Raw genomic sequence first — 72,089 nt, 5'->3', positions numbered from 1 at the left:
CTTATCTTAATTTGATTTAATTTTAATCCAAAACATTTTATTAAGGGCGTATAAAGGTCCCCGATTTCATGAATGCTAATCTTGAAACTGCATACATGTACATGTATTTAATAAACGATTTATTTCTCAATTATGTGTTATTGTGTGTTTAATTTTGGAGATTCATTGCGTGTGGTTAATTCTGTAGATAATTCTAACTTTACACACAAGGTTTGTAGACAAAGAATTCAAAAGAGATATATTTTGAAAACAATAAGACGCATTGCTTAACACTCTTACATATGTATTTTCATTCTAAAATGGCTATCTTTATGATTACACCAGCTCTGAACATGCTATGTGAAAAACTCTGTCGACTATAGTTTTGTAACTCCAGCATATGGCAAGTACGTGTGCTTTTATTAAACACCCAATTTTCCATTAACGCCCACAAAATCTACCTAGCTTAAGATCGATAATATACCGCTCGTCAATCATACAAAATTAAAACAATAGCTGCTGATTTGATTGACAGGCCAGCAACCTGTGCTACCTGATAGTCTAAGTTTGCATGCTTTGAAAGCAATTACATGTAGGCCTACCTGGTCACGCGTCAAAGCTTTCATGTACCTCTTGAAAAGTCGCTTTGTATACATTCTGGTAAAAAAAAACTTATATATTGGTTGGTAATTATATTTCAAAAAATAATTGAGAGAAGAGAATTAAACTTTGAGTTCATTATTTTTATTTCCACTGCTGTTTTGTACTTGTACGCGATATGTCGCCCAAGATAACTGCACAGCTTTCCGAAGAAAAAACAAAACAAAACAAAACTGGGGGCTATTCGAGCCCCTTTTCGCCGTGAATGTCTACCTGTTTACAGAGAAGAGATCGTAATTTTTCAATAAAATATTTCATATTATATGCAATTTGATTTGTATGTATAAGTATCTGAAAGGCTATATTGAGCTGATTTTTTTTTTAAATACATGTTTTATGTTATACATATTTTTTAGCATACGATAAAATATCGGCAACACTATAAGCTTAACAATTTCTAATGTCCAGAACTGTGTAACGTAAATGTCATGCATTTAAGAACTATGTTAACTTTTTATAATTTAATTCCACCTGCACGCGCGATTCAAAAGAAAAAAAAAATGTACAAGGAGTACATATACATGGACTTCAATATAACAAACATATTAGCACACATCTAATGATAAAAATGAAAATAATTGATAATACACTTTTACAACTTCATTTCAATGATGAGTTATTCTAAAACTTTACTTCAAATGTCAGAAAGGCCAGCACAGCCGAACTACTATTAATTGTCTCTGTTTTAATTACAATTTCAATCACAATAAATCTTTTCTTTAGATCCCTTCATTTCTTATTTGTACATAGTTACATGAAATCCATGCACGGCGCTACACCTGTCAATCAAAATTGTAAACTTCTGGTGCCACTGCTTTATAGATACATGTACAGTGCTTTATAGATGCAGTGTAATATAACAACGTTTTAATTAAGGCTGAAGATGCATGTATCAAACCTGCAGTCCTAATTGACGATCCGTTCTCACATGTATATTATAATTAATCAGAGAGTCCAGTATTTGTGACAAGTTTTGATTGAGATTTCACTTTCCCTTTAGAAGAACATGATTGATTAAATAGATTATGCATATGAGATGGATACCTGTACTACATATAAATGTATACTTTTCACTTTGTAACAAGAATCTGTTATTCCTTCCTTCTTATTATTCCTTCTTAGTCACTATATAGCTTAAAGCTATAAGATCGCCCCCCCCCCCCCACCCGCAATTATGTTTTTACTTTTTATTTATTTTTTTTTCTTATATATCAAAAAATTTTGATTGTTTGTGCCCCATCCAAGAAAAAAATGAAATTGCTTTCTACAGGCTTGAGTCAGAACATGATTTTCATAATGATAGTTCCTTTATCAAGATGTTTCTACCCCTACGATTCGGAGTTGCAGTTTCGAATACCACCATGTCGCCCGCGTGGCGCAGTGGTTTGAGCGTTTGCTCTAGAGTCGCAGAGTAAGGAGTTAATCTTTACGTCGTGGGTTCGACTCCCTCTGCGGGACGTGGAGACCGGTCCTTTGCATGAGACCGTATACTAGTAAACCGAGATCCCCTGTAGCAGTAGATGCTGGCACGAAAAAGATCCCTCACTGGTCAATGGCCTTGAGTGTCGAATTTGCAGCCCTCCACCGGCAAGTAGTGGCGTTTCCATATGAGTGAAAAATCTCGAGAGGGACGTTAAACAACACACAAACAAACAAACAAACAATTCCACTACGGGACGTGGAGACTGGTCCTTCGAATTAGACCGCATAAACCGAGGTCCCGTGTAGCAGTAGGTGCTGGCATGAAAAAGATCCCTCACTGCTCAAAGGCCGTATGTGCCGAGTACAGGCCTAAATTTGCAGCCCTCCACTGGCATAAGCAGAGCAGCACTTAGCGATCAATATGCCTGGCGTCTGTCCGTCAATCTTGTTGTCCGTCCGTCTGTCCGTCTGTCATACCTTAAATCTCGAGAACTGTAAGAGGTATGGATTTGATAATTTGCACATGTAACTTGACACTATGGATTTTGTATTTTACCATGGCTTCCGACCTAGATATTCTTGAACTTGACATTTGACCTACTTTTCAAAATAACCAATAATGCCGATATACAACTTCTTTTGATATTTAAGAGGTAAATCTATGCTATTTAGAATGTGCACTGTTTGTCATAAAACACTTCGAAAAATACCAGCGTTACACTTGACCTTTTCCCTTGACCTATTTTGCAAAATATACTGCGGAGGGTTAATTTTAACTTATGTCTTTTGAAATTAGAGAGGCAGGGGTTTGATAATTATGTCTTTTGAAATTAGAGAGGCAGGGGTTTGATAATTAATATTTATACATGTTTATGAGCTCATGACAATGTATTTTGATACTGTATGAAATAAAGAAACCACAAAAACTGAAATTGAAGTACTATGAAAATACAACGGGATCGTTATTCCAAAATGGATGGTGTAGACTGACAATTGCCGATATGATAGACTGAAGTCTCTTTTGAAAGATTGTTGAAATCACGTACTTAATTAATTTATAAATAATTATGTATAATAAATTTATTCAAATTTCATTAATATCCATTTTAGCTTTGAGGGGTTAAGGATTTGTATTTCTATAGGATTGTTAGATTCTATTGCAGTATACTACCCCTGGATTTTTTTTTTTTTTTTTTTTTTTTTTTTTTTTGCATGAACTATATGCCATGCCGTAGCAAATAAATAGCGATCACTTTTAGACTTAGTTACATCTTTAATGAAGCTAAAAGCAGGCGACACATGCGTTCCTTGGAACACTCTAGTTCTGTAAGAAATCGGCAAAGATAATTATGCAGAAAAATGTTTGTTTGTTTGTTTTTTGTTTTTTTTTTTTACCTTTTTATAACGCTGACTATATATACATGTCTGGTCTGCGTTATAAAACATGATGTGGTAACGTAATGCACATTGTACACGTACTCAAAGACGCCGAGGTTTTTCAATATCGAAATTGGACATAAAACATATTTACAATAAAATTTGAAGCCAGCAAGTTAAACGTAATAAATTACAACTATATGGAAACGAAATGAAAAAAAAAACATGTGTAAACTTGTCAAGTCGGAAACACTCAGAAGGGTATTGTTGGTATCATACAGACTGTGTCAGGGCCTTGACTCAAGTTCAAGGTCACTAAAAACAAGATGCTTTTACTGGATGTGTGGTCTGAAAGAACATGTGTGAACTTGTCAAGTCGGTAACACAGATAGGTTTGCGTCATAACCAGAGTGTGTCATGGCTTGACGCAAGGTCATCTGGACAAGTTCAAGGTCACGAAATAGAAAGTGTACATTATTTTACTGTCTTTCTACTGGCGAAACATTGCAAGTTGATAGGTCTCTTACAAGATTATTTATCATCTTAGAATACGGCATGACCTTGACTCAAGGTCACTGCTCCAACGGAAGACCTATTCGTTGTTCTGCAACGAGCTCGGCTCTAGTTTTTGTTACTTTTTAATACCCTAGTGCCACACTTAATTATCGTCCGTTTAAATAACAATTTACAGGCCTTCGTTTCCAGACAAAGGCTCCGAGACTACAAAAGCTGGAGCAGAAATTCTACCAAATTTAAGTAATAGAAGGATTGAAGTTGTGCACATCGGTTTTGTTTTTTGATTTCTGTATTCAAAATGGCGCTATATAGGGGTCAAAATATAGAACGCCTAAAAGAGCAAAAATTTAGATATATTTTCCTTAGTATCTTTAAAACTAAGATATTTTGATAAGACATGTAGAATAAAAGTTGTGCACAATTTTAAGGCCTTTCATTTGACACCACTAAAAAGGGGCTGGCCCCTAAAATTAGGGATCTGGAGCCCTTTAAAATTTTTGCTTTATAACTCAAAAACGGTAAATATTTCGAAATGGCTGCCGTTAAAAAAGCGGTCCTTTAACATCTTATTGATCTCATGAAAATATCATTTTGTTCGAGTCTTGTGTTTTAAATGAGCCAGAAGCTTGACCCATATACAGGTAACTGTTTTAATTCAGCATAAACGAGAGCTCTTCATGCGTGTAACTAAAATAAACTTACTATATATAATAAACCTGGCTACATTAAATGCTAATATTCTTTAGAATAAGGTTCTTGAAGTGTTTTGTGCTTTATTTCCAAGTTATTCACTGAAAACTTTCCCTTTTATTTCATTTTTTTCAAATTCGAATAAACCAGTCTACTAAAAAATGAAAAAAAGATAATCTTAATTTCTAATTATCATATAAAAACAAACAATATAGTTAGAAAATAAAACATAACTTTGAAGCATAGACTATTCACAGCCATTAAGTGCACGCCTTTTACATTCACCTTGTGTGTTTCCAATTATGAAACATCTCCCTCAATAGTGCGTGGCAAAGTAGGTCACCGGGAATGAATCGGCGTGTGAGCCAGCGACCTACGATCATACACAAAACAAACCATAGAATGTTCATTCCAAATTCATTTTGTAAACTAAGTCATGAGTGGATGAATACTTCAGATTATTTCATAATATCTTTGATTAAGTCGCTAGTGCATTTCATTTAATATTCATTTGCTGAATTACAAGAAAGTTGCATAATTATTTTTATAAACAATTTCATGATTTCTCGATATCGAGGTAATTGTCTGTTTTATTTCAAATAAAATTCAAAATATGTTACCTTAATTAATTCCTACTAGTAATGGAACTTTTGAAACTTAAATATACATGATTAATTCCTACTAGTGATGGAACTTTTGAAACTTAAATGTACATGTATGTAATTTAATATACGTTCTTTTGTCGACGCCCTTGAAATATACAACTGTATATATACATGTACAAAGCTCCCCAAATATACGCATATCGAGCGTATGGAAATGCAAAATCCCACATTCACACGCGCCTCCAAAATATGTAGAATGAGACATACATGCGTAAATGTATTTGAATAGTACAAATTTATTAGACACCTAACCTTGAGCAAATTATTATTTTCTACTAAACTTGTAATTGTATGCGCACAGAATGATAAACATGTAATTATTTATAGGTTTCCATTATTTTTTCTGAAAATCAGAACACATTTATCAGTCCTCTTAAGGTTTTACGGACACATACAATGTACATGCATGCAAGTACAGAACATGCACGTTTTATACAGTAAACTTCTTTTATAACGTACTCGGTTATAAAGTATCTCCGGATGTAAAGTAGCAAATCCATAGTCCCGGCAAAGTGTCTATATATTTCATTGGAAAAACACCGCTTACAACGTATTTGTATATAACGTAGTATCGCTTATAGTATTTAACATTTGGTCCCGTTAAAGAATTACACCTCTTATAACGTATTCTGACACCTGGTTTCACACCTTTTTAATCAGCTCGGTGACCTGGTGACTGCAGATTAGTCACGGTTCGTTGACTTCATAGCTGCTCCATAATGGGCGTTTTTCTAACGAGGTTTCTTTGTTAAGTTAAGTTTATTTGTTAAGTAATAAGCAAGAATAATATAGCTGAGAAAGGATGGGGACTTCGGTACTAGTACTTTTACCTATGATATACATGTACAAAAAGACCTCTAGATCTACACGACAGGAATAGAGCTTGAGCGGCAGCTCTGCTTTAAAACATGTATCTACTATTCGGTACAATCATAGAAAATTATAAGTATTTAGCAAATCCTTGCTACAAAACACTATGCCATAATATTAAACTTGACATGTAACTAAAATTATTCCATCAATAATCCACAAATATACATTAAAAAGAATATAATTATCTGTAGAATTAAAAAGCAATTTGGAATTGAAATAAAGAAACAACTGTCGGCGATTTTCTTATTGCTGCTATTGCGTTGAACATACCATTTGATTGACAATCTCTCTATATATGCCAGGACAGACATATCTACTTTTCAGGGACGTAACATCTTTTTTGAAAAGGGAGGGGGGGGGGCAGCCAGAGAAAAAAAAAATTAACTTACCTGAAAAGACTTCACGACAAAACAAAAAAAGGAAAATTGCCCAAAATCCTATTTCCTGGTTGAAAGGGGGGGGGGCACGGGACTATACTGCAAAAAAGTGGGGGCCACCGGGACTTTCAATGAACTTTACTATAGTAAAAAGGTAGGTCTGAAAAAGTGTGTGTGTGGGGGGGGGGGGGATGCTACGTGCCTGCTCTTATAGCTCATGCTTTATTTGATCTGCAATATCATACGCTTACTCGATTGAAAACCTCGGAGCCTCTTTTATCCTTTCGACAGCTTTTTAGTTTGACCAATTTAGCAAAATTTAACCTTTTGAACAGTTGGCGTTAGGGCTTTCATACTTCACATCCGAAATTCTTTGTGACAAGACCTTTCCTTGGGAATAAATATTTTTGACCTTGTGACCTTCACCTTGGAGTCTGACCCACTTTTTAAAAAAATTAACCTTGGCAATACCTTTTGAACGGTTGGAACTAGCGTTTTCACATTCACAGGCGTATCCCTTGTGACAACTCCATTCGTTGGATATCAACAATTTTTACTATTTGACCTTGATCTTGGAGTTTGGCAGACTTTTTTTTAAAAAAAATAAAAGTTTTGACTTTTTACCTTTGACCTTAGAGTTAAACCTACCTTTGAAACATTTTAATCTTGTCCATAACTTTTCAACGGTTGGTGTTAGGGTTTTTATATTTTTACATGTGTGTTTCTTGTGACAAGACCCTCCCCTAAGTACCGACAGTTTTGACTTTTGTCCTTGACCTTGGGGTTTGACCTACTTAAAAAAAAACGTTGACCCTTGCCATAATTTTGATTAATTAATGCTAGGGCTTTCATATTTCAATGTCTATTTCTTGTGACCAGACATTCCCTTGGACACCGTTAATCTGTCCTTGACCTTAACATTTGACTTGAGTATCAAAAAAATGTAACCTTTGCAATTTCAACAGTTAATCCTAGTGATTTCATATTTCACAGTTATGTTCCATGAGACGAGATCTTTCTTTGTGTAACATAACTTTTTATCTCTTGACTTTGACCTTGCAGTTGGATTCGGATTTGAGAAACTTAAACCTTTGCCATAAGCTGCAATACCGGGGCATCAGTGTTTCACAAACACGTCTTGTTCAATATCCAAACTGGACAAAAAACATTCACGATAAATCCTTAAATCATTGTGTTGAACCTAATAATTATTTTGAATCGATCTATGGTCTGAAAGAACATGGCTGAACTTATACAGTCAATAACTCACAGACTGGGGTTTTTCTTAACCAGTGTGTGTTATGGCCTTGATGAAAGGTTATTTGGATGAGTTTAGATGAGAAACTATAAATTCGTTACCATCTTTTTCTAGTGAAACATTGCTGGTATCATGCAGAGTGTGACATTGCCTTAACTCAAGTTCAAGGTCACTAAGGATAATTTAGATGTTTTGACTGGATGTATGGACTGTAAGAGCATATGTGTGAATTTGAAAAGTCAGTAAAACACAGATGGGGTTTGCTCATAACCAGAGTGTGTCATGGCTTTCACAAGGTCATTTGGACAGTTCAATGTCAAGTACATTGCTTTATCGTCTTTTTACTACAGAGTGAAACGTTGTTAGTTGATACCCCTTACAAGATTGCTTATAACCTTAGAATATGGCATGACCTTGACTCAAGGTCACTTCTTCCTGCCCGCAGCTCCAACGGAAGACCTACTCGTTGCTTTGCAACGAGATCGGCTCTAATTGTTTTAATAATCTGTTTCAATATCCGATATTTAATTTGCCAGTTGAGATCTTAATCTTACAATGGAGACGGTGTTTGGAATTCCTCACCATTTATTGTTATACCATATACACTGCGTTGTAAACGCTTGAAGGTTCCGACTTTAAAAATACATATGAGTAAAATATAAAAAATGAATTAGAGAGTTGTCACCTGTAAGTATTTGTTTTAAAATATCAACGTACTCTTAACATTGTAAATGGCGTGAAGATTCCCTATGAAGCATACAGGGAGTAAAAAAAAATGATTTTTTTTTTTTTTAATGATCATTATCTACGAATTTACATATCCTCGAAACAGTGATTTTTACTAAATCCACGAAAATTGATGCCCACGAATATTAATGAAGCCACAGTATTTTTCTATTCAAGGATTTGTATTTTGATTTTTATTTAGCAATAGAGTGTTGCATATGTTCTGTATACATCAGCGACTGGATTCAAGTTGAATCACAGAAATCCAGCCCAGTTGTTATTCAACATCCCTTAGGACAGATGCCTGCAAAAGTTGAGGTTCAGGTGAAAATTCACGAAAACGGAAATGACGTCATTTTCCCTGCATTTGGATCAGCGCAAAGGGACGATGATAGTAACAATGACTACGGTGGTGTTGTGTATTTTTACAATGAAAGGCATGTTAAAATATTTGTCCCTGTTAAGGATAATCATTCAGAAAAAGGAGTGCTTATATATACAGGTATTATTAAAGTTTGTTGAGGGTTATGTAATTTTTTTTTTTACATTTTGTTATAAACAGATCTACAATACTGAATCATCAAAGTGTATGATAAAAGGAAAAAAAACACTGGAATTTTAAAAGTGCAAGGAAATGTGACCTGAGATATTTTACACCAGGAAGATTTTCTAAGTAAAAAGCAAAAAGGTGAAGATTATGGAGGGTAATCGTGTTCAAAAATCCAGACATGTAAATTCACAATTTGTTAGTTTGAAAATTGTATATCTGTAGCGCCATCGAGCGGTAAACGGCACACTAAATTTTTATATGGCAGAATTAAGTCAATAATAAATCCTTGATTCCTCAACAAAGTGTGGCTTAAGTGAAAACACCTGGTTATCCTTTCACGATTTATTTACATTATATCAAGTTTTAATAATCCATCAAAAATAACAAAGTAAAATATCCTTGAACAGCACTGACTATCTATATATTAAATGACCACAACACTGACTACTGACCAAAAAACTCTCTCTAGAAACTTTCAATCCCCTATATATATAATGTAGGTTGCTCACGAAGAGCATCGCTCTTAAATAGGTCAGTTATATAACTTGCTCAATGGTTGCTCACAAGGAGCAATGGGTATTTGTACTATAAATAAACATTTTACTAAATAATCTAACATAGGGCGCTAAATGAAATAACTAAGACTAATTATAGATAATTAATTTTAAACAATAATATAAAAACGACTTTACAACTTCCCCCTTCTTAGCTTTTGGTTCCGTACAAAAGACAAATGTATATAAACAAAATTGTAATCAGTGCTGTTCTATTATAACATGTAAAACAAAATAAAATAAATATATACAAATTGCTATTTACAAAGTCACGTTTACACAGAAAAGTCTCCCTCCATCACACGTGTTTTTCCCTCACGAAAATGTTCTTTCACTTCATCAAACACTTCGTTGGCTACACTATTAAAGTCAACATTTTCCGGATCAATGTCCTCAGAATATAGGATTTGCGAATCCCTCCATACTTCGATTTTTCCATCAGGAAAAGTAGTTGTTACTTTGTTCAGAATAAGGCAAATTGTTGATTTGGTTTGTGTCACGTTGTTTCTGTCAATGTCACTCTCTTCACTCTCGGACACGGTCTCGGAATCCACGCGACTTTCAGGCGTCTCAAACTGTCCGTCACAGTGTCTTTCGTACATGTCCTCCTCCTCCAATCGAGTTAGGTTCTCGGCCTCCAACAAATCACTTACAAAGTCATCTCATGGAAGGTCACACGAATCCGAAGAAATGTCCTCTAAGAAATCCAGTTCACTCTGTGGTGGTTATTTGGTATGTTCCCCTCTGTCGCTCTTTGAGAATGTGAATTCTTCCTCATCCGAGGAAATGGTTTCATACAGTTCGCTCAACACATATGCTGGTTTCCGCGCCTCCTCGTAGCTTTGTCTTTTCACGGGATAACGTTTACGATCCTTGGCATTACTTAATGTGGGCCCATCTAATTTGTGCACGAGTTTATAATGTCTACGTAAGTTATAGATTCTGGTAAATGTTCGCTGGCAAAAACTACATTTTAAGCACTCGATATCAGAATCATGTTGTTCTTTCACGTGTAAATTTAAATTGCTGGTTCTTGAAAATTTTCGTCCACATATATCACAAAGCATATCTCTAATGATTGTTTCTGTAACGAAGCGGTCTTTTTATGATTCTCCCGTGTCTGGTTGTCTGGGTCTGGAGAATTTGGGGTGTTTCACTCTCCGGTCGTCCCTCAGGTTCGGAATCTGATTGGCTGGCGGCTGGTGACTGAAGTCTAGTGTCTACGGCGGGTGGACGTGCAGGCGGCGTTTTCAAAAGTTTTGGACTCCGTCTGCTGACTAGAGCGCGGCGATGCGTAACAGGTGCTCTCTGCAGCTGCTCACTCGTATATTCGGCGCTGTGTCTCGGTGAGTATTGTTTATCCCCTCGGTACAGTTTGATGTTTTCTGAATGTACGACTACCGGTTTCGAGTTTTGTGAATGTTTTATTTCAAATAAAACATCGCTGACAACAATCCAAGGTCCTGTCCATTTTCGGGTAATTTAGTTTTACAACCAACGGCAACTTTGGACTGGCTCCGGCGAACTAAATCTCCAACTTCATAATTGATAGGACGCACATTCCGATCATACACACGTTTTTGTCTCATAGAACTTTGGTTAGTTGCACTTCTCACAATTTGATACAGTTCGCACAGACTTTCCTCTAGATTACACACATATTCCGCTTCATTTCTGAACAATTGCTCTTCATCACTATCCAAGTTTTCTGTTATTAGGTGCACTGGAAGAGTCATTTCATTTCCTCACCAAATACCATTCTGTACGTCGTTAATCCTGTCGATTCATGTATAGTGCTGTTATACGCAAACACAATTCCATCTATGAATTTATCCCAGTCCGTTTGATTCACTGAAATATACTTAGATAGCATATCTTTGATGGTCCTGTTTAATCTTTCAATCATTCCATCAGATTGCGGATGATAAAACGTAGTACGCGTTTTGTTGATTTGTAGGAATTTGCACATCTCCCGAAATAACTGACTCTCAAATTGGGCACCTTGGTCTGAGTGTAATTCTTGCGGGCATCCGTAGCGTTTAATCCATCCTCTAAACATAGTTTCTGCTACTGTTTCGGTCTCAATGTTTCTAAGGGGAAATATCTCTACGAATTTAGTAAAATAATCCGAAAGCACTAGAATATATACGAATCCATTTGTTGATTTCGGAAATGGCCCTGCAATATTCACACCAACTCTTTCAAATTTAACACCACCCACATAAGTTTTCATAAAGCTTCTTTTCTTCCTGTATGGATTTTTCCGTTCTTCACAGATATCACATGAGGAAATATAATCCTGAAGAAATCTCCTTAAATGAGGCCAGTAATAATTACTTTTGTTTAGTTTGTCATACGTGCGTCTTACGCCTAAATGTCCAGCAGTTACGTCATGAAAATTCCATATTACGGCATCCCGTAATTTCCGAGGCACTACAATTCTTAAGCGTTCTTCGTTGTCTTCTATCCATTAAATACACAACACACCTTTGTTTACAGTCAGTAATTCCCACCGTGAATATAGAAATTTACTCTCAAAACCAAGACTTGACATTGAATCTATTGCTGGTTTTGGAAAATCCGGGTCCTCTTTCCACTTAAGAAATGGTGATATATTGTCATCGGTCAACTGAAGTTCCCTAATATTTTCTAAACACAACGATGTTTCTGGTTGTTTCCTAGGTTTTGCTTGTACAGGCCGATTTGAAATACGCTTTGAGGTCCTGCTAGGTTGTGTAGTATCGCCTAAATAGCATGCATTGGTTTCCTGGTCTGGTTCTTGAAAAAGCATTTGAATATCACACACGTTATTACAGGACTGGTGATCTTCACTGTTAGCTGATTGTCGCAAATCTTCTATGTGATAATATTTTGTATCACTAGGCTCTTCTGTCACATTCATTTTGCACTGTTTACATTGTCCATTCTGTGTATTAATCCTAGTTAATACGTCCGCATTTCCATGGCATTTTCCGGTCTATGCTGAATCTGGAACGTATATGAAGCTACAGACCCTGAAACGTGCTACTACCCCACACGCACGCTGCACGAACGGTACACGCTCGCTACACGGTTTGCACGAAACGCTGCACGGTTTACACGAAACGCTACACGGTTTGCACGAAAGGCTGCACGGTTTACACGAAAGGCTGCACGAAACGCTTTGTACACGTTTCTCACACACTTTGTACACGATTCTCGCACGATTTGGCCTCGATCTGGATTTTCTATTCGGAATCTTTCTGACTTTATTTAAATTAAGTAAATTACGGATTAATCAAAGATAAGTTAAGAATTGCAATCATTCAGATAAATTTAGGATTAGAACTCGCCACACCAGTGCTATATTAACAGATAAAATACACAATGTTAAGTTGTATTTAATTAATATTATAGTTGTCACTGAGTATGTGACGCGCCCGGTGAAATGCCTATCACCATCTACATGTATGTACAAAACTTTTTCACTAGGCTCTAAATTACGCACTGAAAAAAAATAATTATATTTATAATTCATAATCTTTTACAGCATTAAATGTTTTTATAATTATGGTTTGATATTAACAAATCGTTTTATTACTGACAAATAAACCCAGTTATTGACTTGCAAAGAAAATATTGATTAAATTGTGTATGATTTCTGTAAACGGATTGATTTTCTTTCCTTTCCTTTTCTTTTTTTTTTAATTATTGATTGATTTATTCATTTTTTTGATTTAGTAAATAAATACTTTCATTTGATTGAATTAAGTTCTGTTTATAATTTGCAAAGGTGAGGTAATATGTACCTAAATCAAATAAGAACATTGTGCAGGATGGGGAAAGGGGGGGGGGTAGATTACCGAGATCTTACTTCTGTTCATAGCTATATATAACTGGTACTTGTTTCAGTAAGTATACCATTGGGAAAAAATATTATAGAAACAAATGCCCGTTCTAAGAAAAATAGGATATTCATATCTCCAGCGGGTCCAGATACATGTAACTCATTAACTGCACTTTAATTAGAATGGTAAATATATCGCTTCATTACAGAATCAGACTTTGGCTTATCATTAAAATTTAATATGGTAGAGAAGCCGGGGGAATAGGTATTGTAATGCTTTAGTTCTCCATTTTGAGGCATTGTGTTTATCAAATAAAAACAATATACCCACCACCTTGTAAAATCCTTGATTTCAAATCCCGTCTAGAAAAAAAAATGTAATCAATAGTCGCGGCTTTTAACAATACATTCAATATACATGAATTCATGTCCAATGGTCCTAAAAACTAAGAAAAATATGCTCTAGAACTGCGTGATTAATAAAACAACTAATATATAATTACTCCGGATTTTTTTCTATATTTTATTATTTTCGAATACACTGGCAAATTAATTCACTGTTTACAGAGAATCGGATAAATTTAAGAAACGAAATCCACGGGTATTTATTTTTACCCATTAAATATTAATAAAACTATTAAATTTCACGAATTAAAAATCAATCGTTATTGTCTGATGACATCTAAGCCATGACTGACAAGAGATAATACATGTAGCAGAACAAGTTTTCAGTTCCCGGCACGCGGAGCCCGTGATCGCTCTTGTAAATGACCTTGATCACAGTCGTAAGAAGAGTGTCGGAAGTGTAAAGAAGATTCCAATACATTTTTAAGGGGTGCATCAGGCTCACCCCGAAAAAAACCCAATATTTTCTTTGAAATGAAAATTATCTATAAAACATGTTAATAACAAAACTCAAAGTTTGTGTTTACATTTGAACCCCCCCCCCCCGGGATTATTTTACCTTGTATGTGCCGATGAATGTGAATTATGATTCATTTATAAGACAATTATTAATCAACCAATTTTATGCATAATAAGACTATAAATGACTCATCATTTAAAAATTATTTTTATCACAATCTTGTAATAGATGAAAATTATGTTCGTTTATAAAGAAAAAAATAATTGTGCTCCCCGGACTAGAATTCCAATACTTCACATTTATAGCAACGCACTAAATTTAGTATTTTATATTTCACGCCTGCCTTATCTATTTATTGTTTTGCATTAATCACCCATATGTTTTTGTAATATCTATGTACCACAACTGTAAAATGGTGAAGAGATTCAAATAAATGAATGAAAAGGACAAGACCGGATTATTGATGTTTTTTTAAAAAACAATGTTCAGTATTGCTCCCTTTAAAAATGTATTGAATGAAATACCTTAAAATTGATGTGCATATAATTAATTACTTTGAACATATTTTCTTTCCTTCTTTATTTAAATAAAAAAAGAAAGAAAATCATACAAATATGTAATACATTACCGAGTAATTTTATTTTGTTGTTTCCGTAGTTTTTTCTCTCTTATAATACCGCCGGTATAATATATTCGAATAATATTAGTTACAAACAACACAGAATGACATGTTGATCCATCAATGGCCATACAGTATTTAAAATAAAATGAGTTCCGAATGAATCCTACACGTTTCTCACACGATTCTTGCACGAAAGTCGCACGTTTCTCACACGGTTTTTACACGAAAGTCGCACGTTTCTCACACGCTTCTTGCACGCTCGCTACACGGTTTGCACGAAACGCTTTGAAGCTTACACGAAACGCTGCACGGTTTACACGAAACGCTACACGGTTTGCACGAAACGCTGCACGGTTTACACGAAAGGCTACACGGTTTGCACGAAACGAAAAGCGCACGAAAGTCACACGCTTTTTTGGGGTAGTATCACGTTTCAGGGTCTGTAGTTGTTGAAGCCAACGAGCAATCTGTCCGTCAGGTTCTTTAAACTTATGTAGCCATACCAGCGATCCATGATTCGTCCTCAGAATGAATTCTCGTCCAGCAAGTAATGTTTAAAATGTTTAATGAAGTAAACAAGTGTTAACATTTCTTTTCGCGTAATACAATAATTTCTTTCGGCTTTTGTAAGAATACGACTTCCATATGCTATCACTTTTTCCTGAATCTGTGATAACACTGCTCCTATTGCGTCATTGCTGGCATCCGTATTCAAGATAAAATTCCTCCGTTTATATCCGGGTAACTAAGGATAGGTGCGCTCGCTAACTTTGATTTAAGGTGATTAAATGCTTCATCACATTTGGCAGTCCAGTTCCATGGTTTATTCTTACTGGTAAGTTTGTGAAGGCATTTAGCGATTTTTGCAACGTCTTTGATAAAACGTCTGTAGTACGAAACTAATCCCAGAAAACTACGCAATTCTGTAATGTTCCGTGGAATCTGCCAGTCCAGAACAGCTTGTGTCTTGCTTGGGTCTGTTTTGATTCCTTCTGCAGATAGTATATGTCCTAGAAAAGTCACTTCTTTTTTAATGAAATTGCACTTCTTGGCCTTCAGTTTTAAATTAGCATTCTCCAGTCTATCAAATACTAAACCTAAGTTCTTTAAATGTTCCTCGAATTCTCGGCTATATACAATGATATTGTCTAAATACAGTACTGCTATGTACCACTGTAACCCACGTAAGGTTTGCTCTATCACTCTCTGAAAAGTTGCGGGGGCATTGGACAGTCCAAAAGGCATGACTGTATATTGATACAATCCTCCCCGTGGAGTTCCGAATGCTGTTTCCCCCTTGTCGCTACTCGCATGGGTATTTGATGATAAGCCATATTAAGGCCAAGCGATGTAAACCATCTAGATCCGGATAACGCATCTAAATCTTCAGCAATTCTCGGAATAGGATACGCATCTTTGAGCATTCAAGCGCGTGTAATCCACGCATAATCTCCAGGTCTTGTCTTTCTTTTGAACTAACACAAGGGGAGATGACCAAGGACTTACTGATTCTTCAATCAATCCTTGAGTTCTTAATTAATTAATTTCCGCATCCAGTATATCTCGTTTAAATATAGGTACTCTCCTTACGGGTTCTTTAAATGGTGTTCCATCATTCAAATTAATTCGATGTTCTCCAACATTTGAGCGCTGTAGCAGCATCTCGGAGTAGCCAAACGCAGATTTCCGACAACGTAAAAACTGCTTGAATTTAACTGTTTGCTGTGGAGTTAGGTTTTTGCATCCTTCATAATATATTTCTCTTAAAAAGTCAGGAATATCCTCAGAATTGTTTCCGGTTTCCACATTGCACACATTTGAATTCGGCAACTCGTCACTAACGTAATTAACAGGTTTCACTAACGCCATTTCCGTGTTTTCCTTCACACATACCTCTTTATCTCCTGGGTTAAAAACGCGCACATAAACAACGCTGTTTCCAGTATTCACTAATACACGTCCAACCACAAGTCCATGTGTGTTGACAAATTTTATCATCGGTACTAATATACCTTCAATATTAGTACTAGGAATCACTGTAGATTTTATCACAGCTTCGTGTCTCGAATGGATAACAACATTCTCCACTGAACGAACACGACAGCTAATCTCTGCATTCTTACTTGTGTGCACACATCTCATCATCAGGTTGTGATTCCGATAATCCCAGTGGCATTCGTATTTCATTATGAATACCTTTCCAAGCAAGTTACACTTCACGCCGCCCACAAACACTCGAAAATAAATATCTTTCTGTCCAAAAGTTAAAGTCATGTTAGCAGTTCCGATAGCATTTAATGGCCGCCCATCCGCAGTCTCAAATTTCTTTCTCACTTGCTCCAATACAGGTCTGTTCTGAGGGAGAATACTATAATAAACTTCTTCAGAGATGAAAGTATTTGCCGCAATAGTGTCGATCTTCCACTCAACTTCTGTTCTCTAATAGACCCTTTACTGTCATATCAGACTTTCCATCCACCACTGCACATGATTGAGTTGCGCAGTTAGGCTGTTCCTCCATTTGTTTAAAATGAGTGTGCGTTTCATCAGTTTGCGTTTCTGCAAATGTCATGTGATGTTTCACATGTACATCATCTGTACTAGGCCTCTTCTGTTCCATGACCGACGCATGGCCTACTGCCTCGGTCGATCTTGGTTTAACTGTTGTCTTCTGTTGGAGACATGGCTCTTCCGGTTTCCAGTTCCGGAATTAGGTCTTAGATTCTTAAAACAGTCCTGCATCAAATGCTGAGTTGAATTACAGTTGAAACACCTATTTGCTGGTTTAATTAAACTTGGTGAAGATTTATTTTCCTGGTTACGCTTATTTTTATTAACTTCATATACTTGCGGTGCCTACAGTTTGTGCTTCCTGTTTTCTGTGAACCTAATGCACTCCTCCTGCATGGCTGCAGTGATGGCCTCGGAGAGAATCTTGGGTCGTGTTCGCTTCACAGCAAGTCTAAAATCCTCATTTGGGCTGCAATTGTCCAGGAAAGTCTTCAGGGAACTTTCTTTTACAAATTCCGGGTTATCAGGGAAAGCACGCCTGTATAAATCTTCAATTGCTTGACCAAAATCCCTAAAAGTCTCGTTATCCTTTTTACGACGTAATTTAGCTTCTGCTATACAACTTTCTTTTAAGGCAGTATGTCCAAATCTCTGGTTCAAAGCAGTTTTAAGTGAATTATACTCTTGTAATGTATTCTCAGGTAATCCGTATGCATATGCTTCTGCCTGATCTCGAAGGGTAGTAAGCAGTATTCGTCTCATACGTTGTTCAGTCCACTGATTTAAATTTGCTACATTCTCAAAGTATCTTATAAATTCACTCCATATTGAAGAACGGTCCCCCTTAAATACTCGTTTAAGAGGAATATTCATCTCAACATGACCAGTTTGCGCCCTGGGTGATGAATATGTGGATTCTGAAATTGGTGCAAGTTGTGTTAGGCCGTGCTCTACGTCTTGTCGTGCTTGTTACAGGCTGCCTGGTTCTTTTTGCCGTATGTCCTCCGCTATAGCACATTTTCCACAGAATACTAACAACAAGTGCACTCAGAAAAATGAAAATCACTATGAATTGAAATTCACGCGTAAACTCTATCACTAGATTTTTAGGAAACATCTGATAAATTCCAGTCATCGTTGATATGCACAGCACCATCACTACAATCCAGAGTTTTAGGAAGCCGCCCCATCCTCAATTTTGTTCGTCCTGATCTGCGGTTTCTAAGCCTACTTCAGACTGAATAGGTGTCACCAAATCGAATTCTACTTCCGGACTTCGCTGCATTGTAGAGTCAGCATCATCAAATTCTGTTAGGAAATTTCGGCGCACTGCGGGAGTTCTAGGCGCTATGGGTGCCTCGGGGGTTCTCACAGTGTCCATTTTTAATTTCTTTTGTCCAAGTTGATTCCAAATTAATGTTATAGCAATCAACACATGAGTCACATACACAAAAGTAACAAATAAATCCAGTTTGGCGAATAATCACACTATTCACATCACATTTAGATTACGCATGAATTTTGATGCGGCAAGCACATGCCGGACATCGGTAAAAATGTCTCACAATTCCCTCATTTCCAATTCGCAAACTGTGACGATTCTCTGTTTTTAAAAACATATTGTAGCAATTCGGACATTCCTTTCTCAAATCAAATGGCTCAATCCTGACAAGAACTTTATTCCCAGAATCATCATAATCGTAGATGTACGCCAGTCTCTGGTAATTCGGAAGATTCCTAGGAAATTCCATAATTCTCAAGTATTTCACAGATATTGATAAATATTCCACCAGAAATATTAATATCCCACATGTATTGTTAAAATCACACCAGAATTAAAATATCCCACCGGAATTAAAATATCCCACCGCTGCCACCAGTTGTAGCGCCGTCGAGCGGTAAACGGCACACTAAATTTTTATATGGCAGAATTAAGTCAATAATAAATCCTTGATTCCTCAACAAAGTGTGGCTTAGGTGAAAACACCTGGTTATCCTTTCACGATTTATTTACATTATATCAAGTTTTAATAATCCATCAAAAATAACAAAGTAAAATATCCTTGAACAGCACTGACTATCTGTATATTAAATGACCACAACACTGACTACTGACCAAAAAAAATCTCTCTAGAAACTTTCAACCCCCTATATATATAATGTAGGTTGCTCAAGAAGAGCATCGCTCTTAAATAGGTCAGTTATATAACTTGCTCAATGGTTGCTCACAAGGAGCAATGGGTATTTGTACTATAAATAAACATTTTACTAATTAATCTAACATAGGGCGCTAAATGAAATAACTAAGACTAATTATAGATAATTAATTTTAAACAATAATATAAAAACGACTTTACATATCTCTATATCTCAACAGTTCTAACTTGTTGATTTCAGACTCTTATCTCGAACATTTTCCCGTGTAATTTTTGACGTTTCTTTTTTATCTTCACATGTCCTATCTAATACTTTGACTGTCATATTTTAGGCAAATTATGGTGAAAGTTAAAAAAAAAATGTATCGGTTCGTATTTGTTATGTTTCCGTTCGTGAGTCCGTGTTTTACACATTCGTCCTACAAATATGACATTTGACAAAATACAAATCTACAAGTCTCGAGTCAATATGTTTGTCAAATTTTGCCATGACCATATATGGAAAGTCATGGAAACTTGGTAGGCGGTAAATATACACTGTAATACAGCCGGATGTTGAAAGTCCCATATAATATTTGTCAGCTCGAAATACCTTGCAGGCAAAAATAATATTTACCAGAGATGATAATTGTGTTCCTTAAAATGAATCAGGTTCTTAGCAACGTTTTTCTTTGGGGAAGGGGGGAGGGTTTCGGGGTTAGGATTTTTTATTCTGTATTATGCATATATATCTTTTCGAATTAAAGATTCTGCAAGTGTTCGACTACTTGCAACAAAAACTGCAATACAAAATAAGCAGCAAAATCTTTTTCTCAAAAAAGGGGAAAAAACACGTCCCCATTCTCCTTTACAGGCCTGTGAACTGTATCTCATTTTATTTGGAAGTTGTCTTACATGTATATGCAAAATTTATATCTGTCCAAAATCTATAAATCTAGTAAGTTTTATAAAGCCTCATCGGTTTGATCGCGATGCCATAAGGCAGGTAAAACGTCTTCGAAAGTGTATTTTCAAGCAAATTTTTTCTAACTTAATCAGTGACCGTCAGGGAACTTTTTCATATGTAAATATCACAGGGGTCGAAAACTATTTTAAAACTGTTTTGATGTTTAAAAAAGATTGATGAAAGATATTACTCTGATTACTGATGCTCATTTCTGATAAAAGAATTAAATTTGGTGAATTTTTTTTAAAATTTTACTTCTTGATCTATTTAATCATCTGTCATCTCATTCTGGACTTGGCATACTATTTCTAGTAAGATTTATAGTTGTCGAACCGCTAAGCGATACCTCTAAGGCGATTTGAGCCCAGGATTAGAGTTACCTCTAATATTTTATGTCACAAGGATACCCAGAAACTCTCGAGGGAACTCGGATCCAAAAAGGCGGATCCAGCATTTACAGTGGAGCAGGTTGGGGGGGGGGGGTTAAAATGTTAAATGACGAGAGAAACTCGCACTACTTCTAGATAATATGAATTTCAAAGCAAAAGTTCTATAAAGACTTTCATATTTAAGCAGGCGCCGGTTGCATTCCCTCACATCCGCAACTTGATACAAGGAATTGTGATTGACGTGGAACGCAAAATAAGGAAAAATATATATACTTAGTTGTCACTGTTGGTAATCTATATATCGCACACTATACCTGGACTAATAGAAATGATAACAAACCTCATTAATTGTTCTTAAAGGGACTTTTCTGTTTTTTAAAAGTTATTTCAGGCCTAACGCGGAAAGGGGGGGGGGGGCTTTTTTTCCTGTATAGTATTTTTGCTTTTGAAATTTTTCCTTAGATGCTGGTTGGTACCCCAAGATTTGTTGTTGTAAGGTCAGGCACAGGCAAATTTTAGGAATTGGCCAGTAAATTAGGTTTCTGTATTGCTTTTCAGATACTTTTGGAAAGCCCCCCCCCCATTTTTGGTCAGTTTCAGGTTTTTTTTAAAAGCTTGTCAGCTTATATTATTTGGCGAAGATGCCCCCCCGCCCACTTTCGAAACCGTTTTTACGGGCCTGTATTTTGTAAGAAATTCAGAGATAATGTAGAAGGTAGGTGTCTGTTAGCACATATCCCATACAATCAGATGATAGAATCGTAATCGTAAGTTTCCGTAACTCTCCATATATGGTCATATCAAAATTCGATAAACATGTTGACTCAATACTTGTACATTTGTATTTTGTCAGATGAACGAATGTGTAAAGTACGGACTCGTAAAAAGAATAACCTGTACAGTGCTCGAGAGTTTGAGACCAACAAATTACAATTGCAGAGATAAAGATGTACGATTTTCAGGTTAACAAATTGTAATGTACATGTCTGGATTTTTGAACACAGTTACCCAACTTTCATTAACCCTTGCTTTGTGAATTCAATGTAACAATAGAACATCTAAATTGTGTTTTATGGATGATTTATGGATGATATTAACAGTATGATAATGACGTCATATTCTTTCTCACAGGTGGTATTCATGAGGGCTGAACATCTTTTAAAGGAAACAAAAACAAGTTCAATGTTAATTTCTCCAAAATAAGTTTAATTTAAAAAAGAAGTAAAAATTAAGACTCTCAACTACAGGTAGATTGAAGTGAATAAGATGTCCTTTCAGATTTTGGAATTCGAAGATCCGCAAACAAATTGGGGTACAAACATTTAAACAGCGAAAAATATACAAACAAAATAAGTATTTTTAAAAAATACTCCAACCCATATTTCCTTTATCAAAATCTTGTAGCATACATATATACATTTTATAGTTGCAATGATGTTTTATGGTATTTCTTCTGATTTTAGGTGGAACTGCGTTTGCTGGACCATTCCAAGGACATTATTCAGAAGGTTTAATAAGAGTTAAGGTATGGGGATTGTGTGATCTACCACCAGCAAAATTCACAAGCTCCGGTAGCGAAAGCATTTCAACAAGTAAGTATCGTTCCTTTTGGAATTATAAGAAAACATTATCTCGTACATATTTAGGAAAGTTTATTACATGTATAATTATTTATTAAGAATAAACTGAGCCTGAACTGATTAAATAAAACATGCGGAATTTTTGCAATTTTGTAGGTAGGAGATAAGTTTTTAAATCATAACATGCTTGTTGTATAAAAATTGTATCTGTAGAATAATGTTTTTTGTTAACATGTATGATGAGCAACACATCATTCACAAAATGTGTGTATAGTCTTTTTCAAAGTATTTGAACAAACAATAAAATGCGTTTTTTAAACACAGCCATTCAGTTGTATACTCCGATGCCAAGATTTGTCAAGCTACATGAAGTAGGACTGGTATTGTAATTCTTATTTGATAACATATCAAGACAAGTTAATTGTAAATCTATATCTGTTATGTCTAATTAAAACAACTTGTGATCATTTCCATCAGGCATTATTGGTGCCAATCCCCGAACTGTTCAAATAAAGTGCGATAAAGTTTTTAATCTATCTTCCCTTATTAGGATTTGAACAGTTATATTTTATCAATTTCAGCTTTACCATGCTGCTCAAACTGCTCAAAAAAGAATTCTACTTCATGGATGACGTAATTTCGATATTAAAGCGGCATTTTTGCTAATACATGAATGACATTCAACCAATCTTCATCGTATTCTTTTCTTTTTAAAAATTCATTTGTACTCTCTTTTTTTGAGAAGAAATGGTTTAATTAAAAAAGGGAGATATCGAAATTGGTATTGTTTTCTGTATTGTTGCATGGTAACCAGCATTTACGTTAATAGCCTAGGGCTATGAATAAATACGCACAAAATACTCAGAGACAATAATTATTGTATTTTACCAGTAAAACTAAAATTTCAATTTATTTCATTCTTATCACAATTAAAAAAATAAAAATTAATAAAACGTCAATTGTACATTGTTAGAAAGGAGATAGTTATGCTGAAATTTAGAGGATGTAAATTTGATATGAGCATGTCAGTTAAGTATAGATCCAAATAGTCAATACTAGCGAAAATTTATCTGATCTATTGAATACAATGACGGGACAATTGTTACATAACGTTCCTTGAATACGAGTAGTATAGTGATACTGGATATGCAATTAATCTATCAAACCCTTCAGTTTGTGACAAAGGAAATAAAGGAAGGTAATGTTAATAACAACTAAAAAAAACATCGTGAATCATGCTGTTATAAAAAAATCAAATATTGACAAATATGAATTTGGCAAGGTTTATCTTAAATAAAATAGGTATGGTAAAATTATTTGTTGATATGACTGTTTTATAGCATCTTGCTACTGACTCACATCAAGTAATCAGTTCCTGACTATGACTTTATGTCAAAAAAGTTCGAAATCGTTTTTAAAAACTTTTATCTTTAAGTACCAAAAGCGAGTACAAAATATGTTAGCTTTATATCCTAACTGTATATCCAAGGAAACTATGTGTATCAAGACTTTTTCTTTGGGTAAAATAGCATTGATAGCTCGGCATGGCCAAGATCATGTGCCCATGTTGCTACAAATTAACAAAAAATTAAGTCAAATGAAATATTTTATGTAACTACATCCTTTTAGCATATTGTCTGAAATTTCTGTCCATTTCTGTCAAGCGGTTAAAAGACTTCAATCTTACTATATCAGAGACTCAAGTGGACTACGGACTATACAAATTCAGGCATAATATTTATCTTTATCATATTCAATTGAACAAAAAAGACTCTTCACATAATATTGTCTGAGCAAAAAAAAAAAAAAAATCACATAACTCATTTCCATTAAAATGTTACAGTATATAAAGGGAAAGGGTAAATTTGTTAATCTTGGAGAGTTTTTCTACTCTTAATATTTGGACATTGGAAAAAAAATACATTAAAGTACTTTCAATTTTACTTTGACAAACTATAATGAAATACTGGGCTACGGACTATACAAAAAATTAGACAAGTATGGAAAAAAAAATACTAAATGTGCACACATTTTACCATATAGCCACTATATTTTTCTCATAGTACTTTTATTCTTAAGAAAAATGAAAATTTTTAAACACATTATATTTGCTATTTTTCTCATTGAAATTATGCATTTATTCAAACACTGGTAAATCTTTAAATTATATAACAAAGGTATATATGCACACATTCATAATTTCCACAATTTTTATCCTTTTTCTTTTCTGTAAAAAAAAAAAAAAAAAAAAAAAAAAAAAAAAAAAAAAAAAAACTTAACCAGAGTGATTTCTCTATAATAATTTTTTTTTATTTTGGAATGCTTCATTCAACATAATTTTAATTAATCATTTTTTCTTAAAATGCAAAAAATCCATTGTAACAGCATAACGCTTAAAAAATTATGAATCTTTGACTTATTTCTGTTGTTTTTTTTAAAGATGCAGATACTATATATATGACATCATATACCAATGGAAAGCTCTTATTCTGCTCGTTGCAATGCAACAAAAGACATTTAAATTAAATGTAATTATCAAGAGTTACATTTATATAACATCATGCGGGTTGAAATGGGCATCTGATCTTAGCCAAGCCGAGTTACATCATACAATCTGCATGTTTCCGTTGATGCTTGCACATGTTCTTTTTAGTCTGCAAAACCCAACAGATACCAAATAGAATGTCTACAAGTGTGCTTCATTAACTAAGTAAGACTCTTTTTAAAAATCTCCATTTAAACTAGTATGACAAAATTATATATCAAGACACTATCTATGCACGGACATATGAATCATTAAGAGTGATATATCTTCGGATATTCAAACCTATTCAAACAAAAAAGGCCCAAAAAAGATCGATCTCATAAATTGTTCGTGGAATAAATGGATTTATTTAATTGACATTAAATGATCCATAGAAAACCGTTTAGAAAACCGTAAATGCCTTTCAAGACATGGAAAATGCAGAATATGCTTTTCATATTCATAATATATGAAGAAATCATGATCAGAAGTTTACTGGATATAGTGAATTTCATATTCTTTGAACATTTTGAGGACGCCGACACTGTATTTCAAAAACTAGGTACAATGAAATAGATGACGATAAGGAGCAGTGATCAATATTTTAAATCATAACACAATACCAATCGTGACCAGGGCAAAATATGTACCATTGGAAACAGGAGATGGAATCAGGTGCCAGTGGGGAAAGGCATCTCCTGCAACAACAACAACAAGAACAACAACAACAACAACAACAACAACAACACACACACACACACACACAGATGAGAAAAGCCCTTGCATAAACATCTTCTATTGTTATGATAAAAAAGAAATTGAAATTGAGATTTCTAATAACATGTGTATGTCCTCGTCATTGGTTCAGTGCATACACGTAAGTGGAAAAGTTATCAAAGCTAAAACCATTTTTTCCCATTTTGAATTTTTGTATTCTAATATAACACATTGAAGCATATTTAACCCAAAGTGGATGTACAAAAGCTCCCATTAACAAAACTGTGATTAATCTAGAAACTTATATCTTTAATCTACTTGTTAATCAAATAACTCATGTGATATATTACTGAAGTTTGCCAATTATCAGTCATGACTATAAATACAAAATTTTGTTAACATACGGAGATTTGAAATCGGGACGTTGTCCTTGAAACTCTTCGACCCACGAGAAATAAAGATTTGCAAATCTTAAGGCGGCATTTACTTATTACTAATAGTCCACCCCAATGGCTTTGCAACAAGCACACGCATCTAGCGGGGTTGTGATAAGTGGTGCAGATAACCGGTTACGAACCCCCCCCCCCCCCCCCACAGCCAAGCAAGCTCTACCATTTAATTCCCTAACTTCTAGGATAATTGCCCAAATTCAGACAAGGAACTACATGTATTATTTCGTACACGCCGTTATGAATTGCAGCCTTGGACCACAACGGAGACCTACGGACTATTGCCGTAATCAAATAGAGATGTTGCAGATGGTCACTACGCTAGAATGTGTAGGACTGCATGTCTTAACTACCCCTCGGAGAATGATCATGATAGCAAATACTAGTGCACCTACCCAAGAGCAACGTGCTGGTAGACGGAAGTCCAGAGACAAAATTCGTTTAGAAAAATACACTGAAAGCAAATCTCACCACCACGAACTGCCTTTTTATAATCTGCGAAATACTGTGTTCCATGAGACCATAAACATACATCAAAGACTTAAAACGGAACCTCAGCAAATACGTGCTAAATTACAAGAGATGGAAGTAATGTATGCTGACGCAGTTAATCTGATTATTAACAAAGATGAAAACTTTGATCAACTACCAACGAAACACCTGCTTAAACCATCAAATTACAATACTCCTGAAGATGAAGTAACGATTTCAAAGTTGCAACATGAGGTACAAACTCTACGGATCGAAAATTCTTCTCATAAACAACTAGTAGAGTCGATTAGTGCTAGTGTCCAAGAAGAATGGAGAGAAAACAGAGAGAAACTTCAAGAAGAGGACAACACCATTGTGACCATAAAAAACGATAGCCATCAACTTGTGAAAAACCATGAATTTTATGTGCAACGAATTTGTGAACTTGAAAATGAAGCTTATAATAATTCCATCAAAATCTAAAATAATAGACGAAATTCTGATCTGCAAAACATTCAATACGGAATTTATATTAATTCAAGTGGACAAACTTTAAGTGTACCGAATCAATACAAGAGGCCGTGTTTTACTACGGCAAGGGGGTATTGTCACAGATGAAAATGTACCATTTGACATTTTGACCATAACTTTGAATATTTTCATTATCAAATCCTACATTTCTGTTATTAATTAATGATTTGTTATAATTTCTTCAATGTCAGATCTATCTATTATGTTAATTAGCTATGAGTGATATGACCAGATGGACTGTGCTTTGAGTGATTTAATAACTGTTTATTCAAAAATTTAATCTTTAACTCTACTATTATTAACATAATTACAAATTTTATATTCACTGATTGAATTTTATCAACTGAATAAAAGAGTCTGACACGAAAGCTTTAAATATGAACGATCTACTGGAGAGAGACGCTGATGGCAAACTCGTTACAAACTCTACAATAAATTACACGTCATGACATAAATTTTTCTAGGTAGCTTCCCTTCTCAACATAAAACATTCCACTATCGCCTGCATCTGGTGTTAATGTCACTCAGTTGATTCGATACACAGGAACATATCCTTAAATGGAGAAATGCTTCTGAAAAATACATAGATGTTACAAGGGTATCACCGACCATGTTTAAAATCAGTATTTTGCGAATTCTATATTCGATACAATATCCTTGGGCCCGTTTTACAAAAGAACTTACGAGTAAGACCAAACTTTAATTCTGCTTATAACTTTCTAAATAAGTTTTAATTTAAAATGGTTTTAATATTTTTAAAAGGAATGTAGAAAGATATTCTACACAATAACAATTTTAAACAGAATCATTTATTCTGCAAAATTTTATAATCTACTTACGTTTTTGGTCGTAGTCGTAAGTTCTCTTGTAAAACGTGTCCCTTGTCTGCAAATACAGTCTGTCATTAGATAAAATGCTGACTGAGGTTTCGAATGGAAAACTGTCAGACCATTATTTCCAACTGATTTTTCTGCTTATTGCTCCTTTTGTCTGATCAAAACAGAGGGCTCATGCGGATGTTACCGATCGATAGGGGATGCTTACAAATTCATTGTACATGGAAGCACCTTTTATACTTCCAAGGCCATGGTTTATGTAATCTCAATTTGAAGTGATTAATGCTTTTGTAAACAGGTTACAGTGTGATTTTATTCACATTTCTTTAAGATAAAGGGAATATATCTGTATTCCATTATACTCAATGCTTTTAAACCAGGTGACAGCTATAAGACAATAACACACGAACTTGGTAGAACCCCAGATTTTGTTGTTGTACAGCTGAAAATGACCAATGGCTATGTTTCTGAGGCAACAGGTGAGGGTAGTCGAAATGTATCTTTGAAGAGCTTGCACATTTGCATACATTTTGGAGTATTTTTTTATTTAAAATTGTTTACATTTATTTAAAAAAAAATTACACTGATTTTCCTCTGTTTGAAAGAATAAATGAAATACTTTGAATTAAAGAACCTAGATTATTCAACCCAGGTTTTGTCCATTATTTACTGTTGTAGGTGTGACATTCAGTTCACAATCGTTTCACCATCAAACTGTATGTGGGACTGTTTTTGCCTTCAATGACCAAGAAATCCGTCTGTGGTCCATGTCTGGAACTTCAAGTAAGATTTTTATTTGAGTTTAATTTTTGTTCGTTATCTTCAAATTTCATAAAACTTTTTGGTTGTATTATTTCAAAGATTTTTATTATTTACTTAGTTTCGACAGGCCTCAGATCTGGTTGTATGGAAGTCAAAGAGACATTAAATTACTTCATTTGTTTAACTTTGCTTTGATTTTATTGATTTATTTAATGAACCTTAATCTTAAAATACACTGTAACGGTTTGCAATCATTACGCCATCACAAGGGACGTTAAACTGTATGTTAATAAACGAAATTTTTATATAAACGAAATTTTTATATATTAAATTTACTCAAATAAAGTACATGTATTATTATAATTTTTGATGAGCTTTAACTATCCGTGGCTTTTTGTTGTGTGCTCTATCTTGAGGCACAAAATTAGATAAAATAAATCTGAATGTATTTACATCTTGTACCCCGATAAGTTGAACAGTTGAATCACTAACAGAGGAAGAAACAATAGCAAAAAACTTCAGTTACAAAATTCCTTCTTTTCCCCCATTGTCGAAAAATTCATTTAAGCAATCATGGTTTTTCTTAATTAACTACAAGTAGGAATTCTCAGATGTTAACCTCTATCAACACATGTCCAGGGCTTCCAGAATTCAGTGTGTACAAGCTTAATGTAATTTTTATTATAAAAGAATTAATGAATTGGTATATTCTATAACTTCAAAAATTTTCTTTTTACCCTAGTTTTGCGACTCCCTTTTTTTAAAATAATTCATTGAAATCTGAATTCAGCGTCTTGAAATATTTTGGAGATAAAAATACAATAACTGGATAAAAAATGAGAATCTATTACCTTTTCAAGCCAAGCTAATCATAAACAATACAGTCATTCTACGATAAAAGGACCAATTCAGGGAATAAAACAATAAAACAAAAAAGTTTCAAATAGCAAAATCAACATCGTAATTCTCTAAAGGACATATCAGTGAACTTAAAAAAAAGAATTGTCCACAAAACTGCTATCTTTAACTTTTTACCGCAATTTCATACCAACGATTTTAAGGTAATGTTACGTAAGATCATGCTTGAACAAGTCTTACTATTTTCAAATAAAGCTGAATTTAAACAATTTTTGTTTTCTGAAATTCAGTATTGAGCGCTAAAGTATGATTCATGAAGTCTCTAATGAATCCGATAATAAGTTAAAATTTCGTGAAAAATATCGTTACGGAAGTTACTCGTTATGAAAGTTAATTTCCAGCAATAAAAGTTGAAATTCTCGGCATTATTTGAAATTAACGTTTCTTTTAAGATGTTAATCAAAATCAAAAGTATGAAGCATTTCGCTCCCAAAATAATAATAAAAAAAATTCTACCTTCCATGCAAAAAAATTTCCTGAATTACCGTTACGGAAGTTAAATTTTTAAGAGAGACAACTGTTTTTGTCTAATTCATTTTGTAATGTCGAAAATGTAATGTTCTATAATAACTGGCACGCATCTAGAATCGATAATACTAAGTTCCATGGTCACTCTTGAATAAGTTTCAGTTCTCTTTGAAATCTGCATTCTAGGCTTGCAATTTAAAACAAAATCGTTACGGAAGTTAAATGATTTTCAGCGACATGTCATGACTTCGTATGAAAGAAGATCCATGCATTTCTTTGCAAGAATTGGTTTGTTTTCTTTTTATATAGGAAGAAAAATTACCATTCATTGCAATCAATTCGGAACATTTTGCATTATTACATTTTGCGTCGAGATCAATGCAAAATGTAATAAAACGATTTTCGGATTGTTGCATTTTGCGTTGTTACGTTTTGCGTCGAGATTAAGCAAAATGCAACAACGCAAAATGTAACAACAAACTAAGTCAGTCAAGTTGATAAAAATTTTCAATTGAGTAGTGGATGAAGAAAATAATTCGAAAAAATAAAACAAAAGGAAAAATAAGCATATGCTAATTCTTTCATTAGATCTGATTTCATCATATATTGATTTCATTAGCCACTTAAAATCAGTTGATATCCAAATCATAGGTATTGCAAATTAGAAACGTGCGTGCTCACGAATGTGTGTATGGGAGGGGGGTAATTTCGTTGATCAGTGTATCAGTTTGCTTTTGATTTTTGATAGGCATATGCCTTAAATTAAGAAAAGAAATCTATTTTTACTGGCAGGTGTAAATATAGCGGGAAGGGGGTTTCTTGACAATTAAGATTTCATATTGTATAACAAATCATGTGCATTGCAGACCAGCAAAAATAAAAATATCTCTCTCTCTCTTGTTCTCTCTCTCTCTCTCTTCAACAGTAAAATGGAGAGTTTCTGCATGTGCATAAAAATACAATGATCAACATACAAGTTACCCCTACACCCGCTTCTCCTCTCTAAACACACACGCATGCACTTCTAATTTCCTAACTAATGTACACATGCACGTCGTGCATGCATACATGTATCAAGAGTTTTTTATGGACCCATGGTCAATCTTTGGTAATTAAGAATGTCAGTGATGGATATATAATACAGACTGATTTATAAATAGACATGTCAATCAAAGTTATGGTAATGTTTTATAAGTATTCAATAAAAATGTTAGAAATAGCGTTAGAAAAATAAACAATTACACTTAGTTATGTCCGTAAAAGCCGTAACGTTAAACTTTGTCTCATGGTCATAGATATGTCTGTCTATTTAGTGAAACGAGTTTTCCCATTGTTATGTTTCAATCAATTTTGTGATGTTTCGCGTTGAACACGATGCAAAAAAAATAATAATATTTTGTTTTATTACATTTTGTTTTATTACATTTTGAGTTGTCTTAAACGCAAAAATTAAGTAACGCAAAATGTAACAACAAAAAAATGCAAAATTACATTTCGCGTTAATCCCAACGCAAAATGTAATAACGCAAAATGTAAAAATCCAAAAATCGTGTTATTACAGTTTGCGTTATTACATTCTGCGTTGATCTCGACGCAAAATATAATAACACAAAATGTAATAATCCCAGTTCATTACATTTTGCGTTGTTATTACATTTCGCTTTGTAACACTGCATATTTATTTATCGGTAAATATTTACAAAGTCATGTGTGTATGTTAAGTCTTTGAGTTGAAATGTATCTTTAAAATTATAATTAAGATATTACAACGGTAAATTTTTAAGCGACATGAAAAATTCTTATTTGAGCATATTTTTGTAGAATGACTGAAGATATTCTTATTAGTTGCTTTATCATGTGAATAACGACATCTATGCAATCAATTTTTTTTAATTTTTAGGTCACCGGAGTCATTCGGATCACTATTGCTATCTGTTTTCGTCCGTCGTCGTGCGTCGTCATTCGTGCGTTAACTTTTGAACATTTTCAACTTCTTCTCCAAAACCGCTTAACCAATTTCAACCAATTTTGGCATATAGCATTTATGGGTGAAGGGGAACAAAAATTGTGAATTTCATGGTTTTTGTCCTCCTGATGCCTGAGGGGTGGGGCTAAAACCACCAAAATTGATGAAATCTTTAAAAATCTTCTTCTTTACCCCTGGACACCAAGCAGTCAAACTGTTGGCATGATTGTAATAAGCATTGAGCCCTTTACCAAAATTGTAAATTTCATGACCCCAAGGTCAGGGGTTCTGGTGCTAAGGCGGGGCTATATAGGTTATATAGTGAACGTGCATTATTTCTTTGAAAATCTTCCTCTCTTCTCCAGGGTATTATTTAAACAAACTAAGTGCATGGTTATGATAAGCAATGATGCCTTTTCTAAAATTGTGAATTTCATGGCCTCTGGGTCAGGGGTTCTGGTGTTAGGGCGGGGCTCTATTGATTATATGGTGAAAATGCATTAATTCTTTGAAAATCTTCTTCTCTGCTCCTGGGTATTATTTAAACAAACTAACTGCATGGTTATGATGCACAAGGATGCCTTTTACAAAATTGTGAAATTCATGGCCCCTGGGTCAGGGGTTCTGGTGTTAGGGTGGGGCTCTATTGATTATATAGTGAAGTAGTGCATAAATTCTTTGAAAATCTTCTTCTCTGCTCCTGGAAATTATTTAAACAAACTAAGTGCATGGTTATGATAAGCAATAATGCCTTTTCAAAAATTATGCAATTCACGGCCCCAGGGTGGGGTGGGGGGACTCTATTGATAATATAGTGAAAAAGCATAATTTCTTTGATAATACAGTGAAAATGCATTATTTCTGTTAAATAATCCTATCTGACCCTTAGGGTTGAGTCTATAAACAAACTGCATAGTTGTGATGTACAATTGTGCTTCTAACAACTTTTTTTCTTAAACTTGTGGTCCCAGGTTTTGGTTTTGGTGTTTAGCAGGGGAAGGGGAAGGGGCTATATTGATAATATAGTGAAAGTGTACTGTGTTGAATCTGTAGTGAAAATGCATTATTTCTTTGAAAAATCTTCTCTGCTCCTTGGCATATTGAAGGCAAACAGAATAAAAGTTTTAATAAGCAAGGATATTTTTTTTTCCAGATTTTTCAACATCAGGACCATTTGGTCAAGTGTTCTGGTCCTGGTCAGCACTCTATTAATTTGTATTCTACCGAGAGAAGTTATTCCCCTTTGCCATTCACTTTTGATAATTAATCAATGTAAATAATGTATTTGAAAATCAATAGACTAAGAAAATAATGTTAAAAATGATATTGTATTATACAAAAAGTACACTCATATTTTTAATGATCAAGTAGACTTGTAAATAATAAATAAATCAAAATGAGACAAAAATAACTTATCTCATTAAATGTTCTTTAAAGTCCAAGAGAGGCCAATGTGAGAGGTCACAATATGGGATGAACAGTGCTACGGAATAACTAATTGTTTGTTAATTGTCTGCATTGCGATAGTGATAAATTGGGGATTTGGGGAGTTGTTACTGAATACTAGACTAATTATTTCATTGATCCTGATCATCCTATTTCTCTTGCTTTTGGGCAACAAAGCTTCATCTATCAGTTTATTTTATACTTTATGGATCCTCTAAATTGTTGTATTATACTCAGGTGACCGTTAAGGCCCTTGGGCCTCTTGTTAAATTTGAAAATGGTTTAAATTTTACCGGTTTTACCGGTAGAGATACCCTATTTCCGATTTTTCTGAGGATCATCCGATGGAATAAAATTTGTCTCATGGTAATTTTCAGGCAGTTTCGTGGCTTGTGTTCATGATGGCTGGGGAACAGAGAGCATAACAGAAAAAACTGCTAGCATTTACATTAAGGCTTGGATACTGGACTCCTGTAATAAGTATTTCTCAACACAATTCACAATGGATAAGAACAACATAAACCCTTTATCCCCCTCTGTCGAACGAGTAAACCTGGACTTGATGTATGATTTAAATTCAACATTAGTTTCCGTTTTGGTACGTTTAAATTTTGAGTCATATCACAATAATATAACATTGAACAGCTCATAATTATTTTTGTCGTTCTTGGATACATCACAAAGGTTTGGTGAGATGACGTAAAGGGCTTTCTTCAATGTGCTGATTTTTTCCCTATCATTCCGAAAGATCTTGATATTGTTCATTATATATATATATATATATATATATATATATATATATATATATATATATATATATATATATATATATATAAATAGTAGTTTTCAGTCTAAAGATATAACGATTGTTTGAGAGAAGGGGAAGATTTACCACTATTTACATATTTTGGCCATATCTATCATTGCTTCAAAATAATTTACGCGGCTCGGATAAGGCTGTCCGTAAAATATCAAACTGTTCAAACTGAAGTAACTTCTCTAAACTATCTATAATAGCATATGACGTCAAGTCACTGCATACTTGAGCTGACATGAAAGAAGGGAAAGTTTCATAACTTTTACATTCCTTTCACATGACATGTTAAGATTTTTTAGCGTTGTTGTTTGATTTACGTGTCTGGATTGTTCTTTAAGCTTAAGTTTGCTGTTATGTTTGTTTGTTTGTATGTTGTTTCACGTCCCTCTCGAGAATTTTCACTCATGTGGAGACGCCACCACTTGCCGGTGGAGAGCTGCAAATTTTGTCCTATACTCGGCATTAAGGCCATTGAGCAGTGAGGGATCTTTTTCGTGCCAGCACCTACTGCGACACGGGACCTCGGTTTATACTGTCTCATCCGAAGGACCGGTCTCCACGTCCCACAGTTGGATTCGAACCCGCGACGTAAGGATCAACTCCTTACTCCGCGACTCTAGAGCAGACGCTCTAACCACTGCGCCACGCGGGCGACTAAGTATGCTGTTATGATGTTGAACATTTGCAATTTAATATCGTTATCATGTTGAACATTTGCAATTTAATATCGTTATTATGTTGAACATTTGCAATTTAATATCGTTATTCCTTTAACTTGTCTGATTTACATATATTCAAATAATAACAAAAAATTGACTGTGAAATGCTCCCCCTTACATGTCCGAGGACAGAGTTAGAATTTATAAATCGTATATATATTTGACTGGCACAAGTGATTAATAAGGATAAATTGAAGATATTCCGTGTGAATCTACTAGAGACATGTGTCCTCTAATTGAATAATGCTGGGGGATTGTATGTAATTTATCCTATTTTGTACGAATTGCGATAAAGAGTGGAAAATGCCCCCTTGCATGTGGGTAAGTTGAATTTCTCGTGGCATATTTTCTCAAGAAGTGAAATTCAGACTTGCCCCAGAATTTCATATGTACCAAAGATCACGATGAGTTGACTTATGTGACAATTTTTTTCTCAATAATATTGTTTTGCACTTGTGCTGATGAGATTTTTGTGCAACATTAAGGAAATTATAAGTCTCCGTCACGTGATCAACAAAGTTATGTGACATCACAAAAATGCATTGTTATATTGCCTGATTACAATCTCATCACAAGTTAACTGCAAATTCATACATAGATTACAAACTGAAATTAAAATCTAGCTCAAAATAAAATACCGGTATATATTTTAATGCATATTAAGGACGTACAACACACCCACCACCAAAAATTTCCTGTCGTTTAATTTTCGCTATTTTTGTATATATTATATATGACTATATATACAATGCGTATGCACATTTTGGACAAAATCGTTCGAGTAGTATTTGGACAGGAAGTTCCAAAAGTCACCCCCCTTTGGTTGTTCAGGCGGAGAAGAAACTTTCAATCGGCTAGCTATAAAATCCTTGATTATCAAAAACGTTCAGCTAGTCTGGCTGTCAAATATCATTGACTCATTCATATAACCATTAACCACACAAATAAAGTATTTTTGTAGACGTACACATTGGCAAAATATATTTTGAGAAACTTAAACTGAAAAACTATGGTTCATTTAAGCCTTAAAATATACGTATTTTTTAATTTAAAATATTTTTTTTATGAAAAAAAAACTATGGTTTAATTTTGGATAAAATACTTTTTTCATGTAACTGGTTACAAAATTAATCTTGATAGTTTTTTGTTATATTTTAAAAGAGCCGTTTTGAATTTATAGCGAAAACTAATCCCCCTTTTCTCTTTAAGTCACGTTTCTCAAGCGTCTTTCAGACGTGGGACGAAAACATTGTTAGATCTACAAATACACATGAAAAATTCCAAGCTAGAAAATATTTTTTGCTTTAAAAAAATTACTTACATTATATATCAGTGTTCTTGAAACTTTTCAGTTCATTGAAATGCAGATGTATGGGCAATTTTTGTCGAGCCCCCCCCCCCTTTTTTTTTCTGAACACAGTCATTAGAAATTGATGAAACATAGGTTAACCTCGAGATATATATTTAATCTTTTAAATACCTGAAGTACCAATAAATTCATTCATTCATGCAGATTAAAATTCTGACAACTAGAATAATAGTTAAATTATCAACTACTAGAACAAAAGTAAAACTTATTCTCTGAGGATTTTATGTCCAAGTGTCCAATATGTAGTCCATACATATGGCTGAAATGCATTTAATTTTATGCCTGCATATGAATTCAACTTACATTGAATTTTAATCTCATTTTTCATTAAAAGTGAACGCACAATGTTGAAAATTCAACTGTTCTATGATGTAAAAAGACTGGTGAATGGAATATGTTGTTTCTTATTTATTTTAAACAAGAGAGGGGTCTAAAAGTAACCCACCCAACCCACACACACACACACTGGTATGCATCCATCTTTTGCTTCTATAGATAAAATGGAAATATCGTATTCGTCTACATAACTTCAATTTATCAAAGTTTAAATTTGCCATCTATGTTTAAATATATTCGTGTGTCAAAATATTCATGTACAGTGATACATGTATAAAACATTTTGTTTTGATTTGAGGAAATGCGCACTGAAATTGTTGACAGTGGGAGATCGTAGATCTAGATGGTCGGATATGGCCAGTTTGACGCATATAAGATATTCATGAATTCGGACCATTTCAGTAAACAATTCTATTACATTTTCGGTACTTACTTAGTATATAGGCCTATTATAGTTTTCAGTTCCTGAGTTCATCAGAATTCATTGTAACTGTTCGACAAACAGGAGGAAATAACTCAAGGAGGGGAGGGGAAAATCTCCCACATTTTTAGAGTTGTTCCTTTTTGATCAGTGAACTTTCGGAAACGGGTTGTAAAACATTTTTCTTTTTCTTAAAGGAGAACAAAACAGTATTTATATGGCTAATTCTTAATTTTAAGATAGGCCCGTGATCTGGTAATGCGAATGTTACATAGCCAAATGTAACAAAAGAAAGCAATGTATCATAAAAAAGATAAAGAATATTGTTCTGCTAATATTGATCAAGGATACGAGTTTTATATAAAATTAAAGATTTGGTCGTCATTTTGACGCTTTTTTTATAAACGCCAAATTTGACGTCAAGTTAAACGTTAAATTGAAATTGCAAGAGTTATCTCCCCTAGTGTGTTGTACGTCTTTAAGCCTTCGGGCAGCCTTAATTAACATAGCTGCGTATAATTGTTGGGGGTTCTCACGAAATAAGTCATTAGATCTATTCATATCAAGATTGCGTGATTCTCAGATCTAAAATGCTCTGAATGTATTTTATTTATACAGAGATAATACAACACCAAATGATATTTTGTTTATATTTAATGTTATGGCGAGTATTGGTCGTGGCATAATAATAATAAAATATAATAAAATATAATTAATAATCAAACATCTCTCAAACTCAAATATGCATTTTACTAGTTCACAGTTAATATTACTGTCACATTAAACTACAGTGAACTGTGGTTCACACATCAACACAGTCCAGTTGAGTATAGTACAAGTTTCACACAAATATTGTCAACAGTTGGCTTGGTGTGCGCAGATGTTCATCAATCCTGGAAAGTGCCACGACGATTCCTTACGCATGTGTCCAACTATATCCTAAGGGAACTGATGCTCCAAAACCTGAAAAAGAAGAGGAGAAAAAACCCAGGCACCAGAAATTCGTTTTTTTTAAATTAACATACAACTTCATATCTGACGTGGAGGGAGGGAGGGTATTTGATACTTACAAGGCAAAATTACTTAAATGTTTTAACAACTCTTTCAACACGTCTTTACCTTTGAAAAGTTCAGCAGAAAGGAAATTGAATGACAAACCCGAGCGTTTATATACTCCTTCAGTCAGGCCGAGCCGACTCAAACTAGAGGTACTGTGAGCACTGAGCTCACTAAATGATACCCCCCCCCCCCGCTTCCCATATGATTATAATGGCAAAGTCCATGTTTTGCTCTGGGAAACCCAAATTAAGTGTCAGATCAAAAAGTAAAATAAGAGGTGCACAATGGCAATATGTAACAAAGATTCTGTGAAAGTCTCATAAAATTTCATTCATCGGTATAAGAGGAGTTGTGGATAAGAGATAGGTAGTACACAAAAGCCTAACAGCCGGCCGGCCGGACGGACGGACAGACAGACGGACGGACGGACGGACACCCCAATCACTATATACCCTCCCACTTTTCAAGCTGGGGGTATAATAATAAAATACTTCTCTCGTAAAATAAAGGCATCTATTTTGTATATAAGCAAATAGATGCTATTAATAAATTCCATGTGTCGAAACGAGCAGTCTAGGTTGAACGGAAATTGATAAGTTAAAGTTACATTTAATGTATCTCTTTCAATGTTTTCTATACGTTTGTTTCCCGCTTTATTCCATCAGATAAAATTATCTTCGTCAAACAACGACGGGTTCATATTTCATGCTGGTGGTAGCGCTATGATTGATACCTCCAATGACCCATATGGAGCTGTTATATACGGATACAATGAAACGGAAGTCATGCTCTGGAGACCAGCCCAAACAAATACAAACGGACATTTGGTTTATGTGGGCGGACAATGGGGCGCGGGGCAAAGTAATCAACAAAGTGACGTGGTGGAAGTCGTCGTTAAAGTTATTGACATAACGGGTACATTTGTATAGCTATTGAATTGAGAGAGAATTTTTTTATGAATGAACATTAAATACATTTTCCTTGTCAATGTAGTGTAAAAATTCTGGTTACGGATATAGAAACATATCTAGATATATGATAATTATAAGAAAGAAATTTTATCTCTACGCAGCACAGTTAAGGCTACAAAAAGGAGGCGGGGCCTAATTTGTACGGTAAAGTTTAACTATGACATCACACAAAACTACCGAATGCTTAAAATACCTCAGAATGAAATGATCTGTAATTTTAAACTGTACCAGAGCATTAAACTGCATCAAAACTTACTATAACATGCTGTTATGTTGTTAGTTAAATACCACACAGCAAGGTATAAACAAGTCACTGAATGCGATGCACTTGGCGATGTGACATCATTTCGTAAAACATGACGCAGTTTGTATGTAGTGAGAGGCGGTTCAAGTAATTTTTTCACAACAAAAAATGTATTTTATTATTGAATAAAATATTATTTGCAGATATTTAAGAGGCTTTTGACTTGGATGCAATGTCTTCATGATTATATTCATACATTTTCTGTACATATCCTATTTAATTGATGCGGCCGTATATTGTACACAAGTATATCGGAGGGTAATGTAAGGGTCTAAATCGATCTAGTGCAAGGGCATCCACTCATTGGATCATAATAAGCTTTAACAAATAAATTTTAGAAGTATTAAGCTATTAGAAGACTGTTGCGATCGTGGTGAAATCTTGAAAATGAATTAATTTTATCTGTATTTAATGCCGTTGACCAGCAAAATATTCAGCATGCGGTCATACAAATATGATTTTAACAATAAAATAGCAAAATTTACATAGGATCGCAGCACTTTTAAGGAACTACAATGCGTGTTCAAAATATTTATAAACTAAACTTAGAATTTTAACTTGGTTAATATCCCCTTGCATTAGTAAAATCCATAGGTTACCTCAATACTGCAAGTACATGTATGATTATGTGCTAACATCACGTGAATGGGGCATCACGTGACAAGTCTAAATATAAAATCTAATCGTCCTCAATATGTAGTTAATAACCATAATTACATTCGTCTGCTATAGATTAAAGTACTAAAAAAGAACCGCCATCCTGATTAAGAATATATTTTTAATCACAAAAATTGCCGATATTTCCATTGCGCACCTTAACTGTACTGCGTATTTGTAAAGTAAGGTAAGCTCATTCCCTGTAGGCACGCCTTGCAATGGTACGGAAAGATGTTCACCTGATTGGCCAAGGAGCAGATGCATTTCTACAGGTATTACATATTCTTCTACATACATGTACATGATATTGATAGGTTTCTTTGCTAAATCTTTAAAAATATTTGACAAAAATTGTTCTTTTTTGCAATATCCCTATAACCATTACAATACAACAATCGATGATAAAGGAAGACTATGCTCATTGTTATTATTTCGTTGTCATGAATCTTTTCTTGACTCCATTTCTCCCAGGATTTCCTTTAAAACTATGGTAATGCTAAACTTTAGATTGTCCAATCCCTCCTGACATTGGCAATGCTTATAAACTATACGAAGGATTAACTAATGGAAGCAAAGCATTGTACTCTTGTAAGACTGGATACACTGAAAGTTCTGATGACGTTATAATTAACTGTGTTGACGGTACATGGTCTATGACTTCAATGTTCTGTAAAGGTATATTGTGGATATGAAAAAGACGTCTGTGAATAATTATGATATAAAACTGTAATAGTAAAGAAATCAATTTCAATCGATAAAATAAATCATTTATCAGGATTAAAGAAAATCAAATTCTTACACATTTTGTTCTTTTAATATTTTAATATTGATTTTTTTTTTAATTTTTTTTTTTTTTTTAAAATTTTAAATTCTTTCAAATTTTGAAGCTGTTTGCACATCACCTCCAGCAATTGAAAATGCGGCAGTTTTTGTTCAGGACAATAGAGCAAAATATTACTGCTTAACGGGATATTTCGCCATTGAAAATACAGTTGACATTATTGAATGCAGCAACAGAATCTGGCCGTCACCTGATTTTAAATGTATAAGTAAGGATCATGGTCTATATACATGGATTATTTAGTGACTAAAATTAAATTTCATGAGTAAATGCGAGTAAAATTGTATTCTTATGTTTCTACAGAAAGCCCTGATATTTGGGGTGCCTTTAAAAATCAGAAATATATTTCTTCAATGCTATATTAATAGAGGGCACGAAAACGTATACTTGAAGTATTGCAAGTCAGAACATTATACGAAAATATGTAAGACATTATGTACGTAATTATTTTACTATGTTAATTAATATAGTATGATTATAGTAATAACAGTCCCTGAAACGTTCTACTTTCCCATTTGTCCGTTCGCTCACCGTTCGTTCACCGTTCGTTCAGCGTGCGTTCACCGTTCGTTCACCGTTCGCTCTCCGTTCACAGTTTTGCGTTCACCGTTCACCGTGCGCTCGCGTTCACCGTTCACAAAGCGTTCAGCGTTCGCTCTTCGTTCCGTTCACTTTGCGTTCAACTTGCGTTCAGCGTTCACCTATCGTTCAGTTTTCATTGCCATTCGGAACTCCGAAGTGAAAGGACTTATCTTTTTGTAGTTAAGGAGTTACAGGTTTCTTTTAAATTTATTAACTAACATATCGTGTTTGAAGAATCATTATTTCATGAGGAAAAATATCTACGATATATATTTTTATTATTTTAACTTAGCTGTTAGGTTATTTATTAAATTACTCTGGAAAATAAATGTTGTTACAAGCACATTCTGTACCTATGTAGAACGATGCTGAAATATTAAATTTAACTTAGTGCAATGTGGAAATACTTCAAGCACTGCAACATTTTGTTGTTTTGTTAAAGACGACAAATCATTAAGGGAGATATAATTATTCAAGTCAAATAATTACGCAGCAAAATTACGAAAATATTTATTTCTAATACGTTTTTTTTCAATTACTACGGAAAATATAATAGAACTAGTACTAGTTCTGAGAGTTATACATAGTACTGCGGATATCCTGTTAATTTATTATCTTTAGAACGAATTAAATTGAGTGTGGTTAAAGGAAATATTTATTTAAAATGAAATGCACTACAGAATTTCTCTACTGTAATATGTAAAGTATATAGTTATAGAGAAAAAAAACTTTCTTCACCGTAACTTAATATGTTTGCTAATCGATATGATTAATACCCCCCCCCCCCCCCTTTCCCCCTAAATCGGTGACTTAGTCAGTACCATATTTCCAGAATGTTTTAATTAACATTTTAAAAAAAAAAAAAGCTGCTACGGTCTTTTTTAGAAAAAAAAATTCAGTGTCAAAACAAACATGCATCTAAAAAAGTCACAAACCAATAGTAGATCAAAATGTACAGGTGTCGGCGGTGGTATTTGAAATTGGCAGAGAGTATGTTTCACATTCAAGTGTTAATGCCTAATGTATTTTACTAATTTATTATTCAATTGTTGGAATCAAATCTAGAAATGATAAAAATAAATGTTATAACTTGTTGGAAATACTCGCACTTCGTCTTCGATGTGACGAAACTTTCACACCTGCACAGTGTCGAATGATTTTGATTGACAGGACAACCACGTGGACTTCGTGTGAACTTGAAGCAGGAAAATAAAAAAAAAAACAAGTATGACTGTCAAACAAATGGATATGATTTGTTGATAAAAAAAAGAGTTACTTTCACTGTCTGATATATTTAGAAAAAAATTTCCGAGTTTTTGTTTGATATAGGTACAAACATTTGGTGAAGCCTGAAAGGAGGGGGGTGGGCTAAAACTGAATATTACTCTCTCTCTCTCTCTCTCTCTCTCTCTCTCTCTCTCTCTCTCTCTCTCATTTGTCTGTTTAATAAAAACTATAACACCATATTACTTAAATATCAAGTTCTGAAAATTGAATTTATAACAAATAATATGAATATGTATCTTTGTGTCATCATGATCTTGTTCGAGTATAATCACGGCCATCTAGAGATGCATGTAAACGTCTGCTCAATAAATCATAATGAAAAATAGAAATGACACATAATATATTATTGTTTTAAATATTTAAAATACGAGCGTATAAATGTAATTAATTTTTTTTTCATTACTTTACACGAAATCGCCTTGACACGGAGATATATATATATATATATATATATATATATATATATATATATATATATATATATATATATATATATATATGAATATAAGTTACAACCGCTTTAATTCATTCTATAAATCATAAGATTTCTCTGATTTGTTATCAACTAAGAATAAACATTTTTATTTTCCAACTAAAAACAATATCTTTTATACTTCAGCGTTCGGCAACAATTGCAATGTTTTAATGCGATAAAAATCGTGTGTTTTAAAACTTAATGTGCATGCATCGTCTTTCTGAGGACAATTTTGGAGAATTTATTTTATTGACTTAATTATTCATTCATTTATTTGTTTACTTATTTATTATTATTTTTTTGGCACCTGACATTATAAATACAATAAAATAGTTTCAATGCAAGAAAAAAGATCAGAGGCATTCCGAATATATCGTTCATCTTGCGATCACCGTTCGTTCACTGTTATTTTTGCGTTCGCGTTTGCGCTCCGTTCGCGTTCTGCGTTCGCTCACCGTTCACCGTTCACACATCGTTCACCAAGTTGCGTACAGCGTTCACACATCGTTTACTCACCGTTCGTTCAGCGTTCGCTCACCGTTCAAGTGGGAAAGTAGAACGTTTCAGGGACTGTATACTATGTTTTCTATATAGAATCCTGTCCCGATCCTCCATCCATTACTAATGCTAACGTCATGGTCTCTAACAATGTTGCTTTGTATTCCTGTCTTGAGGGGTTTCTTCCAAAATCTGGAACCAGCTCAATAAAATGCTTACTATCTGAGTGGCAAACAACAAATTTCAGTTGCTATGGTAAGAGGAGTCTTTTTTCTAATTTTATTCGTAACTATGTTGTTTGAGAATAACCTTCTTTTGACAGTTATATATATTATTATTTTTTACCTACTTCATTAGATACCCTTGAAATAGAGTTACTAAGAAGGTTCTATTGTTATGATTTCTTGAATAGAAAGAAAAGTGATTTAAATAAAACTACAGTTGTATTTGAGTATAAGTAAAAACTTCATTCATATGACGTGAAAATAAACTTGACAAGGCATTTATGTTGCAATGCGGAAATATATTACAGCTGTAATTATCATTTAAAGACGTACAACACACTGGGGGAGATAACTCTTTGGATTTCAATAAAACGTTTAACATAACGTTAAATTTGACGTTAATTTTGAAGCGAAGCGTCAAAATGACGAGCGATACGATCCCGATGTAATTAATGTAAAAAAAATAGAATAGAGGTTTTTATTGTTTTTTCTTTAGAAATACCAAATCCTATCCTTGATCATTTGCGCAATTGCAATAAATCCCCCCCCCCTTCCATAAAAAAGACAGGTTCCTTAAACTTCTTTAATTTAAATTTAGTTAATCAATTCTTTAATATTTTATTTATAATATACAAAAAAGGCAATACTTTAATCTAAAAATGTTAATGCTACTCTACATTGCTTTTTCCCATTACAATCGGCAGCATAACATTAAGAATAAATGTTACCGGTATGTCTAAATATTATCATATACAAAAATAAACAGTTTCTATGCTTTTCTTTTCTTTGAAAACAAAATGGAAAAGAGTAACCGTTTTCAGAAGGTCACTGATCAAAGAGAAACAACTCTAAAAATGTAGAGGTGTATGTCTTTTTTCCCCTCAGCTGAGTTATTCCTCTTGTTTTCCGAAGAATTATGGATTTTTTCCCTGACAAATACACAGATACATTTACAGTGTGTTGCAAGGAACACAAGAACTGAAAGCCAAAGTTTTTACAAATTAAAGTAAGAATCAACAGTGAAAAATTATTTACTGAAATTAATACAACGGTTTCGCCCCATTGAGAAAATCTTTTACTGTAAACAGTTTCAGTTCGCATTTCCTCGAAAAAAAAAACCCGATTGATACCAATGTAGATGATACCATTGTAGATGATTCAGGCACATGAATATTTTTAATATTGATAAATAATTTATAATTTGGAACAGTTAAAGTTGATATGAACGAATACATCATTTCCATTTATTGAAACAACAGAAGGATACAATATCGAGGGGGGGGGACCCTCTCGTTCGAAAACAGAAATATATGTACATATATTCCATTTTCATCACAACAGAGTTGTACATACACCACTGTTAATTGGTTCACTTAAAAATTAATATTCAATACAAGTAGAAGTCATATAAAGGTTAGAAACTGCATCTGTGTGCATGAACTCCAAACCGGACACGTGGTCATAGAAGCCTTAGAAAAGTTGTTTTACTAAATATATATATATATAAATAATATTTAGAATAACCAAAAATATTAGTGGTCAATATTTAATCTGTATACACGAATGAAGGACATTACTTTAGGAGCTCAATATGCCAGTTACATGTATATATACATGTATTATGCAGACGTTACCGATGTTTTTTTTTTCAAGCTCGAATGTCCTGCATTGCAGAGAAAAATGGAGGAGGGGGGGGGCTTAAAATTTCAGAAATTGCTTATTCATCTTCATTTAAATGCAGATGTAAAATTTTATATTTGTGATAAATATAATGTACATTACATATTTTAAGTAAAAGATATTTTTCGGCCAGGAATTTTTATTAGTATTTGTAGAATCATAGCATTGCTTTCGTCCCAAGTCTGAAAGACGCTGTGAGAAACGTAACTTACGGAGAAAGGAGGAGGGGAGATTTTCCGCTATAAATTCAAAACGCGTCGTTTAAAAAACTTTCAAAAAATTATCAAGAACATTTTGATCATCAGTTACAAGAAGAAATTATTTTTTTTCAAAATTAAACGACAGATTTTTTCATAAAAAATCATTTCATTTGAAAATCACGCATTTTTCAATGCAAAAAATGAATGATAGGTTTTCAGTTTAAATTCTTCAAGATCGTTTTTCTCGAAATGTATCTCTACAAATTCACTTTGTTTGTGTGTTAATAGTTAAACGAATGATTCAGCAAATTTTGACAGCTAGGCTAACCTTAAATAATTTAAAACTAGAGGCACTGTGAGCACTGAGCTCACTAAATGATACCCCCCGCCTCCCATATGATTATAATGGCAAAGTCCATGTTTTGCTCTCGGAAACCCGAAATAAGTGTCAGATCAAAAAGTAAAATAAGAGGTGCACAATGGCATTATGTAATAAAGAATCTGTGAAAGTATCATTAAATTTTATTCAGTGGTATAGGAGGAGTTGCGGATAAGAGATGGGTACCCTTCAATATTATAGAAGGAATGGCAGTGTCCATCTTTTGCTATGGGAAACCCGAAATATGTGTCCGATCAAAAAGTAAAATAGGAGGTGCACAATGCCACTATGTAATAAAGATTCTATGAGAGGTTCATAAAATTTCATTCAGTGGTATAAGAGGAGTTGTGTATAAGAGATGGGTACCCCAAAGCGTAACAGACGGACGGACGGACGGACATCCCGATCACTATATACCCTCCCACTTTTCAAGCGGGGGGTATAATAGGGGATTTTATAGTTAGTTGGTTTAAATTTTTTTTGTACTCGTGATCAGCCAAAGGGGTGTAACTTTAGGAACTTCCTGTCCAAATTCGGCTCGAACGATTTTGACCAAAATGTACATACACATAGTAGATATTGTCATGTATAATATCTACAAAAAGAGCGAAAATTAAACGCCAGGAAATTTTTGAGGTAGGTGTGTTGTACATCCTTAATTGCTTGCAACAATCACAAAATGCAGAGAACATAATAATAATATATATAATTAGATGATTTATTTTGATTGGAAAATTTTCATGGATTGCATTAAAAAATAAGTTTTATTTCGTTGTTGGTGGACACGCATGACACTTTTGATTGAAAGTTTTCAAATCTCGTAGTGTGTAGAGGGTACATAATCTATGAAGTGAATGTTCTGTAAAGTATACTGTTAATATGATATATAAAAAATCTAATAGTTCAAAAATCGTTTTCACTTGATAAATTTAATTATTCATCAGAATTTAAAAAAATCAAATTCTAACACACTTTTGTTCTCTTAATTTGAAGCTGTTTGCTCATCACCTCCAGCAATCGAAAATGCAGCAGTTTTTGTTCAGGACAATAGAGCAAAATATTACTGCTTAACGGGATATTTCGCCATTGAAAATACAGTTGACATTATTGAATGCAGAAACAGAATCTGGCCGTCACCTGATTTTAAATGTATAAGTAAGGATCATGGTCTATATACATAAATTACATATAACAGTGACTTAAATTTTAATTCATAAATAAATGCAATTAAAATTGTATTTTTATGTTCCTACAGAAAGCCTTGACATTTGGGATGTCTTTTAAAATCATAAATACATGTATATCTTTTCTTAAATGCTTTATTAATGGGTTGCACCAAAACATATATTTAAAGTATTGCAAGTCAGAAAATAATTCGAAGATCTGTAAACCATTATGTAATCTTAGTTATTTGACCATGTTTATTAATAGTAATTACACTATGTTTTCTATACAGAATCCTGTCCTGATCCACCATCCATTGCTAATGCTAACGTCATGGTCTCTAACAATGTTGCTTTGTATTCCTGTCATGAGGGGTTTCTTCCAAAATCTGGAACCAGCTCAATAAAATGCTTACAATCTGAGTGGCAAACAACAAATTTCAGTTGCTATGGTAAGAGGAGTCCTTTTTCCTATTTTATTCGTAACTATGTTGTTTGAGAATAACCTTCTTTTGACAGTTATATATATTATTATTTTTTACCTACATCATGAGATACCCTCGAAATAGTTACTAAGAATGTTCTATTCTTATGATTTCTTGAATAGAAAGAAAAGTGATTTAATTAAAACTACAGTTGTATTTGAGTATAAGTAAAAACTTCATTCACATGACGTGAAAATAAACTTGACAAGGCATTTATGTTGCAATGCGAAAGATATTACAGTTGTAATTATCATTTAATTGCTTGCAACAATCACAAAATGCAGAGAACATAATAATAATATATAATACGATGATTTATTTTGTTTGGAAAATTTTCATGGATTGCATTAAAAAATAAGTTTTTTTTCGTTGTTGGTAGACAAGCATGACACTTTTGATTGAAAGTTTTAAAATCTCGAAGAAGACGTTATATTAGCTGTGTAGAGGGTACATAGTCTATGACGTCAATGTTCTGTAGAGGATACTGTTAATATGACACACAAAAAAATTAATAGTTCAGAAATCGTTTTCACTTGATAAATTTAATTATTCATCAAGATTTAAAAAAATCAAATTCTAACACATTTTTGTTCTCTTAATTTGAAGCTGTTTGCTCATCACCTCCAGCAATCGAAAATGCAGCAGTTTTTGTTCAGGGCAATAGAGCAAAATATTGCTGCTTAACGGGATATTTCGCCATTGAAAATACAGTTGACATTATTGAATGCAGCAACAGAATCTGGCCGTCACCTGATTTTAAATGTTTAAGTAAGGATCATGGTCTATATACATAAATTACATATAACAGTGACTTAAATTTTAATTCATAAATAAATGCAACTAAAATTGTATTTTTATGTTCCTACAGAAAGCCTTGACATTTGGGATGTCTTTTAAAATCATAAATACATGTATATCTTTTCTTAAATGCTTTATTAATGGGTTGCACCAAAACATATATTTAAAGTATTGCAAGTCAGAAAATAATTCGAAGATCTGTAAACCATTATGTAATCTTAGTTATTTGACCATGTTTATTAATAGTAATTACACTATGTTTTCTATACAGAATCCTGTCCTGATCCACCATCCATTGCTAATGCTAACGTCATGGTCTCTAACAATGTTGCTTTGTATTCCTGTCATGAGGGGTTTCTTCCAAAATCTGGAACCAGCTCAATAAAATGCTTACAATCTGAGTGGCAAACAACAAATTTCAGTTGCTATGGTAAGAGGAGTCCTTTTTCCTATTTTATTCGTAACTATGTTGTTTGAGAATAACCTTCTTTTGACAGTTATATATATTATTATTTTTTACCTACATCATGAGATACCCTCGAAATAGTTTCTAAGAATGTTCTATTCTTATGATTTCTTGAATAGAAAGAAAAGTGATTTAAATAAAACTACAGTTGTATTTGAGTATAAGTAAAAACTTCATTCACATGACGTGAAAATAAACTTGACAAGGCATTTATGTTGCAATGCGAAAGATATTACAGTTGTTATTATCATTTAATTGCTTGCAACAATCACAAAATGCAGAGAACATAATAATAATATATAATACGATGATTTATTTTCGAGTGAATTTTTTTTTATAAATTGCATAAAAAATAGTTTTAGGGATTTTATTTCGTGGTTGGTAGACAAACATGACATATCTCTTCATTGAGTGTTGAATATTTTGGTAAATGAATTACCAGATGTTTATGAAAGCAAATTAATATTTCAATTTACATCTTTTAAATCACACTAGTATGAAATATGTGTACCATTGAAACTTTAAAAAGAAACAAGAAATAATTTTTCATCAGTAAGAACAATTCTTTTTCTGAAGGGTTAACATATGGAAAAGTATCAGACTTATATCAACCGCCCTTATCAGAGGAAAAAATATAAATATAACAAATTAATCTTTTTCTCTATGTACTTTTATAATATACTTTTTATTCTTTATGCCAATTTTGACATCTTAAATTTCCTAATAATGTTACGAGTAATTAATAATAAGCAAATAATTCACTGATTTGTTATCGAAAGAACTTGGTTCCACAAACTTTCCATGTCTGTGATAGTTTTCTTTATTTGAGCATTTTAACACGCATTCTCTGTAAGCACCAAAAAATCTTGGAAACGACATGTCTTGGATTTTGATGAAATTTGCACCACAGGTGTGTCTTGGTACAAAACTAGCAAATATGGAGTCGGAAGTTCCACACGTGCACTCGGTTGCCATGGAGACGGATCCATTGAATTTGGTCATTTTTGGCCCTTTTTGACCAAATGAAAACTTGAAAATTGAGGAAATGTAAACAAACATTTATCGGTATCTAATACACTCAAACAAAACTCATTGGATCATATGATAACATGAACTTTTAAGGAACACAGGGCATATAATCATTTATTCTACAAATATTCCTATTCTAAGAAAAAGGTCATGCAAACTGACATGGTTTCTGAAAATTTGAAAAATGGGGAATTTAGTATTTTTTGAGATCTTTAAGGCTAAATAACAAAAATTGTCCGTGGAAAATTTCCAAATCTTATGTGTGTTTTTATACTGGAGAATTAGTAGTGTCATCTCATGAAAAAATATCAGTGGGCTTTTAATCCTATTTTTAGTAACATGTATCTATAAATAGATATATTTTAGAAAAAATTAAAAAATCGAATTTTGGCAAAGTTTTAGATGTCATTGCTGGATAATTAGGAAGTATATTGTAAAATTTAAGATGTTAATGACAGTAGCTGGACACCACTAGCTGGAGTGGACAATGGTTGAGGGGGATTCCCATTTCTATTTATAGTATCAAGCACCTAAATATAGAGATGTCTCTGAATATTGGGAAAAATGACAGTTTTATGCTAATTGGAAGCTTCATAGAAAAAGTCTTAACAAATATTAAGCTTTCTACAATATGCTCTCAAAAAGAAAATGTGCTTGTACAATAATTGATAAAATATTGAGGATCGACTCTTGTTTCTTTTTATAGCAACAATGGTCTAAAAATAGATTCCTCGAATTATCGAGAAAATGTAGATTTCTTGCACTTTTTCAGGCAATGTTGGATGGAAAAAATGCAGACTAACTGTTATAAACCTAGTGCGACTGACAAGTACTAGAAACCATTGACTGAAATACACACTATTTGAAGGGGGTTCCCTTTTCTATTTTTAGCACAAACATCCATAAATAGAAACATCTCAGCATATGAGGAAAAATTACAATTTTCCACCAGTTGTAAGCGTCATTGAAAAAGTATTCACAAAATATACTGCTGTCTACAATATGTCATGAACAAGAACATTTGGGTAATTAATAATTGACACAATATTGAAGATGGACTCTCTTTTCTTTTCATAGCAACAGTTGTCTAAAAATAGATGCATTGAATTATTTAGAAAATATAGATTCTTGCACTATTTCAGACATTATGGATTAAAAATTTGAATACTCTCTATTATAAACATTATGTGACTGACAAGTACTAGAAACCAATGACTGAAATGCAAAATGTTTCAAGGGGATTCCCATTTCTATTTTTAGCACAAAAAATAAAAACTTAAATATGTCTTAGGAAATGAGGTAAAATAAAAATTTCCACATACTGGAAGCTTCATAAAAAATATTTACAAACAATTTGCTATCTGAAATATTTTAACAACAGGAACTGACAAGTACCAGTGACCATTTACTGTAATGCCCTGTATTTGAAGGGGGTTCCCATTTCTATTTATAGAATCAAACACATTAAAATTTACATCTCAATATATGAGAATAAATAACAATTCTTCAGTAAATAAGCTTCACAGAAAAAAAATTACAAAATAAACTGCTCTCTACAATATATCATTAACAATTAAGAACAGTTGGTCAATTAATATTTGACACTATTTTAAGGGTGAACTTTCATTTTTTATAATAGCAAAATTGTCAAAAAATATCAAAATGCTGTGAGTTATCCAAAATATGTAAATTCTTGCATTATTTCACACATAATGGATGAAAACTTTGCATCCTAACAGTTACTGTTATAACCAATATGTAAAAGAAAAGCACTAGTGACCATTTACTATGTAGATTCTTGCACTATTTACAGACAGTAAAGATAATTTTCCACCAATCAGAAACTCATAGAAAACGTATTTACAAATAAACTGCCCTCTACAATCTGTTAACATCAAGAACATGTGGCTAGACAACACTTTGTATATTATTGAAGGTAGATACTCAATTCTTTTTAAAGCTATAATTGTCTGAAAAGAGATGCTGTGAATTATAGAGAAAATGTAGATTCTTGCACTATTTCAGATATTGTAAAGGGCAAAGAAGAAGGTACAGTTTAAATGCAAATTTAGCCCTGTATTTTTTTTTTAATATGAAATTATGGTCAGAAACTAAATAAATGCTTTCTCAACCATTTAAATTCACATGCAGAAAGATCATACACTTTTTAGCTCAACTGGTCAGAGACCAGAAGAGCTTATGTGATAGTAAGGTGTCCGTCGTCTGTCCATCTGTCTGTCCATATTTCTGTGAACAATGTTTCTAAATGCTACTCCACTTACAGTTTTGGGCTGATTTCAATATATATTGGCACACAAGTAGACTACTTTAAGATACATAATTCTATTCATCAGTTTTTGATTTCGATGAATGGTGTTGCCATGGTTACTAAAAATAGAAATTTCTTTAAAACACTTTCAAAACGCTACTCCTCCTACTGTTTTTTTTTTTATTTCAATATAACCTGGCACACAAATAAATTACACTAAGATATATAATTCTATAAATTGGTTTTGGATTTCGATGAACAGTGCTGCCATGTTTAGTAAAAATAAAAAATTTTGTGAAATACTTTCAAAATGCTACCTTCCTACAGTTTTGGTCTGATTTTCATATAACATGCAAGTAGACTAAACATAAATACAAATTGTCTATCCTTTTCCTTTTTTGATTTTGATAAATGATGTTACTATGCTTAATAAAAATAAAACTTTCTGTAATTTTTTTTTCTAAAGGCTACTTCTCCTACAGATTTAGTCTGATTGCAATAAATCTTGCCACAAAAAGAGACTAAACCAAGTATCATTATTCTACCTAATGCTGTTCCAATGTTTCAAGTCAAGATGCTTCTTTCCTGTTCCTTTTTTATAAGTACAAACCGATAGAGCTACAGTCTCATCAGATACTTCTAGCTTATATATGATCTCCTAATTACCAATTGTGATGTCATGAACCTGTGCATTTTTCTGTATTTTAATTAAAATTTGCAGAAGACATCAATTATCATTGGAATTTTCTTTTAGACAATATGGACCATATGCATCTACTTTCAGTGTTGTTGCTGATTACTGATTACTAAACTATTTATTTTTCCGATTCCTGATTGTCCTAATTCTTGTCTTTGAGCAATGTATTTTCATCTCAAAGTTTATTTTCTCTCTATAATTCTTTTTAGCCAAAGACTCAAAGAGCTTATTCTGTGGCCGTTTCTGTGGTCTGAGTCAACTTTTTGGAATATGGACCATATCTATAGAACCTTTTGGCCAATTTTTGTCAAATTTGTCACAGAGCGTCCTTCGCTGATACCAAACATAGGGATGTGTCCCTTAAACAAGGAGAGATAATTAGGGAAACAAGAGGCCCATGGACCACAAGGCTCAGCTGAGTAACTTTGTCCCTCCTGTTACTCACCAGATCCCCCTCCCCTTGTCATACTTATTGTGGCCCACCCTACCCCTGGGGGTCATGAAATGATTTGAACAATTTAGAATCTACACTACATCTGGAAGCTTCCACATAAGTTTCAGCTTTTCTGGCCCAGTGGCTCTTAAGAAGATTTTTAAAAATTTTCATATATATTTCAATTTAAAACTTTGCTTCCCTATTGTGGGCCCATCCTACCCCCGGGGGCCATGATTTGAATAATTTAGAATTTACACTACCTCGATCCAGAAGCTTCCACATAAGTTTCAGCTTTTCTGGCCCACTGGTTCTTGAGAATATGTTTTAATGACCCAATACTATTTTTGTTCCTTATTGATTTTCTCACCTTGCAATGGGGCTTGGCCTTTAATTTTAACAATTTAAACTCCCCTTCACTCAAGAATTCTTTGTAATAAGGTTGTTTAAAATTCACTTAGTGGTTCTTGAGAAGAAGTTGAAAATGTGAAAAGTTTACAGACGGACGGACAAACGGACGGATGACGGACAACAGGTAATCAGCTTAGGTAAAAGTAGTGGTTGCTTAAACAAATCCTCTTCTTAAGAACCACTGGGCAGATTATCACAAAACTTAATTATATGCTAACATGGATGAAAATATGATGTAGATTAAAAATTGGTGAAGGCATAACCCTGGGGTATTATTATATTACCCAATATAATGACTGGAATTAAGATTTTTTTCAAATGATGCATCTTAGGACCTCATGTCAAGTTGACTCAAAAGTAGGTCACGATGACCTTTTTTGAATTTTGCATGCATTCATCTTTCATTTTATTTTGATGCATATCTCGGACACTTTGAAGTCTCTAATCATCAAAACTTATCAGTCGATGCATCATGGGGCCTTAAAATGTGTCAACGAAAAAGTAGAAAAGTAAGTCACCGTGACCTACTTTCTGATTTTATGGCTAATCATTTTCAAATAAATTACTGTCATTAGTTTAAATACTGAGAGGTTTAGACTGATTAAACCTTGTAAGTTGCATTTAAATTTTGTCAGTATTTATTTTCAAATCATTTTAGAGGCATATTTTGGACACTATGAAACCTAGAATCATTAAACATTGTCAGTTGATGCATCTTGAGTCCTCGGAATGTACCTATTAAAAGTTAGATCACCATGATCTACTTTTAGAATTTCATGATGATATTTAAATATTTCAGATGGTAATTGGCTTAGATTCATCAAACTTTGTCACGGAATGCATCTTGGGTCCTCAGGATGTGTCAAACAAAAGTAGGTCACTTGGATTTTTAAGAGAATATCTAAATATTTGAAAGAGTAAGAGGCTAATAATTTCTCATTTGATGCATCTCGGGATCCCAGACTATGTTAACCTAAAGGTAGGTCACAGTGACTTAATTTTGGAATTTCACAGCTATATCTAAATATTTCTGATAATAAGAGGCTTAGAGTCATCAAACTGTCAGTTAAAGCATCTTGGGTCCTCGAAATTTGTAAACAAAAATAGGTCATGGTGACCCAGCTTTGGATTTTTAAGGCAATATCTAAATATTCCAAATTATAAGAGGTTTACAATCATTAAATTCACAGAGTTTATCCAAAAGGTTGGTCACAGAGCTACTTTTGGGATTTCAAGGCTTTATCTAAATATATAACATACATGTACTAAAAAGCTTAGAATAGAAGTGATACGGTTGTAAAATTTATCAGAAGAGCGATCCTAGGCCCTTGGGTCTCTTGTTAAATTGCCATTTCATTGATCCGTTACAGGGTTATTCTCAAATGACTGTTAAAACCCTCTGGCCTCTTGTATAATTTTGTTGCTATAAATAGAAATGGAAATCCTCATTGATTTTGTGTATTTCAGTTATGAATAGAACTGGAAGTCCTCATTGTTTTTTTTGCGCTTTTCAGTTAATGGTAACTTGTACATGTACTTGTCAGTCTTATTATGGATATTTTACTAGAAAAAGACTTTAATGGTAACCTAACAACAAAGCTTTATGAAAAACGTGATGACTTCAATTTTTCAATCGTCAACTTCCCTTACTTATGTAGCAATATACCCTTATCAACTGCATATGGGGTTTTTGTCTCCCAGTTGACTCGATACGCAAGAACATGATCTACGTATGAACAATTTCTAAAACGAGGCAAGCTTTTGACAAACAAGTTGATGAAACAAAGATATCAACAGTCTCGTTTGAAGTCATCATTTGGCAAGTTTTATGGTCTGTACAATGACCTTGTCAGCAAATACAACCTATCAATAAGTCAAATGCTGACTGACTTTTTTCATGCTTATTGTTAGGAAATTATTTACACACTGAATTGTCTACGGATTTTTCCGGGTTTTTTTGTTTTTGTTTTTTGATCATGACAAGGAGCACACAGCGGGTGTGATCGGTCGGCAGGGGATGCTCACTCCTCCATGGCAACTGATTCCACCTCTGATGTTTTTGGAGGTCCGTGTTTGCTCTGCTTCCGATTTGTATTGTCTAAATGGACTTCGAGCTTGAATACTGTTCGTTATCTCCATATTTCATTTCGTTTTCACCATTCAGTTAGTCTGCAAATTTTCCATCCATGATATCTCAAATAGTGCGAATTTACTTAATACAGCATCTATTTTTAGACAACTGTTGCTAAAAAAAGAATTGTGAGCTATCTTCAATAATATGTAAAGTGTTGTTTAAACAACTGTTTCTGTTATTATTGAAGTATTGTAGATAGCAATATGTTTGTAAAAATTTTTAATGAAGCTTCCAAAATGTGGAAAATTTTTATTTTACCTCATATACTAAGACGTATTTAAGTTTTTGGTTTTTTTGTGCTAAAAATAGAAATGGGAATCCCTTGAAACATTTTGCATTTCAGTCATTGGTTTCTAGTACTTGTCAGTCACATAATGTTTATAATAGAGAGTATTCAAATTTTTAATCCATAATGTCTGAAATAGTGCAAGAATCTTTATTTTCTAAATAACTCACTGCATCTATTTTTAGACAACTGTTGCTATGAAAAGAAAAGAGAGTCCATCTTCAATATTGTGTCAATTATTATTTGCCCAAATGTTCTTGTTCATGACATATTGTAGACAGCAGTATATTTTGTGAATACTTTTTCAATGACGCTCACAACTGGTGGAAAATTGTAATTTTTTTCTCATATGCTGAGATGTTTCTATTTATGGGTGTTTGTGCTAAAAATAGAAAAGGGAACCCCCTTCAAATAGTGTGTATTTCAGTCAATGGTTTCTAGTACTTGTCAGTCGCACTAGGTTTATAACAGTTAGTCTGCATTTTTTCCATCCAACATTGCCTGAAAAAGTGCAAGAAATCTACATTTTCTCGATAATTCGAGGAATCTATTTTTAGACCATTGTTGCTATAAAAAGAAACAAGAGTCGATCCTCAATATTTTATCAATTATTGCACATTTTCTTTTTGAGAGCATATTGTAGAAAGCTTAATATTTGTTAAGACTTTTTCTATGAAGCTTCCAATTAGCATAAAACTGTCATTTTTGCCAAAATTCAGAGACATCTCTATATTTAGGTGCTTGATACTATAAATAGATATGAGAATCCCCCTCAACCATTGTCCACTCCAGCTAGTGGTGTCCAGCTACTGTCATTAACATCTTAAATTTTACAACATACTTCCTAATTATCCAGCAATGACATCTAAAACTTTGCCAAAATTTGATTTTTTAATTTTTTCTAAAATATATCTATTTATAGATACATGTTACTAAAAATAGGATTAAAAGCCCACTGATATTTTTTCATGAGATGACACTACTAATTCTCCAGTATAAAAACACACATAAGATTTGGAAATTTTCCACGGACAATTTTTGTTATTTAGCCTTAAAGATCTCAAAAAATACTAAATTCCCCATTTTTCAAATTTTCAGAAACCATGTCAGTTTGCATGACCTTTTTCTTAGAATAGGAATATTTGTAGAATAAATGATTATATGCCCTGTGTACCTTAAAAGTTCATGTTATCATATGATCCAATGAGTTTTGTTTGAGTGTATTAGATACCGATAAATATTTGTTTACATTTCCTCAATTTTCAAGTTTTCATTTGGTCAAAAAGGGCCAAAAATGACCAAATTCAATGGATCCGTCTCCATGGCAACCGAGTGCACGTGTGGAACTTCCGACTCCATATTTGCTAGTTTTGTACCAAGACACACCTGTGGTGCAAATTTCATCAAAATCCGAGACATGTCATTTCCAAGCCCTATAGTAAATTTGTTGGTGCTTACAGAGAATGCATGTTAATATATTGAAATATGAAGATAACGAACAGTAATCAAGCTCAAAAGTCCATTGAAACAATATAAATTTGGAGGAGAGCAAACACGGACCTCTTAAAACACCAGAGGTGGGATCAGGTGCATGGAGGATTAAGCATCCCCTGTCGACCGGTCATCCCAGCCGTGTGATCCTTGTCATGATCGGACAAACGGAAAAATCCGTAGACAATACAGCGTGAAGATAACGGCCTACGTGTACCAATATGTGTGAAAAACGTCAGTCAACAATCGATTTAATGATAGATTGTATTTGGTTACAAGGGCATCATATCGACAATAAAATTTGAGAATTGTTGATTTATATATAAAAAAAAGTATGCATGCTGGACACATTGTCTTAAGATTCTACATTAAATGAATTATTATTCATACAAGTGAAATATAATTTTTTATAAATCATTCATACTGTATCCAATTCCTTAGATATGTTTCTGAACATTTGAATCAATATTTAGAATTGTTGAAAAACAGATAACGGGTATCATTATATATCTGCACCCTATTGTGAATTTCAGCGTCATCTTGTGGCCCATTGCCTAACATAACAAATGCTGATTTCTTAGTTGATAATGATGTGGCTATGTATGCATGTCGCTATGGATTCAGGCCAACAAATTCGGACAATAAAGTAACATGTGTGTCTGGGGAGTGGACCTATACCAGTCTGAAGTGCCAAGGTTCTTCTTTTTGTCATAAATTCAAAAATATTTTCAGGATTCAATTTTTCTCTGTGTTTTCTATTTTTGCAAACAATTAGGTAAATAACAATATTATAGAAATCATTATTTCTTGTTTGAGAACGATGTTTGTGATTTTCATGGGTCACCCTTTCTCAAAAAGTTACATCCCACGGGCGATGGCTGTCAAAGTACAGGTTCATTGAATCTTATATATTTACGAACCAACACAATTTCGTTTTTCACGAACATTATACCCACGAATTAAAATAATTCCATAATAATCGTGTCGTCTCCTATGGACCATTTTTACCTTTTCGTAAATTCATTTACTGTAATATATTTTTCCTTAAATTTCTTTTCACTTAATGTACAATCAAAATCATGTTTTTCCCTTTTCAGATACATCAAACAGACAAAGAAGCTATGTCACCAATGAAACGCTTGAAGAATGGATAAAAAAGATGAAGGAGGATCTATACGTAAATAAGTCAAAAACCAGTGTCTATAACAGAAGTTTGATAAGTGTGTATGAATCTCGTCCGAGTGCTGTACAGTTAGGAAGTGTTGGGGTCTTTCTGATAAGTTTTATGATAACAGCTTTAATATTACCAGATATAATTGCCCTTGTCAAAAAAGTGTGTCATAAATTAAATAAGACTTTCTGTTATCGTCGGATAAATCAATGAAATGTATTAAGTATATTACGGCTGTACATGTTTTGTTATAATGTGTTTAGACAACACCTGATGCACTTTGCTGATCAGATAGTATTCCGGAACATTATATATTAAATGTAAATTTTAACTGCAAAATTTTGATTGTAAATATGTTGATTTACCATATTCAATTATGAAAACATCTCATTTTAAAAACTTATCATGAATGTAAGCTATCTTTATCTTTTGAGCAAAGCTCCCAAATAAATATTTACAAAAGAAATACAAAAGAGGGAGATAGGGATATCGAAAAGTACTACGTTTCCTATTAAGAATTCATAGTATATTCTTAAAGAATCGATTAGTTTATTTTTGGGAAGAGAATTTGAAGGAAGAGATGTTTCGTTCACTTATTGGCCTTATTGGTTATGAGGAAAAGATAGCAATTAAAAATGAAAAAAAACCAATGTGAGTTATGTGAGTTAGCCTTTCTTCTGGTCTCTTACATGTAATATTAAATAAAAATGTTCGGTTTTTTAATTTCAAATTAGTTTTCTTAATCTACTGCAAAATCATATTTTCGTGGGTTCAAATTTTCTTGGGTTGAGGAAAAAAACAATGGGTTCGTAGGTTGATTTCGTGATTGAAGAATATTTGAGTAGTTATATAGTTTTTTTTTTTTTAATGTCGTGATAGACGTAAATTCATGGTTCCTTTTATATCTCGAAAAAGCGAAAATTAAACCCCACGAAAATAAATCATTTTACAGTATGTTAGCCGTACTCGATCGAACATAGTGCGGATTTGTCACAGCAAAACGTGAAAGCACTTAAATCCATATAAATCATTAAGATCTTTGCTGGCCATAATGATTTGCATGTCGCATCTTGCACGGCGTGACTTGCAAATCACATCTAGTGGCCCATTTTGTTTTGATGTGCCATCTTTTTGCTAACTTTTTCTTGTGATGTATTGATTGTCTTGTTTTATAGGTACTTTTTTTTCTAGTTTTTTTTTTTTTTTTTTTTTGGGGGGGGGGGATCAGACATGGTCATAATTTAAGTAACTTTCAATCAGAGCTTTTGAGAATGATCCTCTTCTTGTGTGTTAGATTGTTTACCTTTATATAGTCATTTAAATTAATGACAAAATTCTTCTCTGTGATATGCCTTCCTAATTTATTCAAAATTAGCAAAAACTAGCTGCGGTGAGCTGCCTAGCATTAAACGACATAAAACAACAATTAATACAATAATAATTGTATTTATGTATTTAATGCGGGTAATCATTTAGAGGTTTTCATGAGGATTAAATGCTTGTAAAATTCCTTTACTGTAAAAATTCTTAGATCCACGCCTTGGTCAATGAAATAATTACACCTAGCAGAGGATTGTATAAGGTCACGTGGTCAGCTGCTTAGCTAGTCAGTTGTTGTTTGATATTCGCACGCTGACCACCGTTTACACGAGACACGTCTAATTAGAAGACCCACTACCACCCCTTTGATCCTACCCCTCTTTTTATGATTCATATATTATATGTGACATTTTGTATTGAAGTGCCATATTTTTGCTAACCTTTTCTTGCGACGTTTTGGTTATCTTGTTTATAGCTACTTTACTCATTTTGGGGGATCAGACATTTTTAAAATTGACGTAACTTACAATCAGAGCTTGTGAGTCTGAGCCCGCCTGTTTTGTTTTGATGTATTATCCTTTTGCTAATCTTTTCTTGTTATATTGTGATTATCTTGTTTTTATAGGTACCCTTTTGGCCATTTTGTTCCATTTTGTTTTGATGTGTCATCTTTTTTGCTAACTTTTTTCTTGTGATGTTTTGATTGTCTTGTTTTATAGGTACCTTTTTCTTGTTGTTTTTGGGGGATCAGACATTATCATATTTTACGTAACTTTTAATCAGAGCTTGTGAGTTTGATCCCCTAACTGTGTGTTAAATTATTTACATTTATACCGTCATTTAAATAAAAGACATAGCTCGTCTCTTTGAAGGTGTTTTATTTTATATATACAAATTTAGAAGAAAAAAAACTAGCTGCGGTGAGCTTACCTGGCATTATAAGACATAAAGATCTTTACTGGTCATAATAATTTGCATTTCAGTCGTTAGAGCAATAACCATGACAGACTAAGAATTATGATATAAATACATGTATAAAACAAAATGACGATATATAAAATAAATGGTGCCTTTCAGTTTCTATTAGATAGTGATATATAATCATGTTATTAGTAACATAATTTCTCAGTGGAAAAGGTAAAGGTAACAAACAAGGATCTATCTAATAAATCCTGTAAAAATTGAAATTCATAAAAGCTAGGGGCAAAATCACGCGACTATCGAAACTGAAGCGGGATTTGGTGCCTTGAAGGAAAACACATCCTTTTTAACCGGTCACACCGTTCACAGAAGCTCAGTCGGTAGGGCGCTCGCTCCGTGATCGGGAGGTCGTGAGTTCGAATCTCGGCCGCGACTGACCTAAGTCGATAAAAAATGGGTAGCAACTGTTCCTTCGCAATGCGCTCGGAACTTTGAAGTGAAAGTGACGGGTCTTTCGGATGAGACCTTAAAATCCGAGGCCCCGTGTCACGGCAGGCGTTGCCACGATAAAGATCCTTCACTGCTCAATGGCCCTGAGTAAAGGTCAATGAAGCCCTTCACTGGTACATGTATATGGCGACGTTTCTATATGAGTGAAAAATTCTCCAATGGGACGTAAAACAACATACAAACAAACAATTTAACCAGTCACTCCCACCGTAAGCCCTACATGTATGTATTGATCAGGAAGACGGAGTAATATTTCGTCAATATTAATTTTAAAACAGTGGCCATACAATTGGAATGAAATATATCAATCAAAATACGACACAACTGTTGGTTGTATTTGCCAACAAGGTCATAATATCGACCATAGAATTTGTAAAGTTTGAAAGACTGTTGGAAGACCTCGTCTCTAAAGATTACTTAGATATTGTCAATGAGGAACTCCATCTTTTAAGTATTAAACTTAGACTATTTGTATGTGGAATCAAAATTGAAGGTAGGTTAAGCTTCACTTCTGTGAACTATCATATAAGACGTCATAAACGAATATGACGTCATCACTGCAAACTCGAGATTTTATGACGGGAGGGGTTCAGAAACTTCACATTTATTTTAAACTGCACGTAAAATGTTATAACTCTATTGCAAATTTCACACGTATCAATCATAATAATTTATCTGAAAAATTCAAAATATTTCGCTTCCGGTATTTACCCTTAATTGAAATTAAGGGTATTCAACATGCTTACGAAAAATGAACTTTTGAAATATACTTTGTTATATATCCATGGTTAGAGGTAGAATTTTTTATATAAAAAAGCCTGGTGCAGGTAATAATTAAGAAATAATTTGAAATCTCTTGTGGAAATTTATAAGAGGAGTTAATTCTTTAACAGAATCTTACTTGGGAAAAATATATGCGATGGTTTTGTTCTAATTCAGATTACGATATAGAGTGCAAGATATCCTAAAATGTGTCGTGAAGTTGATCTTATGAAATATTTTGTACAGAGTATGAGTTAACATTATTTTATAAAAGTGCATAAGTTACAAATTAAAATCAAAACCAACATTTCAAAGCAATATCATGTTTTAAACGCATTTTAAGGCTTATGGAAGCCTTATCTGAAACAAATTTTATCTAAATAACTATGAAAATAAAAAAGTTACAAGATTTTCTTTTTAGAAATTTCTGTCTCTGAAGATAAAAGTATTATCGGGAATAGTTATATAAAGTGTTGAAATTTCACGTTCTCATCCTGTTACTTTTGGGAAAAATGGCATCTTAAATATTTTAAAAGTCCCTTGGTTTTGAGAATCAACATCGGAGTTACACCACTTCTTGAGTATGTTGTTTTTTATTGTTTAACGTCCCTCTCGAGAATTTTTCTTTCATACGGAGACGCCACCACTTGCCGGTGGAGAGCTACAAATTTCGACCTATACTCAGACTTATAGACTTTGTTTTTTATTATAGACTATCTATTTGCTATATAATAATGTATATTACACAGCTGTAATTACTCGAGTTTACTGAATCATGGTGTTGATATACATACTGCATGTAGTTGAGGATAAGGGCACTTGTGATTTTAACTGGAAATGCAGCAGTCTAGCAAAAATCTTCAAAACTTGGAGGTGTAAAAACGTCTATTTCTTTAAGTATAATGCATTAGAGCAGAACAAAGCTATATATTGTATGTAAAGTGAATTGAAATGATTTATCTTGTCAGGCAGTTTGAAAGAAAAAACATCAACAATACCCAAAACCCGAATATGCCTCAAGAGTGTCCTACCCTTCCTTTTTATACATGCACATACTCATTATTTACATTAACTTCCAGTGCCCGTGGTTGAGGATAACATTGAACATTTTTACCCCAAGAAAACAATTGTCAACCTAGGCTGACAATGGGTATAGAGGGGTGAAAATGTTCAATGTTACCCTCAACTACATGCAGCATTTATCATTCAGAGGGTAGCAATATTTTTTAACAAATGTTACTCAACGAATCAAATTCAAGTAATTAACATGAAAGTATTATATATGTTAATATTCAACACGTTTGTCAGTATCGTAATTATGAACAAAAAGACGAACTTTTTTGGACAATCCTCGTATTATAACAAATATAAACCAGAAGTCTCTGACGAGAGTGTAGCTCTACTGGTTGTATTTATAAAGGAAGATAAAAGTAGCGCTTGGACTTGAAACTTTGCAACAGCAATAAATAGAATAATGATCCTTGGTTTAGTCTCTTTTGTGGCAAGATTTATTATTATATAGACTAAAACTGTAGGAGGAGTAGCCTTTTAAAACAATTTTACAGAAATTTTGATTTAAGTAACCATGGCAACAACATTCAACAAAATCAAAAAACAATAACACCAATTATGTATCTCTGTAGTCTACTTGTATGCCATATTATACTGAAATCAGACAAAAAGTATAGGAGGAGTAGCGTTTTGAAAGTATTTCAAGAAAATTTCTATTTTTAGTAACTACGGCAACACTGTTCATCGAAAGCCGAAACTGGTACAGAGAATTATGCATCTTAGTGTAGTTTACTTGTGTGCTAAGTAATACTAAAATTAGACCAAAACTGTAGGGGTAGCATTTTGAAGGTATTTCAAGGAAATTTCTATTTTTAGTAACCATGGCAACAATGTTCATCGAAATCAGAAATAAATACAAAGAATTATGCATCTTAGTATAGTCTACTTGTTTGCCAAGTTATACTGAAATCAGACCAAAACTGTAAGAGGAGTAGCATTTTGAATGTTTTTCACAGAAATTTCTATTTTTAGTAACCATGGCAACACCGTTCATCGAAATCAAAAACCAATACACAGATTTATGCATCTTAGTATAGTCTACTTGTGTGTCAAGTTATATTGAAATCAGATCAAAACTGTAGGAGGAGTAGCATTTTGAAAGTATTTCACAGAAATTTCTATTTTTAGTAACCATGGCAACACCGTTCATCAAAATCAAAAACCGATACACAGAATTATGCATCTTAGTATAGTCTACTTGTGTGCCAAGTTATATTGAAATCAGATCAAAACTGTAGGAGGAGTAGCATTTTGAATGTTTTTCACAGAAATTTCTATTTTTAGTAACCATGGCAACACCGTTCATCGAAATCAAAAACCGATACACAGAATTATGTATCTTAGTGTAGTCTACTTGTGTGTCAAGTTATATTGAAATCAGACCAAAACTGTAGGAGGAGTAGCATTTTGAAAAATTGTTTTCAGACGGACAGACAGACAGACAGACAGACAGACGACGGGCACCTTACTATCGCATAAGCTCTTCTGGTCTCTGACCAGTAGAGCTAAAAACGGAAATTCTTTGAACATTAAACTAAACCGTAAAGCTTCTGAATTTGTGATGAAAGCACTAAAAACTTTACAGAAGATTCTTTAACTACAGATATGGGTACTGCATTTCATAATTTTTGTTCTCCTTAACCCATAGAAACTAAATATGACAATTTTGTAAAATTGATTCAACCATTACAGGGAAGAAGGTGAAAAAGTTTAGAATTTATGGACAACGCACAATGCACCACACGGAGCCAACAAAACAGTGAGCAATAAGTCATCTGAGTGAATCTAGTCTCCCTAATTAAGGACTAATGGCCATCTGTTATAAATTTCACATTTTTTAAAAAATTCCCAACATTGATTTCGATAAGCAACTACAGCACTATGTTCAAATGAAAAAGTATGAAGTACAAAGCGGTTCTTGCTTTTTCAAAAGGAGTGCCCACTGTCTGACTTTATCTTGCATTACCAATTATCTCCTAGATCCTCGCAGGACTAACGCATGAAGAACAAAGGCAAACCATTTGTTTTCACACTTCCATGTAGCTATATAATGACTAGATGGTAGCCGGCGTGGTGCAATAGTTAGAACGTTTGCTCTAGGGTCGCGGAATAAGGAGTTGATCCTTTCGTCACGAATTCGAATCCCACTACGAGACGTAGAGATCGGTCCTTTGGATGAGACAGGATAAATCACGCTCCCAATATGTGCTGGCAAAGAAAAAGACCACTTACTGCTTAATGCTGATTACAGGTCTAACTTTGTACATGTACGTTCACCATGAGCGTAACGGGAGTGATATCATTTTGCTCTCTTTTGAAAAATTGCTTCTTTCAACACGAAACGAAACTGTTTGTTTATACAAAAGTACAAAATTAACAGTGGCATTGAGGAGTCCAGTTATGTCTACAATATCACCTGCATGAGAATATAATAAAAAAATAAAAGTAATGACTTTCATCGTCCTCAATTCCAGAAAAGATTGCCATTATTCCAACAGGTAATTCCATCAAAACATAAATCAAAGGAATGACCACAAGCATAATTGTTGTTCTTTTGTATCCGGTTTTAATTTTGTTCTGTTAAAATCTACTATGGCTTGCTACATCTAAATGCTGTCTCCGTTTCGCTGCAGCACAAACCTCTCGAATCAGAAAAGCACTAAGGAAAATCATTGCTATTGTCGGGACTACTTTATATATCATTCCATACAACCAAAGTACTGTTCTTTGAAAGTCCACATGGTTTCTAGCAAATGTTTTTTTTCGAATCCAGTACCCTGTCAAATTCAAATTGTCCTGAGACAAGTCGTACACCTCGTAATACAGATAATACGGCACCATGGCTAATGATGACAAAATGAAAACCAGTACAATTACCAGTTTTGCTCTTCTACTATTGCAATACCTTTCTGCAGCATTTGGGTGACAAAACTTCATGTAGCGGAAGATCGCTAGAGATATAGTCAGCCCATTAGAAATAGTGCAAAATGCAATGAACTCGTGAAAGCATATGACCACGATATACATCCATCCTTTGGAATGATAAATTAACTCACTTGGTTCTGTGACTGTAAAAAAATATGTTGCATATACAAGGTAGACAAATAATGTCGTACCATCAGTGAAGGATAAAGCCGTCAGCAAAATGTTGATCGAGGTTCTCATTGTTCTTTGGGACCAAACAAAACCATTCAGAATATTAAAAATGATACAAATGAAGCAGATTGTCCCGCTGACATAGCCATGTATCAGACGGTATCCAACGACATGCTCAGGAATCGCCTGTTTAGAAAATGTACTGTTATTCATGCTTGCTGTACCACTATAGCTTGATATTATTTTTAAAATCAAATTTAAGGAGTAAAATGTTATAGCATGACGCTGAACAACGCGATTAAATTGCTAAAAAGATATGACTACGGATATTGCTGCTGCCACTCAATTTAGACCAGGAAACATAAATGTCTATTTTTAACTATTTAGGTTTGTATTTTTACATTAGCACTAAGCAAAAATCAAATCATTTATTTCCTAAAGATGGATTAATGAGAGAGAGAGAGAGAGAGAGAGAGAGAGAGAGAGAGAAATCAAAATATTTTTTTCTTAAACTCTTTACATTATTCGAATATTTTATGCTTTGATCAGCAATTTGGTGGGATGTAGTTATGCAATAAGATTTAAAAATTTCGAACATTGATGCCTAGAAATTGCAAAAAGTATGGTTTAAAAACCATGCTTTAATGCTTTAAATCTGAACTCCATCAACTGTTTTTGAGGTAGTAAAACATCACTTAGCAGACGACTGGCAAAGTCTGTTATTGAACTTGCAATCGTTTTCAATATCTCTTACAATTTTGGGTTTCATAATGTGTGACATTGTGCTCAGGTTGCAGAGCAACTATCAGCCATGTATCAGACGACATCGAACGATTGGTTCAGGTATCACCCGTTCAGAAAATGTACTGTTACTCAGGCTTTCTCTACCACTTTATGTTGCCATCTAGATCCAGCATATACATGTAGTGCAATTGCCTCATATGTACATTTGATGTGTGTTTTGTTTTACTATGAAATTTATTTGGATAATATTTTCAAGTATATCCACGCATGTTTATACACAGGGAAACTAATACTATTATGAAGTCACAATGAAGATAAGTAAGATCGTAATGAAAAAATTACAATATAATGGAAAGTCCAATCGTGAATACATATTTATTCCGGTTCAAACATGTACATTGTAAAAGTAAGGAAAGTTTTTTATTTTATTTTTGTGATTTTTTAAAAATTATTTTTAGGGCATAAATCACAATGACTTATTACGTTGACTTCTTTTCCTTGAAATCTCCTCATGAAATATGCTTAAGTGACAAGTCACACACACACACACACACACACCCTCACACACACACACACACCTATCTATCTATCTATCTATCTATCTATCCATATATATATATATATATATATATATATATATATATATATATATATATATATATATATATATATATATATATATATATATATATATAAGAAAATTATTTAGATTATTATAAAACAAATTAAAACAAGATATATATCAAATGTTACCATTTATATATCTTTCAAAAAAATTACACCCCGGTAAGGAGGTAAGAACCCATGTAGCGAAAAATGCTGAGTAAAAACAAGATGTGCTTGTGAAACACTGATGCCCCCGTATGGCAATTTATAGCATTAAAGGTTTAACTTTCTGAAATGCAAATCAAATATGTTGGTACCCAAATTAAGGTCTTGTCTCGAGAAATATACCTGTGAAATGTGAAAGCCCTAGCAATAACCATTGAATAGATATGGAAAAGGCTAAATTTTTTCAAAAGTAATTCAAACATCAAGGTCAAGGTCAAATGGTCAAAATTAATGGTGCCTAAGGAAAAACCTTCTCACAAGAAATATACAGGTGAAATATGAAAGCTGAAGCACCAATCGTTCAAAAGTTATAACCAATGTTAAAGTGTTTCAAAAGTAGGTCAAACTCCAAGATCAAGGTCAGTGGATTACAATTGTTGGTATCAAGGAAAAAACATATTAAATATGAAAGCCCTAACAACAACTTTTCAAAAGTTGTGTCCAATGTTAAAGTTTTCGAAAAGTAGGTCAAAGTCCAAGATCGAGGTCAAAGGCATCAGCGATATGAAAGTTATGACCAAGGTTTTAGTTTTTCAAAAGTAGGTCAAACTCAAAGGTCAAGGTCAAAGGGTCCAAATGTGTTGAAATCCAAAGGATGGTCTTGTCACAAGGATTACATATGTGATTAGTGAAAGCCGTTGCACCAGCCGTTCAAAAGTTATGGCCAATTTTAATGTTTTACAAAAGCAGGTCAAACTCCAAGGTCAAGGTTAAAGGGTCAAAGTTATTGGTATCCGAAGAAAGGTCTTGTCACAAGGATTACATGTGCTAAGTATGAAAGCCTTAGCACTAACCGTTCAAAAGTTATGGTCAATGTTAAAGTTTTTGCGGACAAACAGACGGACGGAAAGGGCAAAAACTATATATCCCCGAATCTTCGATACGGGGGCATAATAAAAAGAAAAAAACCTCAATATCTTCTTCAGGAAAAGTTATTATTGATCAGACATTTTGCTTTCATCCTCCCTATTCATTATGCGTAAAAATCTTCGTGTTAGCAGCTTTTTTTCCTTCTCTATTTTCAACTTTATTATTTGGCCGTGTCTAAAACAAATCTTCTATGAGTGAAATCAAGATTTCAGTCGCTATCTACTAAACATATTGTACTCGAAATCTACTTATTTAAAAGAGTTAGTATATTCCAGCCTGATTTTTTGAATCATTATGAGATAATTTTTGTCATGTATTTGTACTACAGATAATTACAATCAAGCTGAAAATTTTTCCATGCATATGGGTTTTTTTATGGAGCTTTTATACATGCGGTATACATGAGTATGGTTTTGGAGTACGGGGTATGAGTTACGAAGTACGTATTTAAGAAATTTATAACATCCAGGCCATGTAAATTTGAGGTTGGTGCTTATTATCTCGGGCTTTAACAGAAAAAAAATTCCCAAAAAATCTTTCTTAAAAAAAAAAGACTCTTAAATTTCAGGTTGGTAAATTTAACACATTCATTATTGAAAGATTATCAAAATGGCCACATGTTCTCCTGTGCATTTTTTGTTCCATTGAAATATATGGAGATATCGAACAGTATTCAAGCTCAAAAGTCCATAATACAATACAAAATAGGAGCAGAGCAAACACGGACCTCCAAACATCAGAGGAGGGATCAGGTGCCATGGAGGAGTGAGCATCCCCTGCCGACCGGTCACACCCGCCGTGTGCTCCTTGTCATGATCGGGAAATAACTGAAAAAATTTAATGCATGAATATATTTTATGTAGGTTATAGAAACCTGTTGTGTGTTCATTTTTTAGAAATTTAGAGGCAAACATTTATGTGCTGGTATTCCGGTATTAATGTCTTATGACAGCATATAGTTTTGATTTTGTTTTTTGAAAATAGATACAGATAGCGGACTTGGCTGTGATCAAACAATAGTTTTAGAACCTGACTTCACCTGTAGCCATGTGTTAGTTTTCATAAATTTTCACTTAGTAGGATTTTTTTTTTATTTGTATACATGAGGTTTTAGGCAAAAAAAAAGCTGCCTGTGGCCAAATTTGTTTCATCTCATTTAAAAAAAAAAGATTTTGTTATGTGCAATGTTGGTCCATGTTGCACATGTGGAGGATAAAAAAATGCTGAATAATCTTTTTTCTATTAATATATGATGTTTTCACATTTTCACGCATGTTTCAAGATAAATAGTAATATAACTTCAGGCCTTTGATTTGAAAGCGTGTTTAATTCGTAGATTCATACCATTAGATAAGGGAGTATCAAATATTTTCTAAATTCTTTCTTTTGGTAGATTTGGTAAAGATTTATTAAATTCAGAAGCAAAACAATATATCAGATGACAGTAAAATTACCTTACAGTCCCATTAAATTGACATTCATCAAAAGGAGATGAATAAAATAAATTAGCTTATAAAGAATATCTACCCATTTATTATTAAAAAAAAATGAGTGTAACTACGTCAAGTACGTTAATCAATATTAAACACCTGTCATTGTCTTTATGCATTTATTGTTAGTTAATCAATATCCAAGATAAATTAAAAATTCAATACCGATCACATGAGATTGGATCACATCTCCTGTCTCCGGTTGTCATTGTTAAGTATGGCATGATTTCTTGAAGAAGTAACTACGTAAAATCAATTTAACATAATGACAGGATTATTCTTCTTTCTTACCAGTAAGTTTATCTTGTATTTATATCATGTTCTTATGTTAAAAATAATCAAACCACTAAATGCAAATGAAGAATTCTGAACTTTTAAAAGTTTGTAAAAGTGATAAATGGTATCGGTTAATCGCAGCGATTTTCAGGAGAAAAGTATGGAGTTGTAATTCCTCTATTAAACAAAGTTTAGAAAAGAAGGGAGAAAAGAAAAATGTTTTCTGCAAGACATGATTTACAGTTAGATGTATATTTTTTTTTACAATCTTTCTGCTCCAATATTTCTATGATTTTTTTTGTTTCATACCCTTTTTTGTATTGAATTTGACTATGGAATGCTCCGTCAATCTAATCAATTCATACATGAATTTAAAGATTTGCATTTAAAAACCCAGCCATATAGAAACGATAGCTAGAATTCTTTAATTCAGTTATAGAGAAGGAAATTTCAAATTATTTTGCTCAAAAGCTTATAACAGTAAAGAAATGTAATAAAACTGGACAGTTTGAATAAAATGCTAATTTATACACCAAAAGAGATGAAAAGAGTTCATGGATTTTGACTGATACTGTTTGTCTGTTTGCAAATTAAGTTAAATCCTTGTGCGAATATCTCGATGACTTTTTTTCGTGAAACAATGTATATGAAGATGGAAGGAGAAAACTGGACATATTGAGGATATACCACAGTATTAAAAATGTGGAGAAAGTGTAGATAATAAAATCTTTGCGACTTTATTTTATTTTCTCGAGATTTTTTAAACAGTCGTTTAAAATAAAATTTGTGTATAGGTGAGGATGAATTTTTCGGGAGCAGATTCTCGAATAAAAAGTGCATTTGCATTCAAAGTAGCTTTAAGCTTCATAACTACAAAATATCTAAAAAAAAAAAAAAATAGGCAAAACAATATGCT

General features: G+C 33.4%; 1 protein-coding gene and 1 pseudogene across 1 annotated transcript; one reads left to right on the top strand and one right to left on the bottom strand.

The window, feature by feature from the left end:
- Nucleotides 1-26,532: 26,532 nt before the first annotated feature.
- LOC133204226 (sushi, von Willebrand factor type A, EGF and pentraxin domain-containing protein 1-like) lies at nucleotides 26,533-59,495 on the top strand. Its single transcript, XM_061339969.1, has 13 exons — nucleotides 26,533-26,958; nucleotides 28,402-28,549; nucleotides 28,749-28,853; nucleotides 40,490-40,555; nucleotides 40,791-40,958; nucleotides 41,171-41,332; nucleotides 44,063-44,221; nucleotides 47,443-47,604; nucleotides 47,906-48,064; nucleotides 48,704-48,865; nucleotides 49,167-49,325; nucleotides 58,645-58,806; nucleotides 59,209-59,495. The coding sequence occupies exons 1-13, from the start codon at nucleotides 26,533-26,535 to the stop codon at nucleotides 59,493-59,495; spliced, it is 2,325 nt and encodes a 774-aa protein (XP_061195953.1).
- A 6,670-nt stretch (nucleotides 59,496-66,165) lies between these two features.
- On the bottom strand, nucleotides 66,166-67,175 carry LOC133204225 (probable G-protein coupled receptor 139; annotated as a pseudogene).
- Between the last annotated feature and the right edge of the window lie 4,914 nt (nucleotides 67,176-72,089).

The sequence above is a fragment of the Saccostrea echinata genome, unplaced genomic scaffold (assembly GCF_033153115.1).
Source record: "Saccostrea echinata isolate AGI-Se365-2 ecotype Australia unplaced genomic scaffold, CSIRO_AGI_Sech_v1 ptg000052l, whole genome shotgun sequence".
Lineage (NCBI taxonomy): Eukaryota > Metazoa > Mollusca > Bivalvia > Ostreida > Ostreidae > Saccostrea > Saccostrea echinata.
This window is presented reverse-complemented; position numbering and strand designations above follow the sequence as displayed.

Bases quoted from the DNA above. Each gene is read 5' to 3' on its own strand.
- LOC133204226 (XM_061339969.1), top strand. From the start codon at position 26,533: ATGTTGCAGATGGTCACTACGCTAGAATGTGTAGGACTGCATGTCTTA. The intron at 40,959-41,170 runs GTATATTGTGGA...CAAATTTTGAAG, and splicing joins GACTTCAATGTTCTGTAAAG to CTGTTTGCACATCACCTCCA. The intron at 49,326-58,644 runs GTAAGAGGAGTC...TGTGAATTTCAG, and splicing joins AACAAATTTCAGTTGCTATG to CGTCATCTTGTGGCCCATTG.